Source organism: Ictalurus punctatus, chromosome 7 (genome assembly GCF_001660625.3).
Source record: "Ictalurus punctatus breed USDA103 chromosome 7, Coco_2.0, whole genome shotgun sequence".
Lineage (NCBI taxonomy): Eukaryota > Metazoa > Chordata > Actinopteri > Siluriformes > Ictaluridae > Ictalurus > Ictalurus punctatus.
The window spans coordinates 9,826,081-9,898,169 of record NC_030422.2 but is presented as its reverse complement, the minus strand read 5'-3'; the positions used below and the strand labels follow the sequence as shown (position 1 = coordinate 9,898,169).

The 72,089-nt window shown below is 39.2% G+C and overlaps 1 protein-coding gene across 1 annotated transcript; it reads right to left on the bottom strand.

The window, feature by feature from the left end:
* Window positions 1–30,049: 30,049 nt before the first annotated feature.
* brinp3b (bone morphogenetic protein/retinoic acid inducible neural-specific 3b) lies at window positions 30,050–57,797 on the bottom strand. Its single transcript, XM_017471149.3, has 7 exons — window positions 57,031–57,797; window positions 52,523–52,701; window positions 46,687–46,871; window positions 34,946–35,051; window positions 34,342–34,578; window positions 32,715–32,937; window positions 30,050–31,421 (listed from the first exon to the last, which is right to left on the bottom strand). The coding sequence occupies exons 1-7, from the start codon at window positions 57,219–57,221 to the stop codon at window positions 30,308–30,310; spliced, it is 2,235 nt and encodes a 744-aa protein (XP_017326638.1). The 5' UTR covers window positions 57,222–57,797; the 3' UTR covers window positions 30,050–30,307.
* Between the last annotated feature and the right edge of the window lie 14,292 nt (window positions 57,798–72,089).

The following is a 72,089-nucleotide window of genomic DNA, read 5'->3' as shown; positions in this document are numbered from 1 at the left end:
TAATCCTCTTCAACTGCCTGGTTAGAATAACAACAAAAAATAGCACTAAACTTGGACTGAATTTTCTTGACCTGCATAATTTATATTAGATCATGTACTTTTGAGTCTCAGCGCACATTGCACACACATCAACGAGCTGGTTTTGACAAATTACATACATCCTTTACATCATTCCTACAGCAATACCGTGGCTATATCATTCTGACCTAGATCCAAAATAAATAAATAAATAAATGAATGAATAAATAAATAAATAAATAAATAAATAAATCTGTCTTGGGTCAATAGTTTTGTTTATTCATTCTTAGCAACGAGCATGCTTTGGAACAATAAACATAAATATTCAGATGTTTGTGTGAGTGTAATATTACGTTTACATGACTTTTTCGGTTCTTAACATTAATTTCAAGGGTTTAAGGCATCCAATAAATATGGATGATTTATTAATAGTTTAATATTTACAGCTATCACCAATGGTTTTTGCCATACTTTTCGCAAAAAAAATCACATAAAATGATCTACATTTTTCCCTACACACTGTATCAAAATAAACAAATAATCACGTAGCATGAGTATTCCAGCTCATTACTCTTTTTATATATATTTATTATGTGCCCAGTAAACATTGTCAGTGCTGTGCATGCTAAATCATGAATGAGGTCATTCAAGTATTTCAAACTGAAAAACAAATTGTATCCATTCAAAGACAAACAGAGCTGAGTTATTTGTCCTGTAATGTTTTTTTTTTTTTTCTAGGTCAGAATTGTGTAACAGTACATACTTAGGGAGAGTTCTGAGAGTTTATGAGAACATAGCACACAATACACCCTGGTTAATGAGTTAATTAGTTCTACTGTGTATTAATGCACTCGTTCTGAAAAGGAGCAAGTCAATGCTCATGTTCTCTGAAGATCAATGCACAAAATCACAAACCAATAAAGTAGGTCAAGAACATGTATTTTATGAACTTCACGATTGGAAAAAATTCTGAGAGGACTAGTGAAAATGTATTTTATGAACTTTACCATTGGGGTAAATGTATTTTATGAATTCACCATTGAAGAAACTGTATTTTATGAACTGTACCATTGGGGAAAATGTATTTTATGAACTTCACCAGTGGGGAAAATGTATTTTATGAACTGTACCATTGGGGAAAATGTATTTTATGAATTCACCATTGAAGAACCTGTATTTTATGAATTCGCCATTGAAGAAACTGTAGTTTATGAACTTCACAATTGTAGATAATGTATTTTATGAATTTGCCATTAAAGAAACTATATTTTGTGATCTTTGCCATTGGAGATAATGTATTTAATAAACTTTGCCATTGGCGAAACTGTATTTAATGATGTTTAGGAATACAGAATCAGGTAAAGAAAACCAACAGCTGCTAACTTTCCAACAGAAAGATAGTATTTACTGAAAATTTCCCTGAAAGGGAAATTCTGCAAGGGAAATATAATTAATAAGCCTTGATAAATAAAGTACAATTTTACAAATTGTAAAATTGCTTTTATGATTTTCTACCTTTATGATTGCTATTAAGCTTTGACACTGGAGATTCTTCACAAAAAAAAAGCTAAACAGAGTCAACCTTCTGTATTTGCCAATAAACAGAACTTTAATCATGCAACTTTTTAATCATCCTCACATAACAACACTCCTGAATGCACATCCAAGCACTTCCATATGTCCTTACTTCTTTACCTGCATTAGACTCTCAGTCCCTCAGTCACTCTGAGTGACTTCAGTCATCTGTATTCTGAAGTTGAGTAAATTAGTTGAGTAGATTCCAGCGATTCATCTGGCAATCTATGAAATCCCCCATGAAATTTGCCATGCAGTCAGGGGTTAGATGCTCTGAAAAGTACGAAGGGAAAACTTTCGGGAAAGTAGCAGGAAGAGCTCACAGTTCATGGGAAAGTTGCTTTCCATGTGTTTACATCCTTCAGGTCTGGCGGCCTTCCAGGAAGCTCCTGGCAAAAGTTAAGCAGAGACTTTCCAGTGTTGCAGACTGCAAATCATTAAAGTTAAATGACTAAAGCTGTTCTAAAAAAGAAAATGGGTGACTAAAAATAGACTAACAAACAGACAACTAGTCAAATTAATAATGAGATAATTACTGTTATTTCCAGAGATGGAAAATACGAGATATTATACGTCATTACTGTAAATAAGTAATTCTGATTCTTCTTCTTAGTTAATTGTCATATTGTCAATCATTTTAGGAAGTATTTAAGACTATTTTGCTTTGTCCTTTATTTCTTACCAATCCAGTCAAGTGCATTTCTGAGCACTCTTTAATTATTTATATGATAATGAAACTAAAAGATGCAATAAATCAAGATGCAAAATCATATATTAACTGCCTATTAGTCCCAACATCTATATTAACTTTCATTTAAAAAAAAAGAAAAAGAAAGAACCTAAATTATTTTTGTAAATAAATGGCAAACTTTAGGTGCATTCATGAATTAATTGATTGATTAATTAATTAAACTACATTTTCACAGAATCTTCTGACTTCTACTAATTGCACCACAAAACAAAGATGTTCATGAGCATCCCATTTCTGGTATATCTGTTAGATAATGTTAGGCAGAAATCAATATGAATGTTATAGACAAGGGCTATACTGTATGTTTTAAAGTGAACTTTCATCCAATAACATACATGGGTCCATGAGTCCAGGAAGACATTTCTAAAATGTTGGACTTCCCAATATTGACATCCGTAGAACTTCTGAGGATGTTCAGAGGATGTCATGAGGACGTCATTTGGTGAGCTTCAGTGTTAGCCTTATTTACTACAAACTGGATGGAAGACACCTGGAAAGATATCTAAAACTAAACCTGTATAGCACAATCTAACCATCCTAATATATAAACATTTCGTGAACTCTTGAACACTATTCATGATGCCTGGAAACACTTACTTGTTTGCACCATGTAGAGATTCTCAGTAATATGTGCCGAATTTTGTGGTTCTGCATATAAAACGCTGTTATAAGCTTTCAGGGAATGGCAGCAACAGGCGATGGCTTCGGCGGCAGGGGGTTGGGGGGGAGGGGGTCAGTGTTTGGGGTGTTGTAGTCTCTAATTCTGTCTTTAAGATCATATTCATCAATATTCTGCAGAAAAATGCCCTACTCAGAAAAGCGAAAGCATCAAGCAAATGAAAATGGCCTCGGTGAGCCATGTTTTCATACAAAGCCCTAATTGGGAACATTGGGAGCAAAATAAAACTTGTATTTGCCGAGCAGCTGCATCGTTAATGAAGGACACCTGCCCTCTGTGTACAGGTAATGCGCTGCGGATGCTTTTTGTATTATTAAAAAAATTGATGGAGAAGAACATGTCACGATGGTTTGAAGGGCTAGAAGTAAACAGGGGACCAGGTCAAATTAACCTTAGGGTCATTAAGGGCATTTAGAGGTAAACGAGTACACTGAGTCTTGTCCTTCATAGAGAGAAGATAGATAGCGCTGGAGTGCTGGTAACAAATAAGGAACCTTCCTATTTTTCCTATGTTATTATATGGAAATGTTTCTTCTTTTTGTTCATATTTTATGTCTTTTTTTGTTGTTGTTTTTTGCTAATATACATAGATGAACAGATTTCCTGAACTGAAAAACTGTATGTCTGCTCTTTTTGCATGCATCTCAATCACAAGTTCACCACTAAACTGTGAAAAGAGAGAACGAGCCGTGCATAAGTACTGACTCCCTTTCAACATTCCACACATTTATTTATAATTTTAAAAAAAAAGTGTGATTGCGTAAGTACTCTCTTATTCACCTGCAGCGTATGGCTCTAAAGTGTCCATGTTCATCACAGATAACTGAGGCTGAATGTCTAGTTGTAAAAAAAATAATAAGTGTGCCCTACTTCCTCTAGACTGTGGTCCGTGTCATAGATTGTACAGTGATGAAAACAACATGAGCCCACGTGCAAGATAGACAAATGGGAAAGCCCACAAAGAGTAATGATGTGAAAGCTCGGCCCACGTAGGTCTTCAGGGACTCTGCTCTTTTGTCATCAAGCTGCTGAAAAGCCTGCTGGGAGAAAAGCGCTTGCTGCACGGACCTACAGTACAGGAAAATGTCAGTGGTGACTAATTCCCTTATAATTTTAAAGCATTTTTGTAAGAGGTAAACTTGAAATCTGGGATACCTTTTAAGTACTTCCTGTAGCATTGCCTAGCACATATGAGAGGATAATAATAATAATAATAATAATAATAATAATAACATTCCAACTGTATTTGTCTTTACTGCATAATGCTTAGGATAAATTTGACAAATGCTTAGTTAATGTTCATATTAGACATCAAAATGGGGGGAAAATGCGATCTCAGTGGCCATGCCATGTTTATTGGTGCTGGTTTGAGCATTTCAGAAACCGCTAATCAGCCTCTAGAGTTTACGCAAATGTTGAGAAAAACAAAATACATCCAATGAGCATTAGTTCTGCAGGTGGGAATGCCTTTTTTAATGAGAGAGGTCTGAGGAGAACAGTCAGTCTGCTTTGAGTTGACAGGAAGGATATAGTAACTCATATAATCACACTTTACAGACGTGGTGAGCAGAAAAGCATCTCAGAACGCGTAAGACATCAAACTTTGAGGCAGAGATGCTATAAGAGCAGAAGACCACTTCGGGTTTCGAGATGGGAAAAATGTCACCTGGCCTTTTCTAATCTTCAGATGTCCAGTTTTGTTTTTAAAAAAGATGTTTCTCAACATTAAACGTAACCTTAAATTAATAATTAAAAGAAAGTTGTATATGTTGAGTCGGAGGGAACATGGAGTTGGGGGGTCAATTCCTGCCTCCGCCCTGTGTGTGCGGAGTTTGCATGCTTCAGGGGTTTCCTCTCCAGGTACTCCAGTGTACTTCCCCAGTCCAAACACATGGCTGATTGGCATTTCTAAATTGTCCGTAGTGTGTGAATGTATGTGTGAGTGTGTGCGTGATTGTGCCCTGTGATGGGTTGGCACACGATCCAGGATGATCCCCATCTTATGCCCCGTGTCCCCTGGGATACTCTCCAGGATACCAGGACCCTGTGTAGGATAAGCATTACAGGAACTGGATGGACGGTTGGATGTACCATACCACCATGTCACTGGTAATTTTCCTTGAACAGCACCCCTCAAGTGTCTTCTTTCGTACATACTCCAGTGAATATGAGAGAAATACATGAGAAGAAGAGAGATGCCCTTGGTGATAATAATTATTGATGTGACTCAGAGTCCCAAGTACGAAGCCATAGCCACTTCCCAAGTTCCCTTTACTTTACATAAACCCTTAAATGGTTTTCTTTCTTATGTAAATCTGTCAACAACTGGTTTTCATTAAACTGAAGCTAGAATTCATTTGAACATGTCTTGTTTAAGCCAACCTCCAGCTTCCGAGGTAATTTTTCTCCCTGAATCCCCCATCCGAGGAATTACTCATCATTCTCTGCAGGATCTTTGCAGGATTTCTGACTTATCTCGCCTGGAAATGTGTTTTTTGTATGTTGGAAAAGGTTTTGAAAGGAGACTGGAATACCAACAGACAAGACTTCCTCATGACTATTGCAGGGAAATAACTAGTCACATCCTGAACAATCCCTCCATTTGTTAATATCTGGGTTCAAGTTCAAGCTACTCATGAGTGTCCTGGGGTCATGATAAGAGTGATTCAAGACTTTTATTTAAGTCAACATGGTTCTGCGTGAAGCCAGCTTTTCCTTTTTTTTTGTAAGCTGAACCCTGACCATCAAACTAACTTATTTGCTTTAAATGCCATCTGAAAGTCCAATAAATTGCAATTTCACTCATCAGCGTTTGCTGCTGTTTGAAGCTTTCAACCTTCCATTGAAACATTCAACTCATTTTGTGTCCAGGTTTTCATCTTTTGTTTTCAAAAATATCTTTTAAAGAAAGTATTTCCTTACAGTAAACTTCGCCATATCAACAATTACCCCCTCATATTTTTATTTGGAGCGTCCGCTATACAAGTTCACATGCAAGTTGTTCTTTTGGAAACGATAACGCATTAGAACGAGCGCATTAATATATAGTAGAAAATGAATCACCTTCTGACTAATGGGAATTGTATATTCAACAGCACTATCCAGTGGAGGCTTCCCAAAGGACAACTTGAAAATGTTGACCCTGAGTTGCTGTAATATCCGAAAAAGTTTTTTGGCTTTTTGACTAATACTCACTGTTTTAGATTTTAAACCTTTTTCACAACTGCTTTACAATTAATTAGTCACTGTGGGATTCATATAATAACCTTTAGTTGGAAAGACAGGAAGGATTATTGCATCCTATGGCCTAAAACTGCCACAAATTACATTCTCTAAAGTGGGCCAAATTTAAAAAAAAAAAAAAAAAAAAACCCCTCCTCATAATACTCTTGAGATCTGATCAGCCTAAACTCAGAATGATCATTTGCACCTGGTTTGAAAAATCTAAAGGCAGTGAATGGTTTTATAATACACTATATGGCCAGAAGAATGTGGACACCCAACCATCACACTTATATCTCCTTGTTGAATATCCCATTTCAGATTTCGTTCTCCTTTTGCTGTTATAATAAGCTCCACTCTTCTGCTAAGACTTTCCACTAGATTTTGAAGTGTGACTGTGGGGATTTTTGTTCATTCAGCCACAAGAGCATTAGTGAGATCAGGCGCTGATATTGCGCAAGGAGGCTCCAGTTCCAGTTCAATCCCCAAGGATGTTCATTGGGGTTGAGGTCAGGGCTCTGTGCAGGACACTCGAGTAAGTTCTTCCAGTCCAACCTTCTCAAACCATGTCTTCATGGAGCTCGCTTTCTGCACAGGGGTATTGTCATGCTGGAACAGGTTTGGGCCTCTTTGTTCCAGTGTAGGGAAATTGTAAAGCTACAGCATACAAAGACAATTGTATGATTCAAACTTTGTGGGTGTGATGGTCAGGTGTCCGCAAACCTTTCGCCATATAGTGTATGAACAACACTACGAATTGATTAGCTTTATGCACGGGTTGGATTTGACATCATTATTAAATCACTAAATCAACAAATATGACAGAATTCCCACATCACTCTCATTATAGTACCCCATAATAATAATAATAATAATAATAATAATAATAATAATAATAATAATAATAATAATAATAAGTTGCCTGTTAATGAACTTTGAGTACTATCTGAATATAATATGATATAATACAACATATAAGTGGGTATTGGAGCATATTAATATTAAAAGAGGGATCTGTCCTAGATAGCAGCCACTAGATAGCAGCACCATCCTACTGTATTGAATCTCAGCTTTCATTCTTCAGAAGATCACATCTTTAGTGAGTACCTGAGGTAATTTTACACGGGTATATCCATAAATAATCATTGGGATTTTTTTGCACAATGCACTATATCTTTGTGCTGGATTTTTTTTGTACCTTGATGTTAGTGAAAATCTGTCAACTAGCTTCCTGTCAGAGTGCCAGTATTAAATAAACTTTTAAATTAGCAGCAAAAAAGAAGATTTTTAAGGGGCAAGACCAAGACATCAATCATACACCAATATATTTTTTTAAATAGTCGAATTTAAGTCTAGACAAATTGGCCAGTAATGGATGTTTCTGGTCCGTCGGTGCAACGTTAATCAACATTAACATTTCGCACCAAGTGTTTCTGACAGATCTTATCAGTGACCCGTGCTAGAACATCTTGCCCAGGAACAAGTCCTGACTTCAAACTCCAAAGGATCTGTCTTGAACCTTTTGCTTGTGGTTCAGGCTCCCTGGGGGAGCACCCTTGTGCGTCATCCACTTTGAAATAATAAAACGTAGTGCCCTGTGATGGCCCCTCTGTTTCCGCTACATAGAGCAGGCTGTGAACGCCGTTGCCAATTCTTGTACAAACTCAGGTGTTAATAAAACACTGTGTCGCATTGAATTGTCTTTGAGAAACTACTCTCAGTAAAAGAACGTAAACTTTGCAGTTGCCTAAGTCCTTTTGGAAATATCATAAGTATGAAATGATCGCACACGAACACCAACATGATGTCGTAATTACAACTATTTTTCTATGAGTTGGGGGAGTGGGGGTGGGGGTGGCGAGTCAAGAACAGAAAGTTCTTGCCAGTACATGCCTGTAAAAAGCAGTTGGTAAGATTTAAGTGGTAATTTTGCATGTTAACTGTTTTCTTAAAGTAAGGCAAAATAAACTTCTATTCACTGGTGATACAAATAAAATAAATAAAAACAAATAAGGTTTTCTTACCCCGTCCAATTGTTTCCAACCAAAACCGCTTTAACACACACCACGTTGTAATCACCACCTCCGAACTCATACGGTACACACAAACTTCCGAGGAGGACTCGAAGGAAACAAAATAGACTAGAAAGCTATGTAGCTAAACCAAAAAAAAAAACAAAAAACAACCCAAAGATTGTCATGAAAATTGTTACAAAGCTCTGACACTAGAAATCGACACTGTCCATAAATGTTACAGGAAACTTCACCATATCAACGTTCTATGTTTTCCTTTGTTAAATTACAATTGCATTGTTGCTGTTACTGTGGAAACGTTAACGTATTAGATATGTGAGTACTTAACAAATCGCATGTTAATTCTCCTCTGGTGCTATAAAGAACTGAAGACAGCAAATGGGACACATCTTTTTGCTTCTCTGTCTTTTTCCCTCTTCAGCGGGAAATAATGGACTGTAGAATAATGGTCCCAGAGGACCAGATACTAGCTGCATCTCTCTATTGCAATATGGGGTTGAAATTTCTAGAAAATTGCACTAGTCACCAGGGGTCTGGTCTGGCTTGGCAATTGTGAGCAGCCGTTGGAGATCTCGGTCAGTGTTTAGTGATAAATGTGCATGTATGTGAGAAAATGATCTATCAATATAGGCCTGTATTGTAGACCACAGACATGCACATTAAGTAATCTGTCCCATGTTCCCGTACCATTTTCAACACATGTACACTGACAATTTATTTCAATAATGACCTTGGCAGCAAGCACAAACTTTTTTTTATTGTCATATTGGCTTGTTAACTAGCTAGCGTGCTAATCCATTGTTCTGATAACTTGAAGAAAATGTCAGCTGTCATATACAGAATAAATGGAATAGTTTTCTAGATAAAGCCGGTTTAACAATATCAAATCAAAATTGAGCTGTTTGCAATAATTTACAGCTCCTATTCACGTTAATAAATAACCTTATTTACAGCTTGTTGCTGTTTTTGAAAGGAATGTGGAAAATGTCTTATGGTTATGTTATGTTGAGTGGATTCCTCAGGCATTAAGATGACTGTTACGAAACAGGACTCAAGGAGGAAGTAAGTGCAGGAGTAACGTCTTTATTTAGACTTAAGCATAGGACATGAAACTTAAAGATTTATCCTTTAACTAGGAATGAGGCATAAAGCACTGAACTTAGAACACACTATGACCTGAAACACTCGTTTCACTCAGGCATTAAATATTCATTTAACTCAGGCATGAAACACTCCTTTGACTATGGCGTGCACCCTCTGCTGGCGACGTTGTGACAGAGGCAACAGAAATTCAACCAAAGAGAAAATAACAAAGAACAGAATGTATTCGATTTACAGCCTTGCTTTAATTATGTGGTGCCATAAATATTCACCCCCTTGAACTTTTCCATGTTATTTAGTCTTACAACCAGAAATGGACTTAATTGGGATTTTTACCAATATGTAAACATTTAAAGGTGGATATATATTTTATTTTATTGGAGCACAAAGGCTAATTAAACAAAGAGGCAGACATTTGTTGGTTGCATAAATATTCACCCCCTTGACATCAATACTTTGTCTGCAATTACAGTTGGGATATGTCTCTATCAGCTTTGCACGTCTTTGCACGGATGGATTGTATGGAGTCCATTCTAACACATGGCTTTCAATCATGTAGCTTTGGCAGTATGCTTATGTTGGAAGGTGAACCTCTGTCCCTGCCCTTAACCCTGACCAATTTTCCATGCCCTGCTGATGAAAAGTATCCCTACAACATGATTCTACCACCGCCATGCTTCACTGTGGAGATGGTGTTCTCAGGGTCATAAGCAGTGTTGGGTTTCTGACCAAATGTAGTACTTTTTGTCAAGGCCAAAATGTAAAATTTTGGTCTCATCAGTCCAGAGAACAGTTTTAAACATGTTTGCTGAGTCTCCTACGTGCCTTTTCCAAATAGCAAATGGGATTTCATTCGGCTCACTGCTCTTCTATTATGAAGTGTCTGGTCTATGATTTTCCTGCAAATAGCTTTTTTCATTTGAGCTGTAGATCTCTCTAGCTCCTTCAACGTTACCCTTGGCCTCTTGGCTGCTTCTGTGACTAATCTCCTCTTTACCCGGACATAGTTGTGCCACATTCGTTCCATGTTTTAATAATGGATTTAATGGTGTTCTGAGTTTACAGTTACATTTATATAGTGCTTTTCATAGTATGGGGGGGGGGGGGTCTCCTCAACCACCACTAGTGTGTAGCATCCACCTGGATGATTCCAGAGCCAAAGCCATAGTGCGCCAGAAAGCCCACCACACACCAGCTATTAGTGGAGAGGAGAGAGTGAAGTAGCCAATTCAGAGATGGGGATTATTAGGGGGCCAATTCAGAGAATGTTCAGCAATGCTGAAAGTTTTGATAGACTTATTTTGTAGCTCCTTGGTCTATTACTTATGTTGTTTTTGTTCTCTAAGAAACTCTGGAGCCTTCCGGGAACAGGTGTATTTATATTGAGATCACGTAACAGTTTAACTGCAAACAGGTCAATTGTTGTAACAAATATGTGGCTTCTGAAGGCAACTGGTTGCACCAGAACTAATTTTGGGTTTTCACAATAACAGGGCTAAACTTTAATCACAACTTTTAGGGTTTTTAAAATATTATTTAATTGTAACTAATTTTGCAGACTATATTGAATTTTTCTCCCACTTCAGCTTTGTGCTGCTTCAGTTCATGACATTTAATCTCAGAGAAGTCAATTTCAGTTCCAGGTTGTAACACTACAAAATGTGGAAAAGTTCAAGGTGAATACTTATGCAAGGCACTGTAATTAATAATAATTAATTACTCATTATGAATTATTAATTTAACTTTCCAGCTGATCAATTACACATTAATAATGAAATTATCCAGCTGTCTATTTTTTTAAGGTCCATTTTTAGACACAGTTCCCTTTATAGAATGCCTTTTAATTCTGATGTTTTCCGGTTTGGAAAGTCTCCAGTTAGCGCTTGCCAAGAGAGTCCTGGAAATGTGCCAGAGCTGAAGGATGGAAGCTGCTGATGGGAATTCACCCATGTGGAAATGGCAAGGGGAAGTTGACAAGGATGTGTTACAAGCGGTACTAAAATACTGCCTTAGTCTTTTTTTCTATTTCCACAGATCACAAAATAGCTTTCCTTTATTTAAGAAACATTTTTATATAAGTTGTGCTTATTAAAGCTTGCTTTTGCACCAAAGAGTCAAAGCACAAAATCCTTTCCATTACATTTTGTCCTGAAATAAATGTTTACAAGTAGTTATTATAGAAACAATGACGTATTACCTGCGATTTGAATTATAGCCACCATTACCGTCTGAGCTGCTGTTATAGGGAATCAATCAACACCTTCTGACCAATCAGAATTGAGAATTTAACAAAGCAGTTAGTTAATCCTTTCTATTTCATAGTAACTTTCTTAGAGGTTTTTTAATTAATGGGATTGGTACAGACACACACACACACACACACACACACACACACACACACACATATATATTTGTGTGTGTGTGTGTGTGTATATATATATATATATATATATATATATATATATATATATATATATATATATATATATATATATATGGCTTTTTTTGGTTTTGTTTTATGTCAGTTTTACACACACACACACACACACACACACACACACACACACACACACACACACACACACACACACACACGCAAACACACACACACATGCACACACACACACACACACACACACACACACACCCCTTCATCCAGCAAGAAGAACTGGCAGCAAATCAGGTATCTGGCTCATTTGTTACAATACAGTGCCAGCGGAGAATATTAATGATGTTCTTTGTCTCTGTGTACCAACATATTGTGAATAAAAGGGGGGAAAAACCCCCACTGAAAATAATATATTTACTTGCATGATAGAGCATAATAAATTTTAGCATGTCTTGCCCTACATACACTCTGCACATAATTGACTTTCCTTTTGGAAATAGATTTGATTGATACCAACTGGCCAATATGCAGTCATTTTGATTCATGAATGTATAATTACTCATTAACCGGCAAATTAAGGTGTCAATTAGACGATTAGTTCAGACAGTCGGTTCTTCCCCTTTTTCCAAAATGACCAGAAGTGGAGTCGGTTTATCTCCACAGATTTTGTGAGATGGCAAGAAGAGCCTGATGTGACGGATTGAGCCGGAGGCAAAGGGATGGAAGTGCCAGATTTCTTTATTACTGCATCTCTGATAATGAAGCTCCAACTACTTGGTGTCTGAAACACAAGCAATCAGGTTCAGCCGAGGCAAATCCATACTCAGAAACTCCCAGATTTACATTTCATTCGACACTCTTGTTACGATGTTAAAAATGGGTTAAATGATGTTAATAAAATAATAAAAACTCAAATAACCACTCTTTACAAGCGTGGTTAGCAGAAAAGCATCTGTACACATTAAACCTTGAGGCGGATAGTCTACAATAGCCGAGGGCCACATCGGATTCCAATTTTGCCAGCCAAGGACAGGAATCTGAGGCTACATTGGGATCAGACTCACCGAAACTGGACAAAGGATGACTGGAAAAAAGACCAGGTGACATTTTTACAATCTTCATCTATCACTGAGATCACTTTTTCCCGCATTGTTGTTACGTAAACTGAAATTCTTGACCTGTATCTGCATGATTTTATGCATTGAGCTACTCCCAGATAATTGGCTGATTGAATCATTGCAGGTACACAGGTGTTTCTATTAAAGAGGGTATATAAACAATATGCTTTCATCATATAAATGACTGAGTAACATGGACGAAGATTAAACCAATGTTCAAGATATCGGCAACTACAACGTTTAAACGGCTGAGCAGTATCCCACCTCTTTCATTTTGTGTACCTGAACTAGCACATCTCATTCATAAGGAATAAACCACAATGTTGTGTGCTGTTGTAGGAAAATAATCAGTGATTAGATGGTGTAATGTGGCCCGGCATGGCTCGAGGTCAATTATTTTCCAATAACAATCTTTACTATTAAACAGACATCAGTGACCAGGAGTCCAAGAAACTGTTTACACACTTTTCTACAAGGTCTTAGTGTCACCTAGTGGAGTGGAGTGATAAATGACGTTTATAGGGTTTAGTAGATTTTTTGCATGGACCACATCATGCTTGCTTTTGTGCAAGAGTAATGTCGTTTTTATGTGACAGATCATTTATTTTACAGCGGACAATTTGGTCTGTTGGTATTACCATAGCTCCAGAGAAGAACTGGTGGAAATATCTGTGTGAACCTCATACAGATACCTGAGTAGCTGAGTAAGAATTGTGGTCCAAAACTTTATATACATTTTTTTTTTACTCTTTCAATTGTAAATGTAATACCACAGTAAACAGAAATACATCCTGGATTTAGTATATCGATTTTTGTTTCTGCTCTAGGACATGAATCAACTGTGTTTTGCTGTGTTTAAACAATAAATATATGTGTAGCAAGGATAGAACCATTTGTTCCTTTAAGAGAGAGGACATGAACCCCCAGAGGACCATCAGCATTTTTATGGATGAACAGATGAAAAGTTTCTTGTTTTATTTACATGAAAGAATTTGCACCGTCCTTCTCAGATTCTCCTCAGATTCTAGTTAGTTAGTAGTTCCACCATTTTCCCTAGGTGATTACATGTCCACAATTTCATTTAAAATGTATTAAACATAAGTAGTGCTGTAATTAAGACTACCAGACCAACAAAATTCAGATTTTTGCCCCTTCAAAAACCATGCTACTTTGCATTAAAATCTTATTTTAATCACTAAGTGTCCAGTTACGCATTTTATTTCTACTGTCTTCCAACGTGAGTGTTTGAAAGTCTATTTTGAACTTGTGGTCATGTTTGTCCTGGTTTCTAACAGCTAGAAGGGCAGTGCCAACAGCTGTCAAGCAGACACATTGATATGACTCAATACTACTGGCTAATTATGCAAATGACAGTCACTTGAAATCTTTCACGTTAGCAACCTGGTTCAGCATTGCGCTGTTGTTATTTTGGTCCACTGTACTGTACAGTAGTTGTGTGTATATATAATGGTGCCGAAACAGCATCATGATCTCTTTCCACTCCATTGAGGACATTTACCACATACAAAGCTTCTAGCGTTAGTAATGACCTCTCTCGTTGACTTTTCGACCCCCACCATCTGGCAAATGCTACAGCAGCATCTGAGTCTGTACTGCCAGAATGTTGAACAGCTTCTACCCCTCTAGGGAATCCAGCTCCTGCCCCAAAAAACACCCACGTCTATTCATAATAGTCCAAAATCCCATGATACCTTATAAGAGAAATGTGAGATAAAACTATATATATATATACAATATACAAAAAGAGGTGAAATTGTTTAACTAGGCTTCCAACACTGAAGAGTGTGAGGATAAATAATATATGTTTAGAGTTATTTTATCAATTGCTTTGGAAAATAGAGCACATGAACAATGTGAACTCCTCCTTAGTAGCTTTGTGGCACTAAAGTTAGAGACGATGTGCTACTTTTATTTGAAAGCGCATACTGAGACTAAGCACAGCCTGAAGTGTCTGGATCACCAAATGCGGGTGGTTTCATCAGAAGAAGCGAAGGTCTAGACAGCAGGATGCATGTATACACACATCCTCTTGGTTATTCTGTAAAGTAGACCGAATGAGGCTCAGGATTAAAATGCCACGATTCCGTCTGTGTATTGTTATTCAGATCATAACAATGGTTACGATCTGAATATCTGAACACTTGCCACTATACATACAGTATGTGTTGAGGAAGACAGTGAAATTGTGCTTTCTCGATGGGTTACTGCACTCGTTCCTGCGAACGGCATGCCCCCTGTCACGTATCGGGAAACTCTGGACTCCACTTCCCATCAGCCACTGCACTGCTCTAGTTGTCACATGACCACCTGCACCTGATTCATGTTTTGGTTAATGAGCACTCATGTGTATATATAGTCCTGGTCTGCACTATGTGCTTGTCTTTCGTTGTCTTAGACCCTGTGTTCCATGTTTCCTGATCTTGTTAGTCTATGTTTAGTTTTGCCACAGTATTCTGCCAAGTAGTGTCTTAGACTCATGTTGCTTATGTCTCAGTGTTTTGTTTCATGCCACAGTGTTTTTTCAAGTTGTCTTAGTGTCTTTGTTTCTTAGTACGTTTGCTTCAATAAAAGTCATTATCTGCACCTGCTTCTGGCTCAACCTCGACATGTGACAGAACGAAAGACCCACTATCAGAAGCAGCAGATCGCCTCGACATGGATGCAGCAGGAGGATTAAAGAGAAGGCACGCCACAGTAACCAGGGAAATTGTAGGACCATACCGCATCGGGGAACGGTCGAATTACTGGCCGCGTTTTTCATCCGTGCAATTCCCCCAAAGGTACGCCATTGAATTGCCGCCGGAGACAGCGGGATTGGGGAGCTACCCGCTGGAGTTTCTCTTCAGCTGCCAGGAGTATTTCTGCAGCTTGGCGGTTCCCAAGCCTACTAAGAGAGAGTGGATCGGGTTCCTGGTGTCCAGGTTTTGCGGTCCGACCCGTGACTGGGCGGAGCAGCTGGTGAGTGCTGGGTCGCCAGCCCTCCATGATGTCACTCAGTTTGCGGAGCTGTTTATGGAGGAGTTTTCACAGCCTGGACAACTTCGGGGTCTTGATTTACTGGGGTGGAGAGTCAATGGACAGCCCTAGGTGGACCCACCATTCAACCTCTATTATGAGGAGATGGACAGAGCGTTAACCAGCGATCCACTTCAGTTTCCGGCCAACGCGGGGGCGAAATCCCTGAGATGTATGACGGAGGGCTGCGGGAGAGAGACTCAGCTTCAATGTCCCACCTGCAGGAAGTGGGCCTCCAGGAAGCTTTCTTCTGCACTCAGGAATGCTTCAAGAGCAGCTGGCGGGAACATAAGAAACTCCACCGGAGAGCCCGTACAGAGACCCAGCCCGGGACCGACAGGGTGACCTCAGAGCTCGAACCTGAGCCCCATGAGGTGGGCTCACCTGCCGAGCTCCAGCAAAGGATCAGCGGGGAGGCACTAGCACCAGGCTTTGATGTCCAAGTCAAGCCCACAGTCCCTGAGAGCCAAGTCAAGCCCACAGTCCCTGAGAGCCAAGTCAAGCCCACAGTCCCTGAGAGCCAAGTCAAGCCCACAGTCCCTGAGAGCCAAGTCAAGTCTCACGTCCCCGAGAGCCAAGTCAAGTCTCACGTCCCCGAGAGCCAAGTCAAGTCTCACGTCCCCGAGAGCCAAGTCAAGTCTCACGTCCCCGAGAGCCAAGTCAAGTCTCACGTCCCCGAGAGCCAAGTCAAGTCTCACGTCCCCGAGAGCCAAGTCAAGTCTCACGTCCCCGAGATCCAAGTCAAGTCTCACGTCCCCGAGCTCCAAGTCAAGTCTCACGTCCCCGAGCTCCAAGTCAAGTCTCACGTCCCCGAGCTCCAAGTCAAGTCTCACGTCCCCGAGCTCCAAGTCAAGTCTCACGTCCCCGAGCTCCAAGCCAAGCCTCCAGTGCCGAGCTCCAGGCCAAGCCTCCAGTGCCTGAGCTCCAGGCCAAGCCTCCAGTGCCTGAGCTCCAGGCCAAGCCTCCAGTGCCTGAGCTCCAGGCCAAGCCTCCAGTGCCTGAGCTCGAGGTCCAGCCTCCAGTCAGGAAGGTCCAAGCCAAGCCTCACGTCCCTGAGCTCACGTTCAAGCCTACTGATCCAAATGACCAAATGCCGCTCACGCCCCAGTCCGCAGACACGCACAGCCAAGCTCCGCCCACGCCCCAGTCCGCAGACACGCACAGCCAAGCTCCGCCCACGCCCCAGTCCGCTGACACGCACAGCCAAGCTCCGCCCATGCCCAGGGTTCACCTAGTGACCTCAGAGCCTCAGCCTCCCTGTTCAGCTGTGGACGTCGCCCAGCCTCCCTGTTCAGCTGTGGACGTCGCCCAGCCTCCCTGTTCAGCTGTGGACGTCGCCCAGCCTCCCTGCTCCATGGCAGATAGCGTTCCCCCCCTTCTGCTTCGAGGAGACCCACGCTCCTCTCCCTGGCCGCACGGAGACCCACGCTCCTCTCCCTGGCCTTACAGGGGACTTCGCTCTGCCTCCCAGTTCAGCTGGGGACGTCGCTCCGCTTTCATGCTCTGCCAAGGAAATATCTCAGCCTCCCTGTGCCATTGTAGAAGCCGCCCGGCCTCCTGGTTTTGCAGGGGAGATTTTCTCCAGGGGGCCAGGACCACCAGATGGAGGACGTATAATTTTGGGCGCTCCGGGAGTAGCGCCCTTGGGGGAGGGTTCTGTCATGTATCGGGAAACTCTGGACTCCACTTCCCATCAGCCACTGCACTGCTCTAGTTGTCACATGACCACCTGCACCTGATTCATGTTTTGGTTAATGAGCACTCATGTGTATATATAGTCCTGGTCTGCACTATGTGCTTGTCTTTCGTTGTCTTAGACCCTGTGTTCCATGTTTCCTGATCTTGTTAGTCTATGTTTAGTTTTGCCACAGTATTCTGCCAAGTAGTGTCTTAGACTCATGTTGTTTATGTCTCAGTGTTTTGTTTCATGCCACAGTGTTTTTTCAAGTTGTCTTAATGACTTTTATTGAAGCAAACGTACTAAGAAACAAAGACACTATCTGCACCTGCTTCTGGCTCAACCTCGACATGTGACACCCCCGAAATATCCCAGAATCATCAGAGACATGTAATAGACCAAAACAACTTTTAAACAAAGCGACAAATTCTAACCGGCAATGCAAAAAAGCAACAAAAATGGACCTTTGATCATCATTACCACAATTTGCTCCTACACTGTCTATTATACAGCTATAATTATCTTTATAACACAGTGTGATAGTGAGGGAACGACTGTTTATAGCTGTTATAACATATGTGATCATAGGAACTAATGAACGGATTAAAAAAAAGTACAACATGTTGTTCTTAAATCGAAAGGAGTAGAATACTTTGGGATGTGATTTTCTAAGTAAATAATCAACTTTGGTGTAGTAACACTAAATCACAGTCCATTGTTGATTACTTTGTCCGTTGTTGATTAGAGCACAGCCGAAACTTTTATTACATCCGAAGCAACATTGAAATGGTTGCTGTACACATCACCAAACCATCTACAACTGCAAACCTGTGGTGTGAAATGAAAAGGATATTCCATATGCACAAACTTAATAAATCAATGAATGGAACCATTACATGTTTGAAAAAAAGAATAATATTAGAATATACCAGTACAATACCCTTATACTTTGTTTAAGTTCAAAATATAACTAATAGTATATTAGTTAGTTATTTTCACCCATTTCCATGAATGGTGCCAATAATTCTGTTGCAAACTGTATTATTCCTACAAATCAACAATCCAGAGGACAGAATAAAAAACGAGCCTCCTCTTCTGGGCCGGGAGGCAGTTTTATTTCCACTGTAAAGCCTCTTTTGCACGAAGCGTTAAAATTGTGTTAAATGTTAAGCCATTCCAGGATTAATGAACTGCGATCGAAGGAGGTGGGGTAGAATTGGTTTCAGCCCTGGAATAGATCTATCTCAATTTCCCTGTCAAAGCCTTCAGAGGCCGGAGACAATTGTGTTAAGGGGCCAGCACGAAATAGCTATTCCCATGCTATCAAGAGAGCCATCGAGAGGAGGAGGAATGGAGGACGAGGTTTATGGCACACACCTGAACTGTGAATAATGAGTGGAGCCTGTGATGCCGCTTTCATCTTCAAGCGTGTCACAAATCGGCTTTCATCTTCATCTGCAAACCGCTTACAGCTCCTTAACCGAAGAAGAACGGACACTTTTCCATGTCTTGAGGATATACCTTGATATAGAGGCTTCTTTTCCTTAGTTTTTCTCCCATGTGCTGATGGTTACATATCTCAAGGCCTGTAGCTTAGCGTGCGTACATAACCGAGCCAATAGCGTCATCAGTCGGCACCCACTAGTCAAGGGTGTTTCTTGCGGACATTTTGCACGGATCAGGAATCGTGAAGCTGAGGATAAGAATTGAGAATATGACTCAAAATGTCTCAGCAATTCAAAGTCGGAATAATGAGTACGGTTATGCATGCCACTCAGTGAGCTGGCAAATTAATATGACATATTCAGCCCATGGAGCTTGTGGGGAAACTCTGACATGCTGAAAAGCGATTAGCCGCAATTGCCGCTTTGATAAATTAGCATATGCCAGTCTGAGCATCGGGTGATATCAATTGAAAGCCTGACAAGGAACGTTCTGTGTCTAATCAAATTGAATCAAAACCACCCTTTAATTGCGATTGTATCACAATATCCTGGAATGAGAAGGAAAAGAAAAATGATAATGATATTTTTATGGAGTTTTGGACCCCGAAACTGCCTTTTTGAGTCATGAAATTTCATAACTCTGTTTTTCACTGTTTATGTGTGGACAAGAAAAACAAATAATTTTTGTTTTCTTATTTTATGTAAAAAAAAACAAAAAAATCCACAGCATACCCGTTACAATGAATCCACCAGTCTAAATAAATCTCACTGAGAATTTTGGATAAATTCTGAATTTTTAAAAACATTCGTGCATTTCGCCTTCTATACCGCTCTTAATGTTATCCTCAAGTTTATTTACGACATACTATCGGTACCTACATGGCTAGCATGCTTGTCTAAGCATTTTCAAATCTTCTTTGTGTTTTCGAGAGCAGTTGTTTTTAAAACTACGTTTTCAACATGCTCAACTGGGTTAAGGTCTGGTGATTAACTTGGCCAGTCTGAAACCTTCCACTTTCCCCCCTGTTGCTGTTCTTCATTGAGTTGGCAGTGTGTTTTGGATCATTGTCTTGCTGCTTGATAAAGTTCCTCTTGATTAATTTGGATGCTTTTCTCTGGAATTTGTCAGACAGAAAGTTCCTGTAAACTTCTGATTTCATTCTGCTGCTACTATCATGAGTTACATCATCAATAAAGATTAGTGAGCCTGTTCCAGAATCAGCTATGCAAGCCCAAGCCATGACACTACCTCCACCATGTTTCACAGATGAGGTTGCACAGTATGTTTTGGATGATCACTTCAGTAGAGTTTAATCTTGGTTCCAGAGCTTTTGTTGCTCATATCTGTATTTCTTTGTGAATTCCAATCTGGCTTTCTGATTCTTACTGCTGATGAGTGATTTTGCATCTTGTGGTATGGCCTTTATATTTCTGCTTATATTTCTGCTATATTTCTTTATATTTCTGCTTATATTTCTTCAAACGGTGGATTGTGATACCTTCACCCCTGCCCTGTGGAGGTTGTTGGTGATGTCACTCACTGTACATTAGGTGTCCATTGCTCAGTACAGCAGTGGTTTCTTTCTTTTTTCAGGACAGTCCAAATTGTTGCATTGGCTATGCCATGGCTATGCTATATACAAAATGTGCTATGTTCTAGGTCGTTTAACTCATCTACATATAAATACTAGGAAATAAAAACTGAAATTCTAGACTCTTTTCTCATATTCAACTTTTGATCTCAAACCCAAATGAAGGCACCAAGGATAAAACGATCAGAGTCACACTGTGCTTGAATTCCAGAATTTGAATTTAAAAGTTCAGAACCTTCTTATGTCATAATAGTTGAGAACAGAGGAAATCTTGATGATATGTTCACCAGACCCATTCATAGTCTTTATGAAGACACCAAAGGTTATCAGCTATTATTGTTTACATTGTGTTAATTGAAGCATGAAAAAATGCTTGCGCGGACTCTGATCTTTCTTTCGTGGGTATTCACAGTGATACAGTGATGAACTTATACTAATTTATTCAACTGAGCATCATCAACATCACTTAAATACTGAAAACTCACAGAATATACATTATACATCAATCTCAACTGGAATATTATTAATTATTAATCATTAATTACTAATTAATGTTAATATTAAATAATTATTAATTATTAATCGCTGATATTATTATTATATTATTATATTAATATTAGAGCAATTACTAATGAGATATGTTGAAGAAATCTGACAGTAAGTTAACAATGAAATTCACTCAGCTGGGCGTCCACCATTACTCAAAGCCTACTGGCTGATTTCGGTCATGTGACTGGACTTTTCCATAGCATGGCTTTATTTTAAATGGAAAATTCTGTGACCCTGATCTTTCTATCATCCAAGTACATTTATGAGATCATTCTTAAATGCTCAATCAACAGCCGTGGATGCACAACTCCAAAAATACAGTTTTGTGACTCTGATCGTTTTTTTTTTTTTGTGGTCTTCAAATGTCTTCAGTCTACAGCAAAAACAAATGAATTGGCCTTACCATTACAATAGTTTCAAAGGGGACTGCATACTTGGATGTGACCTTAGAGTCCATCCATCCATCCTTCCATTTTCTGTACTGCTTATCCTACAGGCTCACAGGGAACCTGAAGCACTCTTGAACCTATCCCAGTGAGCATTGGGCACAAGACGGGGTACACCCTGCACAGGGTATCAATCCATCGCAGGGCACAATCACACACACATCCATTCATACACTATGGACACTTTGGACATGTCAATCAGCCTACCATGCATGTTTTTGAACTGGGGGAGGAAACTGGAGTACACAACTGGAGTGCACGGGAATCATGATTGTGATGAATCACATTCTCAAATCTTTTGAAATCATGTTTTTTTTTTTTTTTAGGACATTCAAGCATCCATGTCATGACTCTGCTCTGAAACTTGTGCTTTAGATAAAGCAATTTTGCAGGACATTTATTTTTTTCTGTTTCGATGCTCTGCCTTGCCTTGGAAAAACACAATGTCTGCAAGGGTCTGGAAATCTTTCACAAGATGCGCGGTGGCCTTTCTGATTTATAGCAGCCACCACTGAAAAACTTGCTCCTTTAGGATTTCAGCACACCCACAATTCACCTGCTAGCTGGCTGCAGTGGCCTTGACCCAAAGATTTAAGTTGAAAGTTTTCCACTTGTTTAGAGGCCAAATCCTTAGCGACAAGCTTTAAGGATGATATAGCTAATTAATAGTGGAGGCTTAAGACTATAAATTAGCATCAGGCTCTCAGTGCCGGTGGGATTAAGAACTACCTAAAGAGAGTGATGCAGGGGTGCTTTATTACTTCTATTACTAAAGCTCTCTCACCTCCTCAAAGTTCAGCTTAGTTTGCAAAGTTGAGCTGCCATCAATGCCATCATAGATCACTAGCAGAGCCGAGTGAAAAAAGAATCTCTTTTGTTTTTAAGATCTTGTTGAATGCTTTTTTTAAAAAACAAAACAAAACAAAAAAAAACTGTGCTTGTAATAACAATGCCCAACGTGACATCAGAATCAGCACACAATCACTAACCAATATTTCAATATAAACATATTTAATGTGTTTCAGGGTAGAACTTTTTAAAATATCAGTCCCAATTTTTCATGTTTTTAAATTTTTCATGACTAGACTAGACACAATTTGGAAATGATGCTCCATTTAGTTTGAACTTTCGAACGCGTCTTGAGAAGATGGTTGAAAAGTGCTGATGTGGACGCCTGTTTGTGAGCTTTTGTGCGTGTCTTAATTGCACGCCTGGTTTGGAGTTGTGTCCTTTGGGCATGAATTTGTCAGTGACTGATTTATGTTGTGTTATTTCTTTAATGGGCTTTTTCTATAAACTGCGATTCCCCCTGACGCTGCAGCTGCATGGGGACTATTTCTCTCTAGAGCCTCGAACACTTGGACACAGACAGAATTTCAGTGAAATGGTCCTATAACGAGGTTATTAGAAACGTTGTTTGGGATGTACAGCGCATAAGCTGTAAATAAGCTAGATATCATATTCATCACACACAGCATTCATATAAATTATGAATCAATATTTTAATAATTGCACTCGCTTAAACACCTTTTACTTTTTTCCCCATTTATTCCTATTTAATGTATATTTATTGTAGTCATTATTTTTAAAATCTTATTTCATTTAATAGGTATTCTTTATCATTTTTGGAAAAGCACTTGTGTTTGAAATTGTGCCTTGAACATTCTGTAGACTCAGGGTGTCACTGTTTTGTGTATTTTGTGCTTATTTTAGATTTCGCTTTCTCTTGCCGGTTTTGTTGTGTCTCTTTTGATCTGTTTTGTCTCACTCGGGTCTCATTCAGCTAGTCCATTGGTTGTTGTGTTCTTTTAATCCTTGCATGTGTTGATATTATGTTAAACTTGTTTATTTTTCTTTCTTTTCAGTTGAAGTTGTTTGTATTTTCTGAGTTATTTTCTGTTTTGTCTGCCTTTTATTTGATCCCTGACATTGTCCTTTTATTTACAGTCCAATGTAGTGCTCGTACTGTATAGAAGAGGATTCCAGACCAAATCTGACTGTGTTTAGGTGCATAAGAGTCAGTTATGGCGATGACAAATGATTTGTGGGGCAAATTGATGCAAAATATGAAGCATTTAAGGTTTTAATTTAATTATTTTTTTTTAAATTCTGCTGTTTATTTCTGGCTCATACTGTACTGTATGTGAATAAGTTCTGTAAAATTGATTGTGGCTGAAGATATTTTTAGTTGCATACAGATATGTTTTATAGCATTCTCCTTTCACATACTGACGGATGACAAAATAACTTTACATGTATGCAACCTCACATTTTTTACTCTAATAATACAGGAAATGATCAAATGATAGTAAAGTATGGTCCTTTTTAAAAAGAAAAAAAAATTCTTAGCACTGTGAAAGGAAATCCTTTTATATCATATACTCTCTTATATTATGAACTACTATCAAATACCTATGATGAATGTATACATTTAATTACCTCTTTAAATAAGCTGATCAACTGCCATCATTTCTTATAGCTGGCACATGTATTTTCTGTCTCTTGAAAAGACTTATTTTCATAGTGTGCTGTGTGTTTTGTCTATCTGTCTGGTCCCTGCACCAGTATAAACTGTCCACGCACTGCTGTTATCAATGTGTATAAATACTCTTGGTTTTCATGAATAAACTGGGATGTCTATTTGAGCATTTATGTGTTAGTGTGTGTTCATTTAGGCCCCCCAGATCGATCTGAAACACTTTGAGGCGAACCACACTTTCTAAGCACAGAACTAAAAGCTAATAGAAGTGATTGTAGAACAGGCTGAAAGGCATTACGGAAGATCTGAAAGGCATAATCTGAGATTCCTGAGATACATGGAAATCTAACACACTGTCAAGAATGGTGTGTTTGATTGACATATTATTGTTTTTTTTTTTGTTTGTTTGTTTTAAATAAAAGCTTATATGGGAATGATTTCTTTTTATATTTTGAGTTATTGTGTATATTTAATTACTTAATAATATTTGTTGTTGCAAGTTTCTTGAAAAGCTAATGATATATGTTAAAGTTTATTTTAAATATATGAGAATGTATGGGAAGTACTGTATAAAAATATCAGAGTATATTATTTTACGCTTTTATTCAGAAACAGTCAAGTGTATGGAATACTGATGTGTACGTGATATTGTGCTCCTACATAAGATAAAACGCTTTGACATAGAAAACAGAATGTACTCCTGTTCATATATTAGATATGAAAGAAATGATATATTTTCCGAATACTAGTGACGCATACTGATGAGTCCAAATTGCATGAAAATGCATTTTGCTTGCTAGGTAGCATTTACCAATAATAGTAACAGGTAACACGTTTTCCAAAACAGGAAAGTCTTCAGGACAGGGGAGTTTGCGCTTTCTGGTTTCTGCGTTACATGACAAGCTGCATGTGTTTCTTTTTTTGTTCTTATTAACTTTAAGAGAGAGAAAAACATACATGAGTTTGGTGAAGGGATGACAGTTTATAGCAGATATAAACAAATTGATGTGTCATTAGCAAATTAGCAAAGACTTGTAATTGTTGACAAATTGCTGTGGTTTAAGAGGAATAAAAGACTTGCTGTTATAGGAAAAAAATCCGGTTCATGGTGGTAATCAAACCACCCTTTCATTTATATTTTCCTTTTTATATTTTATGTAACACTACAATTCCAAATGAAACTGGCTTCGGCTAATGAATAAAGGGAACATTTAGACATCAGGAAAAAAGGTTATAGCCTATTGTCTCTGTGACTTCCTCGAGATTCAAGGCATTATTGCAGGTCTGAAAGGTTCAGACCAGTGTGGTGTTTCATGAAAGCACATTTTTTAAAATGCAGGCCTGACATTTGGTCTTTCATTTCACGTCTGCCTCTGAAGTGTAAAGGTGACAGAGTGAACTTAAAAGGCTTTGTCTCAATTTGCCTGTGGCACCTGAAGCATGTTTCTTTTGAACATGGTAGCAGTGCAACGCCACCCTGCTTGATTTCATTTCAAGGACTCCTGGTCCTTCAGTCTGTGTATATGTGTGTGTGTGTGTGTGTGTGTGTGTGTCCTTGTGAGTGTATGAAGTGCTGCTCTGAAACTCTCTGTCTGACTTTGCATCGTCACAGCATTATGTTAAATAAATAAAAAAATAAATAAACCTGTCTCTTTGGGATTAATTACATTTATTTGCAAATTTGTAGTCTTTTAATTTGAATGATACTGAAGAAATTCAGCTAAATTTTTAAAATGTTCAATGACCTTTTTGCTCTTGGTACAAAGCACTACATTTTTAACACATCCCCACGGTGAAGCATGGAGTGGTAGCATCGTACTGAGAAGGACCAATAATCACTTGGTTGCGTTTGTTTTTTAAATTTGGGGTTTTATTTCTTCTCTTTTTTTATTATAAATAACCAATCCCTGATTGATGCTTTTCCAGAACTTTGTCCTAGACTTGTTAAGATACATTCACAGCTTTTAAAGTTATCTATTTATTTATTGGTAAATAATTTCAATGGCCCTGTCTCATTGGGGTTAATTGCAATTAGTTGCAAATTTGTAGCCTTTAAATTTGAATTAAACTAAAGAAATGAAAAACAAACAAACAAAAAAAACCTGCTTTGTACATTTGTATGTTCCCTTTTCTCTATCGACCTTTGTCTTTCCGCTGCGTGGGTGTCCACCTTAACGTATTGCATATTTATGAGAGCCGCTTGATTGACAGCTGCTGCCTCAACTATACCAGTGCAGGTACTAGATTAAAAGCATGGCGTAGGCTGGAAATAACATCGCATCAATCAAATCTTAACCACATGAGCCTGAAGACAGAACTCATTTGGAAAACATGACCTAAAAAGATTCAAAGGCTTGTAGAAAGATCTCAGTGGAACTATTTCACATTAATTTGGTTAGCAATCTCATAGGTGCAATTTTCTTTGAAGTGTCTCTGATAACAATATTGTGTCTGATAGATACAATAGTGTATCATATAAAACCAGTTAGCGACCCATACAGCTCTGTGTTTTTACACTTCCCCCCTGTATTCTCAGGAAATCCCTGAAATGTGCTCTGCGTGCACTGGAGCGTCAAAGGGGCCTGAAAAAAAAAACCCCAACAACAACACACGAATACACATTATTCCACCTCCCCATTGCATTCTCCTCGATCGCAGAGGCTTTTAGCGTCTCGCTCCTCAACTCTTCATTAACAAAAGCCTTTATGTACAGCACCCCGGGTGCTCACTACACAGCGATCGGATGCATTGTGTTGGAGCCTTCACGTTTCAGGGCGATTTGCTTGAGTGCCAGCAATGACGCATCTCATGCTTTTACGACACGATTATTGAATCTTCGCCTTTCTGCCTGTTGTTAAACACTGCTTTGTATATTGGTGCAGATTAAGGAACAAGATTACCTGTTTGAAATCTCCCCTTTTCATCATTAACTAAATTATCTAGCTATTTCTAGCTATGAACATTGGGTAACATTGTCAGCCTGGTACAAATCAGTTATGGTGATTAAGTCATAAAAATTTTCATATTTTGAGATTGAACTTGAGTGTAGAACAGAAACATCAAGTTTTTTTTTTTTGGTCAGTTGTTCTAAAAATCACAGAGGAGAGGCAAGCTCTAACATCTGATTCCATAACAAACCCGTGGATATTTAAAAACAGTACTGAATATGAAGAAGTTAGTTGATTATCTACATCATTGTCTAACAAATTATATATTGAAATAAATCATTCAACTCTACTACTGCCTCACAATAAATAAATGTAACTTTTTGTTCCTGGTACAGTACAATGCACTACATTTTCAAAAAAAAACAAAAAAAAAAAACCTTTATGAGAACGTTATTCCCACTGTGACGCATGGAGGTGGTAATACCCTGCTAAGAATAACCCATAATCTCTTGGTTGAGTTTGTTTAAAATTTGGGATTTTCTTTTTTTGATTAATACGTTTCAAGAACTTTGTCCTGGACTTGTTTTGATAAATCCTTGGTCTTCATGATGATACTTGAAAACTTTGTGCCATCCAAGAAAAAGCTACTGTGCCAGAACTAATTTAGGGGTTTCAAAGTAATGGCGGCAAATACTTATGCAATGACAACTTTTTTATTTTACGTTTTTATTTTTATTTGATAAATAATTTCACACTCTCTATTCATTTTCTATCACTTCAATACTACGTGGTGTTTTGTTTCAATTTCCGTTCCGTTCCATATTGTAACAGTACAGTACAAAAGGACAAGATGAAACCCTATGCAGGCCACTGTATAACATACTTTTTTTTTTTTTTTTACTAGAAATGAGTTATGGACAGTTATAAGGCTTTTTTTTTTTGAGAGTTGATTATATGGAGTTGTTATATATTTGATAATTTTTTTTTCATCCCAGAAGTAGTTATATTTCATTTGCAGTTTGAGGATAAACGGATCCAAAAGTAACACTCGGTTTCACGGTATGAGATGGAAATAACAATGAATACAAAACCTAACAGGAAACATGTCTGATACAGAGGCAGCAGCTTTGCTAAGAAGAAAAACAACATAAAAACAGCATCCTTTCCCCTTCAGTGAATTGGCTTTTCCTCCTGTATCACCATAGAAGGGCTCAAATATCATAAATGCTATGGCCAAACTGTGAATCTCGCATGCACAAAAGTGAGCTAGTTGATCTTGCTAGGCCAGTTGATCTTGTGGACCCTGCGCATACTTCAATTAGCTTTTGGATAAACAACAGTAACCGTAAGCACAACAGGCCAAATATTTGAAAGAGAGGCGATATGTGATTCTGCATACTGTGGCACTCAGAGACGTCGCGAGTTTAAGTGCAAGGCTTGCTGAGTGATTAAGTGGACCTAAAAAGTGACAGAATGCAGCAGCTGAAAGTGCAACCGCACCAGTGGTTGAATACAGAGTGAATACTGAGTGTGAACAGTGTTTGTAGAGAGTGGGGAGAAAATATATCAATATTTAGGAACGGACTTGATTAGTTCAACAAGATCATTTGGATTCATTTGGCTTATCTGATTTGATTAATTTCATAACTTTGTCCTCCAGATAAGCAATGTCTCTTATTAAGATGCTGTCCGTCTCCTCTGGTGTCCTTCATGTGAAATGGAATGGCTTACCAGAATTTTTTGAATGCGTGTCCAGCCCTGACGAAAAAAAAAAAAAAAAAGTTGGAAAAATGGTGACGTCAAGCTGTTAATATTATGAACAAGTGTTTAAATCATGTTTAAATCTAATGAAGAATGAAGTCCGCACACATTTAGCTCAGATATTCTATTCTATAAATGGTCTTCCTGCTCATGGACAAAGAAATGTACGATTAAAAACATAATCTACCTTTTGCAACGTCCTTGTCCATAGATTTACCTTAGGAGATCTGTTTTATGTGAATTAAAATACAGAATTGTCAAGAATGACTGCTATATGAATTTATTATACCACAGCGATTTGCCAACGATTGCAATATTTAATTTATTAATGAACGACACGTTACACTTTTAAACTGTTTAGTTCCTTTTAATGTAATGGAACGTCTGCTACACAGCTCCTGTTAGCTCCTGTTATAACTTATGATATAGCAGCTATAAACTATAAGTTGCTCCTCCACCAGGTTCTCTTGTGATCCATCCATCCATTTTCCTAGAGGAAACCCCGGGTTCTCCAAGGGGAGAACATACACACAGGGCGGAGGTGCGAAGCAAACCAGTAAGCCACCATGCCCCCTGCTCTCTCAAAACAAAAACAAATAGCTTGAAACAAACAAAACAAAACAACTCCTGCAACCTGTCCGGAATACTTTCCTGTAGAAGGAAAAGTCACTAATTCTTACAAAGCGCTGACACTGGAGACGCCTTCCATAAATGTTACAGCACACAAGTGTCTCCTAATTAAATAAATAATTGAATTAAATAATTGTGTGGACTTCATTCTTCAGTAGATTTTATGCATCAGACCGTCACACAGAGATGCCGGACTTAACGCTGGACGAGTATTTGTTCAAGTGTGACAGAGCAACTCCGAGTCTGCTGTTTACGACGTGAAACCTGTGTAATTTTGCATCAACTTAAAAATCATGCAAAACCATCACGTCCGCTAAGCATGACAAATTAAGACTCAACAATCAACATCAACAGCTATTTACCAAACTGAGAGTCGCTCGAATGATTCACACTTCACTGAAAATTAGATCCAAAATATTACACCAGCACAATACGAACGTTCAAAGAGTAATCACAGTGTGTACGTTTCTACAGCTGTGGCCTGCTGTGCAGTGGAAGTGGAATAATTAAGCGAATTATTTTTGTTTATGTGACTGTATTCTTGATTATAGAGACCAGTGGAAAATAAAGCAGACTTGCATACTAATGAGCGTGGAGTGTGGGGCTTGCTAAAGTTGCTATACACCACGTAAGGCACTTCAAAAATGATTTTTACCCATTTTTATTTACTTCAAAATTTGCAACATTGCTGGGATTGTTTTTCAGAAAAACACATTTGTTTAAGGTAAAACATTTGCATTTCATTTGATCTACATCAGACATCAAATACAAACATCTCTATGAAGAGGAAAACAGTCTATATCAAACACCAAAACCAGCAATTCAGTCATAAAAAAAAAGAAAAGAAACTAAACAAAACTTCAGACTGTCGGCATTTCATCAAAACAAAGCAATAAACTGGAACTGAATGTTACTTGTTAGCTACAAAGTTTGACCGCTTCGTACTCTGTGTAGTATCTGTGTTTGGCGCCGAAAGCCTGTAGTGCCGCGAGAATTCGCGACACCTCTGAAGTCGAGAGTTTGAGTCTGTGTCGAAGGAGACATGAGAAAAGGTCCAGAGGTGTCGGTCCAGCAGGAGATAATCGATTGACTCTGTATCGAATCTCCATCAACTCCTGCAGCGCCGAGTCCTGAGATCCCTGCGTGTACGGATAGTCCAGCTGCAGGATCAAATCTCGAATGGCTTCTGGGTCAAAGTGCACGATGTATCCAAACAGCTGAATGCTGTTGATTTTCACGTAGCCGACATGCTGCGAGGCGTTTCTGTTCGCCACTTCCGAGTCAACCGTCTCGTTCCCTTGAGCACCGTCGCTCTGGGTTCGGCTCCTCAGGTAGAAATGGACCGTTTCGAAAAAGCTCTTCCAGCGGTTTCCCAACGTTAAAGTCCAGTTGTAGCAGTCTATAGGGGTGTCTAACCTCGTTTTCTCCCAATCAGGGTACCCGTTTTGGTTCATTGGCATCGTCCAGCTCTCTGAGTGACTCCCACCAAACGGGTTCACCGAAACAGAGAGCGTCAGCTCCAGAGTTGAGTTCTTCGTCATGCAAATCTGCGCCGAAATTCCTAGCAGCATGTGCACTCGACTTGACTTGGATTTATTGCTCTTTAGAGTCAGGAGCATCCTTTTTCTCCACGAAGGTTCAAACCAGGTGTTGAGTTTGACGTCGCTACTCACGAAGATGGCGGATAAGGCTAGGTGGGCGTCGCGCTGCTCCAGGAGATCACGCAGTTCCAAGTCATGCATTTCCATCTCGGTGCCAAGGTACTGTTTGGTGGGGCTTGGAGCAGCAGGACGGCACAATCCTTGGCTTAACGCGAAGCCGCTGTTGCAGCTTGAGCAACGTGTTCGATTTTCCGGAGAGCATGATGCGCAACGGCTTCCGGTGCCCACTGAGCAGGGGATCAATCCCTGGCAGGACAGGTGGCCACCTGGGCACACGCAGCTGTGCGTCACCTCCGAGTAGATTCCTGGACTCTCAGCTTCACTGCAGTACAGAAGGGAAAGGCTGTGTTGTAGCCAGTAACCGAGACGCCTGGAGACAAACAAATGAACAAAACAAGAACAAAGTGAGGGAGTACAACAAGAAACAAGCAATAAGCATCTCTATAATTGCATGTAAGCCAACTGCAGCCTGAAACACAATGCAGTAACAAATGACTCAACTGTAATAGATGGCAAGTGAACTATTTGCCTTCAGGAGCGGTGATAATAGCCTTGTATTAAAGGCAAAAATCTGCTTTTAAAAGCACAATTTTAAAAGGTCCACTAGTGCCTACTAATAGCTTTAGAGGTTGCAGCATGAGGTGGAATAACACATTATGGTCATTAGTGCTAAAATGTACAGTAGGGTCCAAAGGCTTGGGTTTACTAGCGGTTTTTAATTTCATATACAAAAAAAAAGCGGGTTTGTCCGAGAACAGCCATTTGCAAACTTTTTGGCAAAGATTTATTTTATGGACAATTACAACATTAGACTCTTTAGGCAAATGGGTACCATTTTAGTTCCTAATTGGAGGCCGGATGTTGATATTATATTAAGACAGGAGCGGAAAACCGACTTGACTACGGTGCTACATTTTCAAATGTAATGATTATAATGGCTCCTTTTCATAACTGCACGCTAACCAAATATTCTGTCCCATCCATTAAACTACACAAGATGGCTAATTGGCAAAGAGGTTAATGCCCTGCCTGGAGGAGATTGTTCGGATGACAGAGCTGACGTTAAAAACTTTTGCATCTCGTTTTACATAATTACACCGAAAACAACTAAACAAGCGCGATTACGGACGCAGGCGTCAACCAGAAGTCCATAAACACTGACCCTCCGTTCGCACGTAGCTTTAAACACGCCCTTGCGGACCTCCGCTCATTACTCGAAAGTGTGCATTACCGAGGGCGTAAAAGAGGCTGAGAGGAGAGATTACTTTTTTTTCTACAAGAACATAATCGTTGTTGTCAGAAAAATGCTAAAAATCAGACCATTATCAGTAAGATGCTCAGAATGACCAGTGAGAGAACAAATGTCTGTGCTCCAATCAAAGCGATCAACAAGAAATACAAAATGGTGTTAAAATTCTCAAATCTGATTGGTAAGAAGGTAATGATTAATTTTCGTTGATGATTTTTCTACAACAGCACGTCCCCCGATGTATAGAATTTATCAGTGCTCCACCCCCCCACAAAAAAAATAATAAAAATTGTCAATCCACTAGGTAGTGAGAAGGTAGTGAATGAGAAGTCATTTTTAGGAGACAGTAAATGAAATTGGACAAAGGTGCATTAATATCAATCAATACACAGGTCTATTTTATTATTTTTTTACCTTTCCCTTGGCAGAATTATTTTGGGTTGTGAGCGGCATCTCCGGCTGAGGCCGAAGAGTTTAGCGGCACATCCTTGCGCTTTATTGAGGAGGAAAACGGCGTCGTTCTCCAACTTCCTGTAGCGTTTTTGCAGTGCCGCATCGCTCCGCCATGCGCGCCACACTGATGACAAATTCAGGGCTGCATGTGTCGACAGTCGTACCATGAAAGCCTGGAACTCATCTGCACACAACAATGTAAATGTCAAATGTATGATAACAAGCCTTATCCTTATTTCATTTCCATATTGATGGAAATAGACGCACAGAATGAAACAGGTGCGTGTGTGTGTGTGTGTGTGTGTGGGGGGGGGTTGTGTGAACAGATGGGGGTGAAAATCAGAGATGAAAGGAATGACCTTTTGGTTTCAATCAATTTGAACACTTTTTTTTATTTCTTGTAACTTTTAACTCCCAGGTCCAAATGACAAGAAAATAATGTTTGTTAGATAGGGTGAGCCAACTGTGTTAAGTATAAAGCATCAAAATCTCAGAAGAATAATTTGTAGTTTTGTTCCACTTTTGGTACACATTTAATTAGGGTCATTTTCACCCTAATGGAACATAAGGGCTAGTGAGAACGGACTGGACTCTAGATTTAATTACTGTACAAAATGAACATCCTAACACACACGGTTTGACCAAACAAGTTACTCTAAATTTGTTTTTCATTTTGGTCTAAGGGTCCCAAAATTTCTTACATGACGCATTCACACATGATGTTCTAATGATGCCTGAATTTTATTTAATTTTATAATATGCCGACAAAACAAACACAACACCATCATCATCGAGCTATTGTGTTTTTTTGCCACTTTGTAATCATGTAAAAGTTCTATTTTCTAGAAAGGAATTACAGTTGTAAAAAGTATGTAGATGGACTTCATTTTTCCCACTCAAAATACATACAAAAATTAGATCCAAACAGGTTTTGGTTGAACTATCTTATTGAACTATCTAATTCTTTCTCTTGAATCATACAATTTAGAAAATAAGGTGCAATTGCAAAACATCTGAAATTACACCAGTAATTTTATTACTTTGAATGTGAAAAAATGTAAATATACTATTAGAGAAGCCGAGTGTCTTTTTTTTTACTATGTAGGCCTGTTTCAATTCATGAATGCACATAATACAATTCCATTATCGCATGTTGTTGCCATATGGCAACAATTACATTTTACCATTTAACAAAATACTCAAAATATATAGACTTGGTTAAATGACAAAAAATAAATGTTAACTTATCTAAGATAGTGTTTCCACTTTTTTCCTTTAAGTTGTTTTGCCTAAATATTGAGAAATTAATCAACTTTTAAGAGCCCTCCAATGATGCCCTTCACCATGTCATGTGACTGCAGAAAAGGAAGTACAAATAGCACTTCCTGGTCATGTGACATGGCGTTTTTATTTTGTTATGTCAAAGTTAAAGTCCCCTTTTTCCAGTTACATAGGAAAATAGTAGTTTTATATTATCAAAAAAAAAAAAGGAGATAAATTCATTGTTGCCATATTACAACACCATGCAGTAAAGGATGTGCAGACTTTTGCAACCAGAACAGAAATGAATCAAGACAATATTGCGCACCTGATTGCTCAAACTCCTGGTTGGCATGCCTCCAGGCCTCGTTGGTGTGCTCCAGGTTGCTTTGCTGTGCTCGGAGGCTGGCGAGGGGGCAGTTACACTGCGGGTGCCCATCACTACACTGACACCAGCAGTCGTTGTCCTGGCATGTGAAGTGGCCTTCGCCGTTGCAGCCAATGTAACTCAGCGCCGCTTGCACGAACCGGCTCCTGAGGTACTCTGGCAAAAGGACCTGGAGGCCTGGAGAATGTAAATGTTAAACTCAATTTAAGTGATAAGCAACTAGCATATAGATGGTATGTGTTTCAGACTTTATTTCAGACCACTCTCTCTACAGTGATGGAACTGAACACATCCTGTGCCTCTATTAAGGTAAAAAAAAAAAAAAAAAAAAAAAAACTTTTTAATGAGTTTCAGCCTGAGATCATTACATAACCATTTCTTTTCTATAAGGTCAATGGAACAATCATGGCTAAGCAGTGGACAGAACATGAAGGTTCACTGTTACCACAGCATGGTATTCATAAATAGCCAGCATTAGCAGCAGTGATTCAAGTCACGCTATGCTGCAGTAATGTTCATCGTTGATAGCTTTCAGGTACTTTACCTTGGAGCTGAATTCTGTTCTCAGGGCTGTGGACCAAAACCGAGCTGACAGAGTCGAGATTGTCATAGTTGCTACAGCCAAGGGGGCCAGTCCTCGTCTCAGTTACCTGAAAATCAAATAATTATTGAGGCTAAAATTATTCTGACTTAAATGCTAAAAAAAGCACAGCATCATATAGCATCTGAATAATGTTACTCATTACTTTTTATGCTCTTTTTATGCTTTTGTTTTCGCTATTTCATATACTTCCAGTGCATACAGTATATGTAAATGCTACACAAACGTTCTACATATAAATGCTGCAAACAAAATGTTGGCAAATTGCTCCTGGTGTCATTATAAAAAGACATTGCCAAACATTAGGAAGAGTGCATGGTGAAGAAAAAGGACAAGAAAACAAACAAAAATAATCGGATTCAAACAAAAGGCAGCAGAATCACGTTTTAATTATGTAAATAATATGAGATGGTTCTGACTCAAATCCTCAGAGTCACTCAAAAGAGAGAAAGAAAGAATTCTGAGTAACGTCTTACTAAAAATCAAGGACAAGAAGTGGGAAGTAATATAAATAAAAACTAAATAAATAAAAATAAATTCAAGGACAATTGGCACCCTGTCCAGGTTGTAGCCCGCCTTGCACCCGACGCACCCTGGGATAGGAATATATATAGAAATAAATAATACAATTTTAAAAACCTGCAAACAGTTAAGAAAGTTAAGAGGAAACAGGATAATAGATACACTGAAAAAATAATTATTTTAACAAAAAACAAGTCAAGAACAAAAAGTAGCGCAAAGTACATTTCAGCCTGTGTGTGTGTGTGTGTGAGAGAGAGAGAGAGAGAGCTACATCACACAAACTCTGCACTCTCATGGTCTTTTACTGATGCTACAAGGCGATGTGTTAACATCTGAAACTCTCTCTCTCTCTCTCTCTCTCCCTCTCTCTCTCTCCCTCTCTCTCTCTCTCTCTCTCACACACACACACACACACACTGCACATTCCAATATGAACACTACAGTCCTTGGCGCATGCCAACAAAGGATATGCAAAAGCACATTAAAATTCCTGACATCATTCAACGAAATGAAAAAAAGGTAAGATTTTTTTTTTCCTCGAGTAAAAATCTGACTCCTGCTAAAATGTGAAGCTTCAAATTCGTGACTCAAGTAGAAAAGTAGAAGAAATGCTCCTCCTAATGTAGGAAAACATTCGTTAAGGCCAAGTAACAGCAGCCAAACGTTAGCTAGATAACAATCTCTGACCATAGAAACTAGCTGAATGCTAATCACTAGCTGTCACAGTACAAACTACTGTGGTAAATACAAAGTCTACGCAGCGCCACACAGATTACACCGAAGTCTCATTCTCACTCTCACATCTGTTAAAGTTTTGTTAATGACGTTAGCATGCTAATGATGATGCTGATAAATGTCTGTCAAAATCCAAACAGATAGATTACAGTGAAGTGAGTATTAAGTCTTATTCTCGCTCGCACATCTGTTCAGATTTGTTAAGAATTTACAAATATGATTATAGAGAAATGTAGTGATGAAATTTTGGCCAGAAAAGAAATTGTGACGCTCTTTACACCCTCAAATATCGACCCAAGACATGCTTTGTGCTTGAGGTTTGCTTTTTTATTGTTGCTTTATCTGGATAACAAGTAAGGCTTGCTTTAGTTTCTAGCATGTATACAGTACAGGTTTCATGCTAATATCCTACAAGAAAAACTTGTTTGTGAGAGAAAGATGACGAATGGTTTACCCAGTGAAGTCTGCTAACTTCTTAACTAAGTTGCTAACTAGCTAGCATTCCCCATTGATCAGTAGCGAGCTCTTTATGTCATCTAAATCGGTGGTTTTCAAAGTGGGGGCCTCCAGGGGGCGCCCGGGGGGCCTCAACAATTTTCTGTGAAAAATAAATAAATACATGATTTTCTCTTTCTCACTCTCAGACAACCACACACACAATCAATTCCTAATCTAATGTAATGTAAAAATGCAAGATGTAATTATTAATATAAAAAAGGGGGATATATTGAGAAGTCTGTATTTTTAATGTGTTTTAAAGACATCTTGCAAAAGGGGGGCCTCGGGCAAATGTTAATGCCATTTGGGGGGCCTTGCCTTGGAAAAGTTTGGGAACCACTGATCTAAATGATTTAAATCCATTCACCTCAAGAATGAGGTGAATGACATTTCAAAAATGACAAAAATGACATTTCAGATCTGATAGTATTTCAAGCTGTAAGTCAAATGACACATGTCTATTACTGCTCTTGTTGTAATACATACTTTTTACAACAGTATCATAACACAACACCTTGTCATTAATTAATTTCCTAATAGAGCACACCCCCCAGGTGTATTATTCCTTACTTTATTGTTTCATAATTCAGGTCAAAACTCTGTAAGTGATGGATTACTGGCTTTACTTTACTTTACTAAATTTTACCATTCAGATCAAATCTTTTCATGTATTTCATTAAGATATAATTACAGATGATTATTATGTCTAGAACGACAACAGACATTAGTATTAGCATAGTAGGTTTTTGAGATTAGAACAGTATCTCAGAGTCAGGCACCCTGCACCACTGATTCATGGATGTGATATCACTAGTTTCCTGAAAAACAACCTTCATCACTGTTCAGTGTCTCTTTTTGTTAACGACAGTCCTCCAGTCTCAGACTCCTCCAGTCTCAGCCGGTGCCACCAGTTCCTTCGATCTTCAAAAACCAAGAACCGAAATCTTTGCAGAACAGTTCGAGTTTTGTCACCACCTGGATCACTCCATGAGCTTGATCAAGTTGATCAGCATGCACAATAAAAGACTTCATTACCCGGTTCATTACATATTGCAGCCTTCTCCGTTATCGGTATCCCAAAGGCCAATAATATTGCGATAACATTTAACAAATTATACATTCTGCAGCCTTAATTTCCCAAACCGACATTAACCTCAACCTCATCAAAGCCCAAATAAGAATCTCAATTTAATAGCGGAACCGAGGGTGTAAATTGGATTTCCCCGGACTGATTAATGATACCTGGAAGTCGCACTTTGTTGAAAAGCCTGCATGGAACAGAAAGTTTGCACAGCAGATTAAGTTCTCAACGCTTGCTCATTTGCATTTGCAATGTGTGAGTTTTTTTCAAAAATTCTTCACATGTCTCTGTACTAGAGATGTAACTGAAAACATTATTTATGAGCAGATGATTGAACAAATGAACAGGTTCTAAACAGATACAAATATCAGGGGGTTTTGTTATATAGTCTATTAGTGGTTTGCTCCAGTAGCCATATAAAAGTGTATTCTACCATTCTACCAAACTGGACCAAAATTTATTAAAGAAAGTTCCTTTAATTTTTATAGCTGTAGCTCCATATAGGCCTTGCTGTGCACAGGGGGACATATCTCTGCTGGCGTCTCCAAAAAATACTCAGTCATTTCATTTTATACAAAAATATGAACTTGTACGTTCATTGTACATGCTTTTCGCCATTATTCAACAAACAGAAAATCTTCCTGGAAACTCAGGACAGCATGAAATGTAGCTTGAAGGACCCCATTTTGACTCACAGCAGCACTATGTCACCACTTTGGAGAAAATTCTGAACTTTAAAAAAAATTTCTGGAATGTAACAAACCCTAAACAATAAAATAAACTGAAATCAAATATTATTGGCTAGCTAGTACTAGTTCTGTGATTTTGGAACAATATTGTTCTCTAGCTTACTCGAACACATTATAAAGAATGTTTGCCGGAAAGTTCCACAGGTCATATAAGTGAGTGCGATTATGAAGTTGAGTGATGTATCTCATCACATTGAGTGATGTATCTCATCACATTGAGTGATGTATCTCATCACACGGAGTGATGTATCTGGGTGCACGGTGGCTCAGTGGTTAGCATGTTTACCTCACACCTCCAGGGTTGGGGGTTTGATTCCCACCACAGCCCTGTGTGTGTGGAGTTTGCATGTTCTCCCCGTGCTGTGGGGGTTTCCTCTGGGTACTCCGGTTTCCTCCCCCAGTCCAAAGACATGCATGGTAGCTGGATTGGCAAAATCCAAAAGTGTATGAATGGGTGTGTGAATGTGTGTGCATGGAAGGAGCCTCCCCTGGCGCACCCTATCATACTGCTGAGCAGCTAATCCTTCCATGTAGGATGTACAGAGCCATTTATTTTGCAAGATATATTTGTAAAGATTGGTAGAAGGAAAGGAGGTGTACGTTCTTGATTGTTTCTGTACATATTCAGTGAACATTTTCCATGCAAAGGGATCGTTTCAGGTCCTTCTGTTTCGTTTTTGAAATGGTTGGGGATGGAAATGTTCTGGAGACCTGGCAACCCTTATAATAATCCTACTAATAATATTTGATTTGATTTAGATTTACTTTCATTTTTGGGTTTGTTCCATTTGTTCCATTTCTTTCTGAAGGTGTATTTATTCTCTGCCAACCGTCTCCTTTTAAAAATGCCTCTTTCATATTCCCTCAACAGTTTTTGGATGCTCTCAGTTGAAATATACAGTATTCAACTCTCATTTTTTCTACCTCCTGACAAGTCTCTGACATCATTCTCCAGAACTTAGCCAGTAAGAGGCTTTGAAAGCTGTTTTCTTGAGATTGTCCTCATCTGTTGGTAGAGAAATTGTAAAACAGGTACATTTAGCTGTTTCCCCATTCAAAAACAATGCTGGGTACAAACATTTGCAGTCGGCAGCCTTCTCTATTCTAGCTGTTCTTGCTAGAGGTGCAGTGTGTAAATCGTACGTCGTCTCAAATGAACCGAATTCTGAGATATATAGAATTATATATCTAAAAACACATCTTTTTTCCAATTTCCTAATACTAACCGCAATACACAAGAACTTATGTTTTCATATATATATATATATATATATATATATATATATATATATATATATATTACAGATCACTGAGAATAAGTGAAGCAGCAAAATTCAAATCAAAGCTTGAGAATATGAAGTGACAATGTTTCGAACACTGAATGAAGCATGAGAGCGTTGACTGGGAGGGGCGAATGTGGAACGAAAGATTGATCAAATGTACTGGAATTAAGTGGAAATTAATGAATGACATTAGTCATTAGTCTGTGTAATAAATCTGAAGAGGTAGTGGGGGGATATATTATTAAAAGAGAAAGCGTATGAAACTCTGATCTAGGTTTTCATTACTTGGAGAGGCTTTTCTTTCCAGAATTTGTCATTGTTATTGCACTGATATTATACTGAAACTCACATTGTGTTCTTTTACTTGTACGTGCTCCAATCGCAACGTCCGATACAATGCGATATCTACGTTACCTACTGTACTGTAAACCTTGCGTACATTTAAGCGCTAATGAACAGACGACACACAATGGCCGTGTTTCATGATGAATGACAAGAACTGTGTGAAAAACATCAAGATGAGGAACAGCATCTTCCTACATACAATACAAGTAACTGGACAAAATATCTTTAACATCAAATTCAGCACATGGAGGTCATTACCAGCAAAATCATGACCGGCTAAATGAGAAGAAAATGACCACAGGCAATTCTAGGTGAGTGAATATAACAATGCTTAGCCAGTACATTGTTCTTGGCGATCATCCTGTATTGGTTATCGAAAACGAGGGATTCTGACACAGAAAACAAAAACACACGACTTACAGCTGTTCAGTAAAGTAAACCTTACTCGATCCAAGGTAACTAATATCCCTAGATGATGTACTTAATTCAGCTAGCTAAAGTTATAACTAATTAACCTAGTCGCCTATCAGGGAAACAGGGCTAAATAAAATGTTCTATGATGTTCAGGATAAAAAAAAAAATTATTCAAGGATACTAGAATTTTTCTCAAACTCACATCTAAACTACATCCACAGAGCTACGCATATTCTGTAAAATATGAAGGTTTTTTTTTTGTTTTTTGTTTTTTTAAAGAACAATCAATCTAAAAAGTTAAAAGTGCACTGGTTTTGGACTCTACAAAAAAGCCAGGGTGGAACCCAGTATCACCTCTTCCTACAAGAAAACCCTGCCTGGGCATTGTCTAAAATCTGCACAGGAATCCTGAAGGAATCCAGCCAAGAACTACTGCCAAGAACATGGGTTTTTGGCACCAATGATAAACTTCATAACAGAATAATGAGGGCAATATTAAGCTTAAATGATGACACCGTGATACTTGTTTAATGAACACCCCCAAGACACTGTTCAATTTGTCGGTTAGTCAGCTATCTTGCTATTTGCTAGCTGCAGTAGCTAACTTGGCATGTAAGCATTTCAGAAAAATACTTACATGATGAAATTATAGACTGATTTGTTACATACAAAAAATAAATAAATAAATCTAATTTTAGATAGTTTAAAGATGCTTAAGTATTTTTTATCTCCATTACCTGATTCTATAACCTCATGTTTATACCCCAGGGAAACAGGATATGGTTCCCGTGGACTAAGAACAAATGAAAAATAATACAGAAAAATTTTTCAAAGGTGGTTGTTTGAGTGGAAACTGTTTTTCACAAGTAATAAACAGATTGTTATCTCATTAAGGTAGGTCAGTAACTTATGCATAGTCTTAATATATCAATACCAAATCACAAAATCTCAGTTTTAAACTCTTCAAATCTCAAAATCTTGAAAACTTACAATAGTCAAATCTCAAAATCTTACCATTTCAAAGTCTGAAAATCTTAAAGTATTAAAATCTCAAAATGCTGAAACCATCCATCCATCCATCTTCTACCGCTTACTCCTTCTTCAGGGTCGCCCATCCCAGGGAACATCGGGCACAAGGTGGGGTACACCCTGGACAGGGTGCCAGTCCATCGCAGGGCACAATCATATACACACTCACACACCCACTCATACACTATGGACAATTTAGACATGCCAATCAGCCTACCATGCATGTCTTTGGACTGGGGGAGGAAACCGGAGTACCCGGAGGAAACCCCCGCAGCATGGGGAGAACATGCAAACTCCGCACACACATGGCCCCGGCGGGAATCGAACCCCGGACCCTGGAGGTGTGAGGTGAACATGCTAACCACTAAGCCACCGTGCGCCAAAATGCTGAAACCTTAATGTTAAAATTTCAACATTTTATAAATCTTCCCATCTCAAAATCTTAAAATCTCAAAATCTCAAAAGCTTAAAATCCTAAAAGCTCGAAATATTCAAATCTCAAGTAGTTTTCCTCACTAGGTGGAGCAGACTCTCCAGTAAAACAATCTCAATATCTGTATCACTGCTTTGGTGAAGATAGTTGACATGTTACATTTGAACATTTTACTTAGGATTTTATTGTGGAATTGCAGGATGTTTGGCACAAAGTCTAAATATCAGGTGCTTTAATGGTTTTAACGTGCATTTAAAACTCATCAAGCACCTGAAACGTGTCGCTATGCTTTACGGTGAATGATAACTCAAATATACAGAAGGAAAATTATAACTTTATTTTCTCTTCACTTTTAATGCTGAAAAAAAAACCCTCCCAAAAACAGGTTTTCTCCAGCTGTTTCTTCAAAAAGCAGATTTCAAACCCATTTCAAAGCATCTAGATGAAGCGGCTGTTCCTGGCAAGCCGTGCAATCAAATGAATGTGAATGATCTTTTTTAAACCACTGTGTCAGAATGGCGAGGGTTTCTCATCGATTGCGGAGCTAGTACGAGATGCAGTCATTCATGTCACCCTCTGAGAAGCACTGCAAATCCATCGAAGATCATTTCTCAGCCTGCGTTATACGTAGCACAGATGAGCTGTAAATGCCCTTGCCAGATATTTGTTATCTTTTAACAGTCGCTCACTGCAAATTCCTCTCTGGGTATGGGCTGCTAATTAAAAAGCTGTTTAATTACATATTCTGTAACTCTGTAATGAATTTACAATGCATCGCACATGTACAGTATACATGGTTTGATCTGGGGTTTAGCTCAAACTTAGTACCAAACTTTCAGTGGACGAAAACATCCAAACTCCCTAGTTGATTATTTTCCTATAACAGCATGGTGTGTTTTAATAAATGATAAACGAGGGCCCAGATGTAAACATCTGTTCACCCAATCCTGTTAATAGCACGTCTGAGGACACAAGGTTGGAACTCATCCAGTTCTTCAGTGAATTCCCTACAAAAGGGCTTCATGAACTCGGTCTTAAGAAAGGTGGGAACTTTTCTTGTCGTTAACAGGAGCTAATCATGATAACATACAGTATGCATCCTCAGGCATTTTAAACTTTGTTTAATATTCTCATATTACAATCTAGGATTATCATTCTCATTCTTCCCACTTTTCCTCTTATGACATTTCCTGAATCTCCAGGCTGAGATGAAAATGATCATATTTCAATCCATGTGACATAAAACATATGAGGGCCATTTTTCTACACTGACAAGGCGACTGCTCACGCTCAGGACATTTATAATAGCAGACCTGTTCGGTCTTAGTGGTACCATCTGCAGCTCTAATGAAGACCAATCATAATGTATTAGAGTGCAATCTCTTCACCTGTTAAATTCATCCGCGAGTTGAAAACTTAAAAATAGACGCATTTAACATCCGCCGACTTGTTTTCCGGACTTCGTCTCTGTAGCAGCGGCTGATCTCAAGCGGAATTACTCATCATACGGATAGGTGAGCCAGGATCATCCATCATTATGATAGATGGCTTGGCTGAAGGTTCTGCTGCTGTTTTGTCCTCATTAACACCGAAATATTGGGAAAGTCCTTACTTGAGTCAAATGTACTTTGCTTTTAAATCACTCGGGGTCCGAACACCTTGAGAAATGGCCTTGGCTAAAGCAGCGTGGAAACATTTGCTTAACTAATAATAATGAATTAAAGGGAAAGGACGTGCTAGCTCGGGTTCTCAGAAGGCTGTGAGTTCAAATCACACGAGCCAGTGTTGGAACCTTGAGTGAGATTCTTTAACCCTCAACACCTCAGCTACAGTACTACTGTACTACGACAAGTCGTAGGCCCTGAATTAATAAAAACATAAGTGTAAAAAAAAAAACAATTGTGCAAATTTACAATAAACCCAGAATAAATAAATAAATAAATAGATAGATAGACAGATAAATCAATTGAGAAATGCTAGATGAATAAATAAGCAGGGAAATAAATACAGTAAATAGGGAAATGTTTGCATAAATAAACAAACAAACAAACAGAAATAAATAAATAAATAGACAAACTGGTAATTCAATGAATAGAGAAATGTTTGAATAAATAAATAAACAGAAATAAATACAGATATGAATATATAAATAAACTGTTAATTAAATTAACAGAGAAACATTTGAATAAATAAACAAACAGAGAATTAGATGGATAATAAATAAATAAATAAATAAATAAATAAACAGAAATAAATACATAAATATATAAATAAACCAGTAATTATAGAGAAATGTTTGAATAAATAAATAAACAAACAGAGAATGAAATGGATAGATAATAAATAAATAAACAAACAAACAAACAAATAAACAAAGAGAGAAATAAATACATTTGTTTGTTTGTTACATACAAACATGCATGCTGATTTACAAACTTTATAGGATTTTAGGTTTTATGGTTTATAGAAGATTTAGTTTTTTGTGGGTTTTTTCCCTCCGAATTTCTCCCACCACATCGTTGGGAACTGTTGCATCATTGGACAGTATAACAGCCGTGGAGGAAAGTCCTGTCTGCCCTCCTCCACATATATGAGCTCACAGATGCTCATGATTGCTTATTGTCACTGTGAGTGACAGGGAAGAGAGAGTATGCCACTCCCACCCAGACAGCGTGACCAATTTTGCTCTCTTGGACTCCAGGCCCTGGATGGTAGTGGCATCACTCGGATTCAAGCTCATGAGCTCTAGATTTGTTTTTTTGTTGTTGTTGTTTTTTTTTTTTACCAAATGACCAAATACTACGTGTTGTCTGTTTTGCATGTTTCAGTTCATTCGTAATTTGCAGTGTTTGTAGCTCGAAGTGTATAATACAAGGTGGTTCCAATGCCAATACATTAATTTAGCACCTAAAGTTGCATTTATCGCAGCATTATTGCATAAAATTTAGGAATGGCAACTGCTGTTCCATTCTGATTGACTCTAAGTGCAAATTAATATGACCGAAGGGCAGGTGTCAAACTTCACAGTAGTCTGTATCTACCGATTGAAAATAAAATAAATGTGTCGAGGTCTGGGAAAACCTGTTTGATGTTGGTTGACGAGTTTCAGGTTCACTCTTCAGCACACACAAATATCTTTTCCTATTGTAGCATTCAAAAGCTGGCAACACACAACATTGAGGTGTGTTATATTACCATGCTTAAACATGCACACCAGGCAAAAATGTTTGTTCTGCAAAAGCCAATACAAAGTAGTGTTTTTTTTTTTTTCTGGTTGTTGAAAGTACTTGTTTACCAGGCAGCCCGAAGCGCACATGCTTACGAATGCCAGAACATATGTTGCCACTCTAAACTTAATGCATACTTCCTTAAACTTCCTTCATAAATGCCAGCTCAATTTTTCATTCTTCTACTTTATCACGGAACCCGTCATGACAGAAAACATCTTAAAACACGAGTTGTCATGACTAGTGGAAACGCAGGAAGACAGGTCGCCTGCCGCAACCCGGAGCGATGCTCGACACCTTCATTAATCTACATCAGTTTGAAATGTACGCACGCGTTTCATACCCAAGTTAGATTGCTTTAATCAAAGTAGTTATGGGATGATGGGAAATGGAGAACAGGTGTACAAAAAAAAGTAGGAATACTCCGCTGAAACTACAGAAAAAGAGAGAGAGAGAGAGAGTGCAGTTTGAATCTCTGCCTAATGTGTTTATACAAACAAAAACGAACTCCCCAAGGTTAGCGTGTTCGTAATTATGCATACATTTTGCACTCGCCTCAAAATATCACCCATTATATGCAAAAGAGTATGCAAAAAAAAACCAACAACGTTCTCCTCCAGCTGTGGATGCTTAGCAATGTATTGCATGCACCATTCACTTTCCAACTCTCTAGATTCCTATCCAAATAATCAATAATTAGGAAATAAAATCCAACAATTAATTTTTAAAAAAAAAAAGAACACATATACATATGTACATATATATATATTATATATATACACATATATACATATATATATATATATAAATTATCTTCATCTATCTTTTTTAATGCAAAATAGAACACGTATGTTAGTATTAGGAGTCAAAAATGAAAGAGAAGATTAATGTACTGATTAATTTCTTTAAAGAATTTATTTAAAAGGTGGGTCTACGTAGAAGATAACATCTTCTAGATTATCTAGATCATATTTAAGTCAAAATTAAGATATCACTTGTTGCTGGTTTGTTTGTTTTTTTTTTGTTTTTTTTACTAATAATATCATGACATTCATTTTTGCCATTTTGTTACTTAATTAATACAGAAACAATTTAAAACATAATTAAAAGCATTTGTAGGATATAATAGTCATTTACGAGTTAAAAGTCGTTGTGGTCTAAGGGTGCACAAACTTTTGCACTCAAAGGGTATTTATTGAAATAGCGCTGGGAGGTGGAGGACATGGGTGAGTTATTTCATATTTAACTGTTTATTAATGAGAATTTTCATAATAACCAATGTAACATTGGCTTGTTTGATCTGAACAAAATGTAAAAGTTAAGGCTCGAGTTACTTTAAGCTCTGACACCTCACGCTTGAGGAAGTACCTTGATGGCTGCTGAGGCGATCTGGAGGTGGTGCAGTTTCCTCAGCGTGCTGTCTCGGTCGATGAAGTAGGAGGCAGCGAGGTGATGGAGGGCCTCGAGAGTCAGCGTGCCGTTAGCGGCCCCGCTGTTTGAATGGGCTTCACTCAGCTTCCGCTTATCCACGAAAATGGTCAAGGACTCTTCGCCTGGATAAGAGAGAAGTGAGAACTGCTAGTTCACGCACCACTGAACAACTGAGCACCGAATCTCTCTGTCTTCGCCTCACCAATTCTCTCTATTCTGCAAACGTTTTGTGTGTCTCTATTAGCTACTGTTGCAACAAGATGAAGTAATCAGTATGGCACCATGAAAGCTACGGTCCTGGGGCAAAATTAATTACTTGACAGTCCGTACAGGATTTCGCAGAGGTTTTTTTGTGTGATTGTTGCAGCTAAAAATGCTTGATTTTGCTGTGGCGTTTTTCTAAATTTGTGACACAATGTGCAGAGCATTTTGTGCTTATTTTGCTGGTAACTACTTGAATTGATGGAACTGCAATTGCATGAAATAGTTTTGCACGGTCTTTCACAGCGATGTCTGTTAGTAAATGAGACCTTTTAGCTGTACTCATGTTCGATACACATGAATAAAAGAGAGCTTTGGCTGAATGAGCATTGTGATAGTGAAGTGATGGCTCAGCAGTTAAGACTTGGACTTCTGCTCGGACGGTTGTGAGTTCAAATTCCAATGCTGCCAAGTGGCCACTGTTGGGCCCTTGAGCAAGGCCCTTAACCCTCAACTGCTCAGTTGTATAAATGAGATAATTGTAAGTCGCTCTGGATAAGGCATTACTTGCCAAATGCTGTAATGTAATGCAGTGTGATGATGTCACATGACAGGTCTTGGCCCAAATCTGCGGTAACTGCAAGCTCCTCTGAATATTGCAAAATTTGCTTGATTTTTTGTATTCATTTCTGCGATTGCAAAATCATGAAATCCTGCTGAAGGGACTGACTTGAGAACACGCTGTAACAGGAAAAGCAATCAATGACAGGATGGTTTGAAGTTATTGTGGAGTTATTGTTGATTCAGTTCCAGTAACAGCATGCCCTGAAGTGTTTCGTTTGTCTTAAATCAAAGCAATTTGCCAATATAAATTTGCCGAATAAAATTATTTTTTTTTTAATCTGTTTATAGTTACATTTAATGTTGTGGAACGTCTGGTATATTGGTATATTTTATCTTCTAAGAAGGTCAGGCTGATAACCTGCATTTAACCTACTTCCTGAATGTTCTGTAATGGAACGTTAACGATCGGCAAAAAAAAACAAGCTAGGTTGACAAGATATTTCGGAAAACTTTTTAAGTAAAATTCTAAAACTTCTGAAACCTTTGAAGGGTGCCTTGTAATCCAAATATGGCCTAACGGAATACATGTCTATGATAAAAAAAAAATTATACAATTAAAATGGATCTTGTGTAGACAATTGAATAATCTGAACATGACAATGTTTTGAAAAGCATCCTGAAATGTGTGATCATCAGATCAGTGTTAATTCATCAATTTTATAGAAACTCAAAACGTTTCTTTCACCCTTTGTTGCGTTTTCTTTTTATCGAGACTCTTCCAGCATAGAAGCCCCAGTACACCTCTCTCGTTTTTATCGCCCATCTGTAAAAGGATGAGGGAGAACAGGAGGCAGTTCGAATACCGGAGGGTTTTTGTTTGGGGAAAATGTGTTTCGGAGGAAAAATGGCTCTGGTCAGGTGCTGAATTGTCTGGAGATCTAAATGGAGCCCAAATGAGAGCACGGGAGGTGCACTTAGCAGCTGAGATAATCGATTGCGGGATCATTGTGGTGAGTACTGTAATTATTCTCCGAGGGAAATGAGGCTATTGGGTACAGACTCTTTCTACAATTAGAGTACGATAAGAGCCGTCGTCACGCACTAGCAGTAGCAGAAAGCGTCACTGATGTCGATACCATCGGCAAGTTGTGTGATATTTCTGTGATAACCTCTGGCATATTTTCCATTTGTACCCAGACCTTGTATACTTGTACTAAATAATTTGGTTCAAAGTAATTAATCAACATTGGGGAAATATCTATTTAGCGAAATAGACTTACAGTGAATGTTTGACTTGCTCCCAATCAGACAGAAGCTGTCTGTTTAGTTCAAGCTCCATTCCACATAAATAGAGGACGATGGAGCACAACTAGGACTAATAGCCAAGCTATTTGAGTGAAGCAGGGGTTGCACAGCTATCAAACCTGGCTCAGGACTTCAATGCTTTTTTAGGCTATACTATAAAAAAACAATTCAGTAATCAGCAGTAAATGTGCAAAATAGTCAATGTGTATCATATTACACTATTTAGGGATGTCCTAATTCTTAAAATGCACTCGTGTGGATGACCACTCAACTAAAACGGGTGCAAACTGAGAATGCGCAGCATGGAAGCTCATGCCCGTCAACAGAGCTCCCTTTACAGTTCAATGAAAGACCTTGTTGGCTGGTAGATGTGATGTCTACAACAGTGTCTGTTTTTCCAGGTTTTAAGGCAATTAATAGCTGCTGTTTGACAGCTTGACAATATGTCAGGCAGAAACGTACATTCTGGGATGTAAATATGCTTAAAAACTACAGAATGCAAATATTAAGGGGCAATAATAATAATAATAATAATAATAATAATAATAATAATAATAATAATGAAAAAGGTTTTTATTTTTTTCATATGGAGAACATCTTAGAAGACAGCATTATATACTTACAGTTGCAATCAGAATTATTCAATCCCCATTGCAAATCATGTTTATTGTCAAAATTGACAGACTTTAATTGACTGAAATAGTTCAACACAACAAATGCTTCAAGTGGTTTCCCCCAAATTCAAATGAAAATGCAACTTATAATGACTTCTCCAGTCTCAAAATTTTCAACCCCTTCATGGCAAACATCTTTAGTACTTAGTAGAGCACCCTTTTGCTGTTATGACCTGCTGCAAATGAGATGCATAGCCAGACACCAGCTTCTGGCAGCGTTCCTGAGGAATTTTAGCCCGTTCCTCATGAGCAATGGCCTCCAGTTCAGTAATATTCTTGGGTTTGCGTGCTGCAACCGCCTTCTTCAAATCCCACCAGAGATTTCCTATGGGTTTCAAGTGAGGTGACTGTGATGGCCCTGTAGAATCTTCCAGGACTTCTTCTGCAACCAAGCCTTGGTGGAATTTGAGGTATGCTTGAGGTATCATTTTCCTGTTGGAAGGTCCAATGACGCCCAAGCTTCAGCTTCCTCACAGACAGCATGATGTTTTCTCCTAGGATTTCCTGATACTTCAATGAATCCATCTTGCCTTCCACACGCTGCAGGTTTCCAGTGCCAGAGGATGCAAAGCAGCCCCAGAGCGTCACTGAGCCACCACCATGCTTGACTGTGGACAGTGTTCTTTCTTCATTCTTCTTCCTCCAGACATACCGCTTATCCATTGTGCCAAAAAGTTCCAGTTTTGTTTCATCGCTCCACAGAACAGAATCCCAAAACTTCTGTGGCTTATTTATATGATTTTGAGCTGAATTTTCTTGTGCTTTTGGGTCAGTAGTGGTGTACGTCTTGGAGTTCTGGCATGTAAACCTTCTGCGTTTAGTACGCACCTTACTATGCTCACTGAAACCCCAATGCCTGTTGACACAAAGTCTTGCTGCAGGTCTTTTGCAGTCTCTCGAGGGATTTCACAACCCGCCTTCTCAGAAATCTGGTTGCAACCGTTGATAGCTTCCCTTTTCTGCCCCGTGCAGGTAGTGTAACAACTGTTCCCTTAACTTTGAATCTGCAAACTATACTTCCAACAGAGTCTCTAGGAACATTCAGTGCCTTCACCATCTTTTTGTATCCTGTTCCTTGTTTGTCAAGGGCAATGATCTCTTAAATTTTTGGACCATTCTTTTGACTTATTTCTAACATGCAGTCAAACAACTCACTCAACAAACCCCTAGCCAGTTCAAGTATTTCATATGTTCCAGCTCAAGCACACCTGGTGCAACTAATGAAGCCCTTGATTAGTTGCATCAGGTGTGCTTGAGACAACACCTGTTTTGCATATTTGTGCTGTTGAGAGGAATTCTATTCGGGGAGTTGAATAATTTTGAGACTGGAGAAGTCATTATAAGTTGCATTTTCAGTTGAATTTGGGGAAACCACTTGAAGCATTCGTTGTGTTGAACTATTTCAATTGCTTTTGTTTGATTTGTTCATTACAAACAGCTGAAAGTCTGTACATTTTGACAATAAACCTGATTTGCAATGGGGGTTGAATAATTTGGATTGCAACTGTATACTTATATCAATAACTGAATTCTTTTACGGATAAAATTATGAACAGCACGTATGATGAGTCGTAATTGCAGTAGATGAGTGCTCGGTCGGGCTATCCATTAATCCCTGGGCACGTCTTTGCAAGAGAGCACATCTAATTAACAAAAACAAATCAAAATAGTGAATTAAAGCACAATAAAGTACATCCTGCACACGTATTATGATTTCAAGGCTGGGCTTGAAAACCCCAGTCTCAGGCCCTTTTACTCAAGAAAACACATGTAATTTGAATAATCTGAATGGTGAGGTCAGAAAATCTCCTTAAACAGGTACATGACCCGACTCTAAATATGTGTAACTTTACCTACATTAACCATACTCTTCAATAATTGAATACAAATCACTTCATTTGTGTGAGCTTGTTCGGTCATTAGTGTGAGTGTCCTTAATGGGGGTTAATCAGTGGTGGCGATTTTTTTTCTGAAATCAAAGCATGGATGTAAAATGACAAAAATGCATATATTTTTTTAGGTTGTCACGTTACCTGATCTCGTTCCTTTTTAGAGAAAATGATCTGTCACACCAGCATGGACTGATCTGAAAAGCACTACCAGTCAGCTAATCAACTTCAGCATATATACTTTCTACCACAGCAGGGAGTAGAGCTGAATGAATCTATCAATGCTGTTTTTGAGCTAAATTAATGTCTGCCCTGGTTTTTTTTTTTTTTTTTTTTTTTTTTTTTTTAGACTGTCCTAATAGTTAAGATATACAAAAAGCTTTCATTAAAATTGGGCCAACAAAACAACTAATTTTGGCCTCCTCAAAATACTAGTAGCTTTCAAATGATTGTTAAATTATTATAAAATAAGTTGTACTATGTTAGAATACATTAAAATATAATATCAGGTATAAGCTATGACTTCATTTACAGTCAGTATAAGTTATTAAAAACCCATGTGTCTACACATGACTAAATATAATCCAGTATGCAACCATGAGAGTGTGATAAGCACTACTTCTAACAGTTCATAATGCATAATATAGACACTGCTATGAAGTGGTGTATTTTAATAAATAATTAGAACTATTAAAGATGTATTCATGGACCATTATAGATTCATAGGCTTTATATTACCTAGATTACTTTATTTTGTCATGATTTGTTATAGCACAAGAGTTACTCTTCATTATAATCTTGAATATTTAAATACAAGCTGATGGGGAAGAATTGAAATGACACTTAATGAAGTTCAGGAGAACGATCATGCCTGAAGCTCGACCTCCTTCCTAAGTAACTTTCTATGAATTTCCCATCTCTCACTATCTCTACTAGCAATGGCGTTTCGGCACCCACCATACCATGTCTCCTTCCTGAAAGAACAACTCCAACGGAAAGTTTTCATTGAAACATGATGAAGTATTAGAGTTCATAAAAACATCTACAATTATTATCAAGATACAAAATACAAAAGATGATGAATTTAGTCTACATATCTTCCACCCTTGTACAATTTCTGCCAATGCGTCTTCTTCTTACCTCCAAGAGTGGCTGAGACCAGGAAGTGAGTGCCATACTTCTTGATGATGTTGTCCGCGATCATCTGCAGGCTCGGCCGTCGCCCGAGCTGCCTGATGTTGCGCACAAAGTCGGGGTCAAAGGGCACTGCTTCCTGCCTCTCCACAGCCAAGTTGTTCACCTTCCATCGGCCAAACTCCCTGCAGAACATCACAGTATACTGTATAATTCACTAACTTTACAGGGTCTATTGGAATTGGCATGGCATATCAGTGTGAATTAATACAATTAATAAATTCCCCAAAGATCATAACGATTTCTATCAGCATAAAACTCCTGATATTATGGCTCCATAAAAATTAAATAAATTTTATATATATATATATATATATATATATATATATATATTAAACTGAATGTGGCATCTTTCTCAATTATTTTGTATTTGGATCATTAAACTTATAGTTTTAAAAATTTCACCAATTTTGGCCACGTGGTCGATGCTTTCTGGTCCATGTTGACATCATTACATCACATAACTGCTGCAGATTTGTCAGCTGTACATTAATGCTCCAAATCTACTATTCTACCATATCTGTTGGTGACTGGGGGGGCCATTGAACTACACTGAACTCATTGTCATGTTCATGGAACCAGTTTGACTTTATGCTTTGTAATTTGGTGCATTATTATGTTGAAAGTAGACATTACTCAGTCCCTCTTGGACTTCATGAATTTGCAATGGCAGAAATTAACACGAAATCAAGCAAACTCTGCAACGTTCGAAGGAGCTTGCAATTTTTTTTAATTACCACAGATTTTTCTGCAGATTTCGGCCAAGACAAGTCGTGTGATGTCATCACAACACGCATTCAGCCAAAGCCTTCTTCGATTCATGTGTGTCGACCATGAGTCCATCTAAAGGTCTCATTTACCAACAAACATCACTGTGAAAGATAGTGGAAAACAATTTCATGCAACTGCAATTTTGCCAATTCAAGTAGTTTTCTGTAAAAAAGCAGAAAAATCTCCACAAGTTGCATCGCAAATTTTGCAAAAAGCCACAACAAAATCATCATCAGCATGTTTGTCTGCAACAATAAAAAAAAACTCTGCGAAATCCTGTACAGACTGATTATAAGATGGGTAAATTGTATATGCGGAGGCACATTGTCAGTACAAAACTCAAAAAGTCTATGGCATTCAAAGGATGCTTGACTGTTAGTAAGCAAGAAAACACTCCCTACACACTACCGCCACCAGTCTGAACTGTTGACACAAGGTAGTTAGGGTCCCTGTATTCATGCTGTTAATGCCAAATTCTGACCCTACCATCTGCATGCTGCAGGAGGAACAGAGATACATCAGAACATGCAAAGTTTGTCCAATCTTTAACTGAGCAGTTTGGGTGAGCCTGTGCTCACTGTAGTCTCAGATTTCTGTTCTTGGCTGACACGAGTGGAACCTGAAGTGGTCTTCATCTGTTGTAGCCTATCTGCCTCAAGTTATAAGGTGTTGCACTTTCTGAGATGTTTTTCTGCTCAACATGGTTGTAAAGAGTAGTTATTTGGGTTACCATAGGCCGGTGTGCGTGTATATATATATATATATATATATATATATATATATATATATATATATATATATATATATATATATTGCTTTAAAATCTTAAAATTGTCTTGAAGTTTGGCCACATTAAGCTAAACTGTGCATGTTTTATTAAAAAATATATTGTCGAGACTTCTTCAGGGCTCAGCGAAAAGCAGCGAGTCATGGAATTAAAAATGTACTGTTCCCAAAGGAATTTGACATGGTGAATCCTTGCCAAAACCACTTTGAACATATGACTCATAATCGCACATATATAGAAAACATATGACCGAACAAACCGGTACTCTGTAAGAAGTAACAAAGTGCAACTAAAGTGTAAGATAGCGAGCTGTTAGAAATGAAAAAGCAGCATGAGACGAGAAAAGGCCACAAAAGCAATCAGCACACAATCTGGCTCTCCTTTCCACCTCCTCCTGTTAATACCACTTCTGTTCCACGCTTCCCCTGTACACTTGGCCGACAAAGACAAGAACAGTAGGTGGGATTTGATTGTGCTGGGACTTGAAAAAGCTCAGCAGGGAGCCAGGTGCTAAACACACTGTACGGCTCTTTTTTCTTCTTCTCTGAAATGTAATCTGCCCAGATCTTTCCATACCTATTTTCCATCTCTGGTGTTCCTATTTCCCATTTCTGGTGTGTAGGGTGGAGGTCTGGGAGGAAGGTCTTTCAAATATTGTTTATAATCAGCAAGATGTTCCCTTAATACACTCAACATGCATCCCTATTACAGGTGAGTCAAAGTCAAGGACACTGATAGATTCACTTGTATAAAAGAGCAAACCATGGCAAAGGTCAATCATCAGCTTTAAGAAAGCTGCCATTGCTACCAGTCAGACCAATGAGAGGTCCTTGGGATGTGTAGAGGTTTGATGAATGGTAGAGCTGGAAATGCCTAACGATGGAAAAGTCAGAGCTAGTTCTAAGGTTTCTTGCATCCAAGAGCCTTCATTACGTTCCCAAATGTACCAAAGTTACATGAGTGGGAGGTTTTTACTTCATTGTTGGGGGACAAACAAAGACCATGTTCATTAAAACACAGGAATAATGCAAAACTCCACACAGAGAGTTCAGGATCAAGCCCCTGACCCTGAAGCTGAGCCACCAACACCACCTCCTACACCACTGTGCTGATTCTAATATTCCTATTCCTATATATTTATTTGCCAATACAGTATCACAGTACTGTTTGAGATATAACTTCATCAAGGTTGAGTTATAGATGCATGATGACATCCATATTCAGAGCTCATCAGTAAAGTGGTAAACATGCGCCAATCACCTGATTTATTGGCACAATTAGCTTTTGTAAAAAATAATGTAAGAAAACATTTTTTCCCTCACTATATACATTAAATAAATGTGTTAGGTTGTGTGTCAGTTCTTTGGTCTGCTCATTCTAATAGCTATTCGGACAAGACATTATGATAATGCAAGATCATTTAAAGTCATGGTGAATGATCTGTAGGGAAAATGCATGCTTTTAATACTGTTGGCTTACAATACATGTTTTATGTGTGATGGTTTAGAATTTTCATTGAGTGTTTTTCATTAGGTTGTTTTGGGGCTGGTTTTAATTGGCCATTGGGATGGTTTGGGGGCTGGTTTTGATTGGCCATTGGGCTGGTTTGATTGACCATTGGGATGGTTTTTGAGCTGGTTTTATTGGGAGGATTTGGGGCTGTTTTGGAGTTTGTTGTGATTCACCATTTGGGTTTTTGGCTGATTTGGGTTTGTTTTTACTTTGCATTGTGCTGCTGTTTAGGGATGTTTTTGATTGCCCATTGGGATGCTTTTGGGGCTGGGTTTAATTGGCCATTGGGCTGTTTTGAATGATGGTTTTTTATATGGGTTTATTGGGTGGTTTTATGCCTGTTTTGGGGTTTGTTTTGATTGGTCATTGGGCTATTTTTTGGGTTGAGTTGATTTGGTTGTTTGCTGTTGTTTGTGGGCATTGAGCTGCTGTTTAGGACTGTTTATTATGACTGTTTAGGACTGTTAATTGGGATGTTGTTTGGAGTTGGTTTTGATTGGTCATTGGGCTGTTGTTTGGAGCTGGTTTTGATTGGTCATTGGACTCAGGTTTGGTGCATTTTTGTTGTGCTGGTTTTCTTGCTTGTTTTGGGTTGTTTTGGAGTTAGTATTGATTTGCCATTGGGATGGTACAACAAACAGGACTCAGTGGTTGTGTGAGCATGCATTAATAGGAGTGCAAATCCAAAGAGCGGTCAGAAAAAATGAGGCAGGTGTCAAACACGATACTCAATGGTATTTCCAGAACTAGAGTGTATAATGTGGCAAATACAGAACAATGACTCAGAACTTGCTCAAATGAAAATAAACTGGAAGACTTTGCAATAAAAGCATGTAACCATGGGCTTTGTATAGTAGACAGGAAATGATTGTGGAATAAAGAAGAGTCTCTAAACTTGGTTTTGAATGGGCTGGCTTAAATGTCCCTTGGGTGTTGTTGATTTTATTTATTTATTTATTTATTGGGGGGGGGGGGGGGGGGGATATATTGACCATTGGACTGGATTTGGCCATTGGGATGTTTTGGTACTGGTTTTATTGGGTGGATTTTGGATTGTATTGGAGTTCGTTTTGCTTTGCCATTGGGTTGGTTTGAGGCTGAATTTGATTCGTCTGGTTTTGATGCCGAGTTCTTTTGATTGATCAATTAATTACTTTTGTAACACATACTCATACTTGGCAAATCTGACCATTGCAACCACCTGACCATATACATTAACTCTATAACGTAGGTGCATTTTCAAGTTTAACTTTCTAGCTGTCTGCCTTCATGCTGCAGATTATAATAACCAAAAAAAAAAAACCCACATAAAATAAAACAAAATATAAACGTAAAAGGGGTGAGTGAAATGTTATAGGCTTAAATACAAGTCGCGTGTCTGTACCTGTAAATCTTGTAGCGGGTAGTGAAACCGTTTTGGTGTCGCTCGGAGAACTCTGTGAATTCGTGCGCGCGACGGAACGGCCCCTTGTCCGCCAGCAGCCACGCGAGGCGCTCCGCGGCCCCTGCGCACGCCCCCGCGGCCACGAGCAGCAGCAGCAGGAGCAGCGCGCGGAGAGCACCGTGCCAGGCCATGCATCCGCGCGTGCCGCATGCCCGCCGCGCTTTCCCAGGTTTGCAACTGCAAGGTAACGTGAACGTACCTCGCGTGTCAAGTCCGAAGAAAGGCTTCACTGATGCAAGTCAAAAGCACAGCCGGTACAGGTGGTCGCATTGACAGCATCCATACAGCTTACCTGATTTATAGTCCTTTTCTTTCTCAGCTTACTGCAAACTAACTTTTTTTTTTTACCCCCTTCCCCCCTTCCTGCTAAATGCACACTAATTAAAAATGGTCCCCAATCCGATGCGACTCCAGTTAATCAAGTCCAATGCACGTAAGTGGCGAATCCGATATGTTCTCTGCAGAGCACGCGCGAGATCCATATACAGTGTCTTCTGATCGCGTATAAAAGTGTCAAGTAAGACTAAAATCGGATTCGTTTAATCTTCGTGGTCCTCCCCAACAATTCCGACAGCCAAACAAGTTTAATAGCGCAGTAAGAAACGCGCATTAACTCGAGTTGTGAGGAGAGCGCGTGCGAGGAGGATGAAACATGATGCATTTGCCTTATCGCCTATCTGCAGGGCGAGAGAAGTGCGCGCGCGCCTAGTGCACTTTTGGAAACGCTCTGCATTTTAAAGGACACCTCTCTCTCTCTCTCTCTCCCTCTCTCTCTCTCTGTGTGTGCATGCATTTTCAGATCCCACATTATTGTGCTCCTTTCCTTCCACGCGCATGCACATGCTTGCATATTTCTAGGACGTATTTGACTTGTAAGTTTCTACAAGCAATCATCTGTTTAGACTTGAGATGATTCATGACTGAAAACTCTGGATAATTGGCTGATGAGTCGATTTGGCTCAAAACGTAAGGGGTAAAAAATAACGGGATAAAAATAAAATAGAGGGTAGTGTTGTGTGTTTTTTTAAATGATCCTCTGATCACAATCACGTTTTTGTTTTCTATTATAAAACACAGATTAGCTTTATGACCTTTGACCCTGTGGCCCTATTTACTTAGATTAACATTGTGTAGGAAAGGGTTTTAAAAAAGTAAACTAAGCTGTTTATACAATGAATAAATCTGTAAATGCTTAACTCATATCCTTTTCTTTGATTGAATGTACATTGGTACATTATAGTGTCATATATCATTAAAATTATGAAAATTGCACGAGTTGGCCGTGACGTTGCACCCCATTAACACGGCGAGACCTGAGCACGCTTCGGGTAATGAAGTCACTCAGTTCAGAATCACTGTTTGCCTTTTTAGCTGGAAATTAAATTCCGCCGTCTGAAGCGGCACATCTATTAAGAGGTACAGAGAGAAAGATGAGGAGAGGCAGGAGAAGAGAATAAGATAATGAAAGGGAGTGAGAGAGCAATATGGAGCGATAGAGAGAGATGGTGGGAAGAGGGGGGAAGAGATGTGGGGTTGGGATGGGGGTGGGGGTGGGGGACAGAGAGGTAAAGAGAGAGCAAGACACAAATAGGTGTGAGGCAGAAAAGTGACAAGGACAAAGAGAGAAAATGTGAGAGAAAAGGAGATGGAATAAATATTGCACTGTTAGGATTTGTATTTTGTAAAGCTATATTATAACTTGTGAGTTACGTCGCATTATTTCATTTCTTAAGACAAAACATATTACACATAGGGAAGCTTTTGTTGGATTTATTTAAATGGTAAATGACACACTTATATAGCACTTTTATCCATTTACATTTACATTTATTCACTTAGCAGATGCTTTTATCCAAAGCGACTTACAAATGAGAAAGATACAAGCAAATCGAAATATCAAGCAGAGATCAATACAAGAAGTGCTACCATACGAGATCTATTAATTGAATTCCAGAAGAAGCAAAGTGCAGAGTAGAGGTGTAAGTGCATTTTTTTTTTTTTTTAAATTATGAGTTGGTTAGGTGTTCACGGAAGAGGTGGGTCTTTAGCTGTTTTTTGAAGATGGTGAGAGATTCTGCGGTCCGGATTGAGATTGGAAGTGCATTCCACCACTGAGGAACAGTTAGTGTGAAGGTTTTGGAAAGGGACCTAGCGCCATGCTGAGATGGAACTGCTAAACTTCGGTCGCTAATCGATCGCAGATTGCGAGAGGGAACGTAGGCCTTCAGGAGAGAGTTGAGGTAGGGGGGTGTTGTTCCTGACAAGGTCTTGTAGGTGAGCATCAAGGCCTTGAACTTGATGCGGGCAGCTACAGGAAGCCAGTGGAGGGAGATGAAGAGGGGTGTGACATCGGTTCTCTTGGACTGGTTGAAGACGAGGCGCGCTGCAGCATTCTGAATCATCTCAAGGGGTTTGATGGAGCTGGCTGGGAGGCCTGAAAGCAGTGAGTTGCAGTAGTCCAGTTTAGAGATAACAAGAGCCTGGACTAGTATCTGTGTAGCCTGTTTGGTGATGTAGGGTTGGATTTTCTTGATGAACCTACAGGACCTTGCAGTTGCTGAGATATGGTCTGTAAAGGTCAAGCCGTCATCAAGAATCACAAAGCTATCCAAAGCTCTTTACACTGTGTCTCATTCACCCATTCACACACACACACACACTCACACACCAATGGTAGCAGAGCTGCCATGCAAGGTGCTAACTTGCCATCAGGAGCAACTTGGGGTTCAGTGTCTTGCCCAAGGACACTTCGGTATATGGAGTCATGTGGGTCAGGAATCGAACCGCCAACCCTACGATTAGTGGACAACCCGCTCTACCACCCGATCCACAGCCGCCCCGTGTATTTAAGACACAATGTTATCCAACACTAACAACTGCAACAGTATCTGCAACCAAACACTTCCTATAATGTGATATAACTGTGACTGCGGTGGAGAGATTTATTTATTTATTTGTTTGTTTTTTCACAATGACTTTCATTCAGACACATTTGGCAGGCTTCCAAGCACAAATTGCTTGTTTCAGGTCTCTCATGGGTTCAAGTCAGCATTTTGACTAATTCCTGAACTTTTTTCTGATTTTGTTTCTTTTCGGCCATTCAGATATGGACTTGTTTTTTTTTTGTTCAGGATTATTGTCTTGTTGCAAGTAATCAAGGTCCCAATGCAGTAAAGCATCCCCATATCGCCATACGACCACCACCATGCTTCACAGCTGGCATGTTCTGACTGGAAGATGGTTTATTTTCTTTATGCCAGACATAGCAGGAACTGTAAGTAAAATTTTTCTTTCATCTGGCCAGCAAACATTACCCCAAAAAGCTTTGCGGATCATCCAGTGGTTTCTGACTTGTGACTCCCCCATCTTTCCAAAGAATTCCACATTTTATAGGTCTCTTTCTTATTGTGCAGTCATGAGCACTAAGCTGGAAAGGTCTACATTTTAAAAAATGTAGTTCTTGGGCATTTTCTCACTTTCTGGGGGAGTTCTTTTCAAGAAACTGTTCACTTCTGGGAAAATTCACAACTTTTCCAGGTATTCATCACTTAGTAATAATGGCTTCTGGTTCAGTGGAGTCCAAACACCTTAAAAATGACTGTGCTTTTTTTCCCCCATCACTTCTTTTGAAGTTTCATTTGATTTTGCCATAATAAGCTTGTAAAAACTTTACAGCACTTGCTTCACACTGAGAGAAAGGTTTCATTTGAATGAGTTTTAGCTGCAGTTAGGTCTGGCTGGGTTCACCCAGCTGAATCTAATTCTCAATTAAAGTTGGTTAATTTGAGGGGGAAACTACTGGGTGATATTGGTGATACTGTTGTATAAATTTGTGCCTTAAATAAAGTAAGAAAAAAAGTAATTATAAATGTAATTTGTATTCAAAGTTAACATTTTGTCTCAGGCACTGAAACCATATGGTATGAAAAATAAGCAAAAATAGTGGAAAACTGGTAAGGGGCAAATACTTCTTCACAGCACTGTATATAAAGTCTATAAATTGAACTCGCATTCCATAATTAGGATCTGCATGCAAGGTTTTAAAAATAAACTCAACTTTGAATTCAATTTCATGATAATGATGCATGAAATGAGTATAAAAAATTTGTTTCGGGGTTTTGTATTTGAACAAAACAGACTAATCAAAATAGTGATATAATATGGATCATGGAGGGGTGGGGGGAGGAAGAGAAATTTAAATAAAGAGAGAACAAGAACATAGCCAGGGATAAGAGAAAAAGTGAAATACAGCGAGATAAAAAAAAAAAGAAGTTCAGGCTAATTGTCTTCTTGTGTAACCCATTTATGCATCAGCATTTTTAGCTCATGTACTTTAGTTTAGTGGACTTTCTCAAGAAAGTTCCTGATACAGTGCACAATTCATTCTTCCTTCAATAATGTCCAGGCCCCAATGCAGCAAAGCATCTCTAAACCATCATGCTACCACCACCATGCTTCACAGTTGGTATAGTCTTACTGTAAGATCTTATTGCATTTTATTTAGGAAGAGAAGTAAGAGAGAAAGATAGCAAGAATAGTGAGAAAGAAGATAAACACAAAGATGGTTTGGCTGATTGACAGTTCTAGGTGAGGTTTATATGTTTTTTTTTTTTTCTTGGATCATTTTCAGAAAGGGAGGAAAAACAAACCGCCTTATAGGGTTCCTGTTACAAAATGAATACTTTATGGTGCTTGGTGGAATTTGTGTTTTGTTTTGTTTTAGAACAGTATAAAGAAACAAATAGAAAGGCAAGTAGAAATACATAGTGATATAGAAGAGAAAATGAAAAATCCAAAGTAGCATGAATACTGCCATGCCATGAATCCTAATACATCACGCTACCACCAACATGTTTCACAGTTGGTATGGTCTTAATGTGAGATGCTTTATTCAGGAAGAGTAGGAAGAGTAAACTATATAAAAAGAATAGTGAGAAAGAAGATAAAGACAACAATCTTTTGGCTGGTTAACAGTTCTAGGTGAGGTTTAAAGGGTTTTTTTTTACTTGAAACATTTTCAGACAGGGAGAAAAAACAAACTGCATCCTAAGGTTTAAAATAAACACTTTTATGGTGCTAGATGGAATTTTGTTTCATTTTATTTTAGTGTACTGGGAGCAAAAGAGACAAATGGAAATAAATAGTGACAAGGAAAAATCCAACATTCCATGAATAATGGCATGCATCCAACGCGACCACCACCATGTTTCACAGTTGGTATGGTGTCACTGTAAGATGCTGCATTTTATTCAGGAAGAGAAAAAGGTACAGCAGTTACAGTCAGGGGAAATTGGCTCGTTTAACCATTCTTGTGGGGTTGAAATGGATTTACTTGGAATATTTCATGAAAAGGAAAAACCTGCCTCCTAGGGTTCCACATAGAAGCTTTAAGGGACAAATTGAAGTACACTTCATTGTGCCTCTTTTTTAAGGCAAGTGAGAGAAGAGAACAAGAACATAGCCAAAGGGAAGAAACTAAAAACCAAAAAAATGAAAAATGTACTGCGATGCAGAAAGAAGAGGGAGAGAAAAACACCGAGGTGCAGTCTTAAATATCATCTATCATCCTAAAAGGATTCTTCAGACTGTCCTTCCTGGGAGCTTTTAGACGCATCACGTACACAGCAGAGAGTTTTTGGCTTTAGAAGTTTACCTGCTTGTGCGTTAAGGTGAACTAAGATTTGCAGCTTTAAAGATGCGAGAAAGAAATGAAGACGAGGAGAAAGTGAAAGGGGAAAGAAGGACAGAGGGAAAATAGGAAAAATACAGAGAGATAGATACAGAGTAAATGGAAAAGAAGGCGAAAGACAGAAAGAGAAGGAGACACAGAGGTGAGACAGAGAAGTGAGATGGTATTCAGGAAGCAACAGAGAGTGAGGGAAAAATTAGAAGAAGAGGGAGCAGAGAAGAGGAGGAGGAGGAGGAGGAGGAGGCGGGGGGAAGGGGAGAGAGAGGAGGTAAATCAGTCCCCTAAGGCTGAAGCCTGTTATAGGCCGGGGTGGTGTGTGTACACAGTAATTGAAACGCCTATACCTCTGCACTTCCTCGCCCGCTCTCTCTTGCACATTTCACTTGTTCCCACTCGTCTTTTTTCACGGTCTGTTCCTCGTGTTATCCTCTTATTCGCCTCTCCTTTCTCTTCCACTGGCTCTCAGTGCGCTAACGCAGCTCCTGAAAATCAGCAGAGGGATCACTCATGTAGATTTCACCTGACAAGATGCGAGAGAGCGGGTTTGCTTCAGGGCAACAGAGTAACACAAGTGTGTGTGTGTGTGTGTGTGTAAGCACAAATCACAGTAGCAGGAAAGCTTGTAGGCATCATTTCTGATGCAATAGCAGTGACTAATAATAATAATAATAATAATAACAATAATAATAATAATAACAATATTAAGATAAACACCACAAGGCAGCATATCTAATAATTTACAGTTTGCTTGAAATAAAGACGACATTAAAATGTTGCAAGACTGTAGCAATAGTCCAGCATTTATCAATTATTTATTCTCTGGAAATTTCTACGATCGTTTGTGGAGCAGACTGGTTATGAGGATCATTCTTCCACTCCGGTATTTTATCAAAACAACCTTTAAGTTTACATTTTCTCTGAGCAAAAATGATGTAGGTGCACACTTTTGAATATTTTAAAGGAGCAGCTAGCCATAACATTTCTGAGACATCAATATCAAGCGTTACTGTAGGTACTGTGTAAAAAAAAATGAACAACTGAAGTGGGTAGCATGGTGAATACTCAAAAAGGACAGAACTGACCCATAATGTTCTCCTATGGCCAACCGACAAAAGAAAGGTCCGTATGCCGTTCTTCTGCATGACCAAACGTTGTTTTTTTGTATTGAGAACATTTTTGGAGACGCAATAAAGCCTGGAATTGTTTCTAAAGCACCCCTTTGTCAATAAATGCATTACTGCGACAGTACACTCTTTCATTTCTCATCTTAATGGATTGAGATGGATAGATGCACTGTGTCATTGTGTGCAAACGGAACAAATATGTACTTCTACCTTCTCCCATTTCTGATTACTCCCAGCCTTTTTCTGAAAATTGAATTCTCGAATCTGATTGGCCAGTAAAGACTAATATTTCAAATCGACATCCCTGGAAGCACAGTGTTGGCTGTATTTCAAATCGCAAGTTTCTCAGCGCTCCTTTCTCAGCGTTTCTATAGCAACAACGAATCCACAAAGTATGGTGGAACACACCACATAATCCAAGCCTTAAAAATAAGTGTTATTTGATAACAAACAAACAAACAAACATATCATTGTTGATGTAGTGAATTTTCTTGTAAGGAGATTTATGGAAGGATTCTCCAGTATCGGCATGTTGTAAAAGTCGTGGGACGTTTTTCACCACAGTACAGTTTGACTAACTTTCTTTCTACAGCACTGAGTGTAGCTATAAATGGATAAAAAGTATGTTGTTCTTTAATAAATAAAAATCCCTTTACAAATCGCTGTTGTATAGCAGGATAAAACACTTCGTAACATCCTGTTATAGGAACATAATAAACTTTCTTTTGGTGCTAACAGTAACTCTGGTCATGATTTATTCTTTTCATCTGTGCACACACCTGGCCTTTGGAGTGAAATGAAAGGAGAACAAAACTCAGACATGGTGAACAAAAGAGAGTTTCAAAAATGTAATTTCTAGCCCACTCTGCATTAAATAAAACCCAGAACAGTTTGAATAATCAAGTTATTTAAGTTCAAGCCATTCTGTTATAATATTATAAAGGCCATATTGTGAATAAAGCACTTAAATGTCTGTAGGGCATGTCTGTAACTTTAATAACCTTACTAATCTAACTTTTGATTTCAATAACTGAGAGCTGCTGATTAGCATATCACTTGAAAACAAGATAGAACTACTATAATAATATAAATATGATATATATTTGTGCAAAATACATATAAATATATATATATATTTTAAAAACTCATAAAATATACAAAACTAAATCAAAACCGGAATATCACTCAGTAGAAAACTCTCGGACTCCCCACTGACAGAAAGAAACAGTAAGACTTTGCAGGGGAACAGTTATTTAAAGGGATTTGTTTGATTAGGAACAGGTGTGCGTGATTAGTAATCAAGAGACTGTGAAGAGGATATGGGTTATGTGACAGTTCAGGTAGTGTGAGCTGTAAAACTTATGTTTTCGAGTGAAGTGACGATACAAAAAAAAAGTCCTTTTATTCATTCATTCATCTTCAGTAAGCAGTTTATCTCAGGAGCACTGGGTGTTTTATGGTGTCCCAGTCTATCATAGTCTATCATTCACACACTCATTCACACCTAGGAGGATTTAGCATAGCCAATCCATCTACAAGCATGTCTTTGAAAGATTGGAGGAAACCAGAGACCCTGGAGGAAACCCACATGAAGGAGAACATGTGAAAATCAACACAGACATTTATCAGAGCTCGAAATCGAGACAGAAGGCCAATTTTTTATTTTACTTCAACTACTTGGTTTCATTTCTGCATTGCACTAATTATTAGACTGCTTTCTAGAAGGAATTCTCATCAAACTTTGTGCATGGGAAAAGAAAATACAAACGAGAGCAAGATCATATTTAGTAAGACCAGTGCTGATGACTGAGACAAGTCCAAATATAATGGTAAATGGTCTGCACTTATATAGCACTTTCTTAACCTTATCAAAGTGCTTTACACTGGTTCTCATTCACCCATTCACACACCAATGGTAGCAGAGCTGCCATGCAAGGCGCTAGCTTGCCATCGGGAGCAACTTGGGTTTCAGTGTCTTGCACAAGGACACTTCAGCATGTGGAATCATGTGGGTCGGGAATATAACCGCCAACCCTACGATTAGTGGACAACCCACTCTACCACCTGAGCCACAGCGCCCAAATATAAATGCCAATAAAACATCTCGAGACCAAATGTGAGTCCTACAGCCCTAGTCAATGGTACAAAGTATGAATACTATAAATTATGTTACAGTATCATTGCAGAAACTTTATACAAGTTACATATATCTACACCGATCAGCCATAACATTATAACCACCTGCCTAATATTGTGTAGGTCCCCCTTGGGCTGCCAAAATAGCTCTGACCCGTTGAGGCATGGACTCCACAAGACCTCTGAAGGTATGCTGTGGTATATTTGCAGCAGATCCTTTAAGTCCTGTAAGTTGTGAGATGGATTGGGATCTGGGGAATTTGGAGGCCGAGTCAACAACTTGAATTCTTTGTCATGTTCCTCAAACCATTCCTGAGCAATTTTTTGCAGTGTGGCAGGGTGTATTACCCTGCTGAAAGAGATCACTGCCAGTAGGGAATATCGTTGCCATGAAGGAGTGTACTTGGTCTCCAACAATGTTTAGGTAGGTGGTACGTGTCAAAGTTACATCCACATGAATGCCAGGAGCCAAGGTTTCCTAGCAGAACATTGCCCAGAGCATCACATGCCTCGGCTGGTCAGTGGTTTTAATCTTATGGCTGATCGGTGTATATATTATACCAAATTGACATATGTTGGTCCCGATCCCTAGGTGGATGACTGTAGGTTTTCAGGTCAAGCTCACAATTTTGGAAAGAACCTCAGAGATTGGTAGCAAAGTTGTCAGTCATCTGAATTTACAAAAAGTCGAATATTTATGCATTGTGCATCCGGCTGACGCACACACACACACACACACACACACACACACACACACACACACACACACACACACACACACACACACACACAAAACAATCACTTAATCACTGAACTCACTTAAATGGGAAGTTTGGAAGAATTAAATTGAAGGAATCAAATCACTAAAGTAAGTCATAATGCTCAGTATTCAGTGCATGAAAACAACAAAATCTATATGAAAGCGTCCCTCGTTTTGTAGCTCTGAAAAGATAAATTAACTTGCCTTCATGACAAGTTAATAATAATGTTAGGTGCCTTTTATCTACTTTGTTATGACATGCCAGGTTAAATGGCACTAAGTGCTTGTGTTGCATGCCTCTAATGGTAAGAGTTTTTTTTTTATTATTATTATTAGACTGAATTCAGCTTTGGTGTTAATTTTGCCCTGTAGCTATGCAAGGTTCTCCATGCACACTAATGAGATATAGTTAACACAGCAAGTAGTTTTTATTATTACACAATGTTGTCTGTTATTTTGTTGTTGTTTTAGTTTTGGGGTTTTTTTTGGTAATACAAAAATGTACAAGTCATGTATTTTTTAAATTATTATTATTATTATTGGTCTTGATAATACTCTCACTTTGTTACCATTTATGTATTTTAAACTTATACTTTATCAATTTAGTAAGGAACAAAATGCTTGGGGTGTGCTTTTATAAAAAAAAAAAAAATCAACAGCGGTCTATTTATTAAAGAATTTTGTTGAACATCCGTGAAAGGAATTAGTTCCTGTTATTACTTACGCTATAGTAGCTGAAAAACAAATGCAAAACACAGGTTATCATGTTACAGATAAACCACAATGTGGCGAGTACTATGCCTTGAAGACTTTCCTATGGTGGAAAACCTAAATTATTACCAACGCTGACACTGGAGACTCCTTCCCACAGATGTCTCTTTGTAGAAAACTTCACCATATAAACAATTATATACATATTTTAACCACTTAACGTGGAGCGTACATGCTGTACATGAGAAATTAGATAATACATGCTGTATTATAGAAACGATAATGTATTACGGTGATTGACCTTATAGCTGAACTACTCTCAGAGCCAATCAGAAGTAAGTATACTGTAGTATAACAAACATATTTTACAAATATAACTTGATTTGAATTATTACCAAAGGTATTTTTGGCATCTTTAGTGTTTGGAGATAGAACAAAATAAATTTTGTAAACTTACGTTATTTTAAATTGAGTAATATTTTAAAAATTTCAAAGCCAATTATAATAATTCTTCCTAGATCTGACATATACGAACAGTATATTGTCATTTTGAAATTTGAAACCGATACTGATTATAATTATCATTTAGTGTAGTGTCTGCAAGGCACTACAACACTTTTTACATTTAATACTTAATAGCTATTAACTATTATAAAGATATAATTGTAGCCTAGTATATGAAAGAAACTACAATAATAAACAAGAGTATAATAATGAGTTAATTAATTCTACATTTGGGACGCTGATTATTTGATCATATTCCAAACTCAATACTGATACTTGTCACACATCGTGACGGAGCAGAGATAAGGCGGATGCAAGTGCAGGATAACAATTGTTTATTTGTAGAGACAGGCAGGCAGACAAATCCAAAATGTGATCCAAAACGTAATCCGTAAACATGCAAGAGGTCAGGCGATTGGCAAACAGGTATACACGGGGCTAGGCAGGAATCTAGGTCGATAACCAAAACAAGACACGAACTAGAACGAGGGACTGGAAGCGGAGAATCCAGCGGGACTAACTTATGACTATGACTATGACTATGACTATGCCGCGAACTAAACTAACGCTAAACATTTACTTACTACTTACGACTTATTAATCTTCCGCGTTGGGTGCTGGGAAGCGTGCGGTATATATGCGGACCTGATTAGCGTGTAGACTGCTATCAGCTGGGAGCAATACAGACCCACGTGAATTCCCAGCCAATGACGGAACAGGGAGGAGACATGACAAACATAAACAAAACACACGTGTCCCAATGTCACTACGGTCAACAGCGGAAAAGCAGGTGCTCGCACATTCGCGCTTAGAGCACGCTGCTTCAAGGGGGAATCGTGACAGAACGAGAGGAGAGGAGCGTGGGTCTCCTCGAATCAGAAGAGGGGAACGCTATCTGCCATGGAGCAGGGAGGCTGAGCGACGTCCACAGCTGAACAGGGAGGCTGGGCGACGTCCACAGCTGAACAGGGAGGCTGGGCGACGTCCACAGCTGAACAGGGAGGCTGGGCGACGTCCCCAGCTGAACAGGGAGGCTGGGCGACGTCCACAGCTGAACAGGGAGGCTGGGCGACGTCCACAGCTGAACAGGGAGGCTGAGGCTCTGAGGTCAGCTCTGAGCAGACTGTGGCGTGAGCAGAGCTTGGCGGTGCGTGTCAGCAGACTGGGGCGTGAGCAGAGCTTGGCGGTGCGTGTCAGCAGACTGGGGCGTGAGCAGAGCTTGGCTGGGCGTGTCGGCAGATTGGGGCGTGAACAGAGCTTGGCTGGGCGTGTCGGCAGACGGGGGCGTGAGCAGAGCTTGGCTGGGTGTGTCAGCAGACTGGGGCGTGAGCAGAGCTTGGCAGTGCGTGTCAGCAGACTGGGGCGTGAACAGAGCTTGGCTGGGCATGTCAGCGGACTGGGGCGTGAGCAGAACTTGGCTGTGCGTGTCAGTGGGTTGAACTGGGGCAACCGGGTCGGTAGACTTGGGCGTGAGCAGCATTTGGTCCTTAGGCTGAGATATTAGAAGAGCTTGGGCGTCAGAGCCTGGAGGCTTGGCTTGGGTCTCAGAGCCTGGAGGCTTGGCTTGGGTGTCAGGGACGTGAGACTTGACCTGGACCTTAATGACTGGAGGCTGGACCTGGAGCTCAAGGATTGGAAGCTGGACCAGGAGCTCAGGGACTGGAGGCTGGACCTGGATCTCAGGGACTTGAGGCTTGACTTGGATCTCGGGGACTTGAGGCTTGACTTGGATCTCAGGGACTTGAGGCTTGACTTGGATCTCAGGGACTGGAGGCTTGACTTGGATCTCAGGGACTTGAGGCTTGGCTTGGATCTCAGGGACTGGAGGCTTGGCTTGGATCTCAGGGACTGGAGGCTTGGCTTGGAGCTCAGGGGCTGGAGACTGGACCTGGAGCTCAGGGGCTGGAGGCTGGACCTGGAGCTCAGGGGCTGGAGGCTGGACCTGGAGCTCAGGAACTGGAGGCTTGGCTTGGATCTCAGGGATGTGAGACTTGACTTGGATCTCAGGGACGTGAGACTTGACTTGGATCTCAGGGACGTGAGACTTGACTTGGATCTCAGGGACGTGAGACTTGACTTGGACTTGGACCTTTTGTTGGAGCTCGGCGGGTGAGCCCACCTCGTGGGGCTCAGGTTCGAGCTCTGAGGTCACCCTGTCGGTCCTGGGCTGGGTCTCTGCACGGGCTCTCCAATGGAGTTTCTTATGCTCCCGCCAGTTGCTCTTGAAGCATTTCTGAGAGCAGAAGAAAGCTTCCTGGAGGCCCAGCTTCCTGCAAGTGGAACACTGAAGCTGAGTCTCTCTCCCACCGCCCTCGGTCATACATCTCGGGGATTTCGCCCCCATGTTGGCCGGAAACTGAAGTGGATCTCTGGTTACTGCCCTGTCCATCTCCTCATAATAGAGGTTGAATGGTGGGTCCACCTGGGGCTGTCCATTGACTCTCCACCCCAGTAAATCAAGACCGTGAAGTTGTCCAGGCTGTGAAAACTCCTCCATAAACAGCTCTGTAAACTGAGTGACATCATGGAGGGCTGGCGACCCAGCACTCACCAGCTGCTCCGCCCAGTCAAAGGGCCGGGCCGCAAAACCTGGACACCAGGAACCCGATCCACTCTCTCTTAGTAGGCTTGGGAACCGCCAAGCTGCAGAAATACTCCTGGCAGCTGAAGAGAAACTCCAGCTCCCCAATCCCGCTGTCTCTGGCGGCAATTCAATGGCGTACCTTTGGGGAAATTGCACGGATGAAAAATGCGGCCAGTAATCCGAGCGTTCCCCGATGCGGTATTGTCCTACGATTTTCCTGGTTGCTGTGGCGTGCCTTCTCTCTAGTCTTCCTGCTGCATCCATGTTGGGGCGGAAGATTCTGTCACACATCGTGACGGAGCAGAGATAAGGCGGATGCAAGTGCAGGATAACAGTTGTTTATTTGTAGAGACAGGCAGGCAGACAAATCCAAAACGTGATCCAAAACGTAATCCGTAAACATGCAAGAGGTCAGGCGATTGGCAAACAGGTATACACGGGGCTAGGCAGGAATCTAGGTCGATAACCAAAACAAGACACGAACTAGAACAAGGGACTGGAAGCGGAGAATCCAGCGCGACTAACTTATGACTATGACTATGACTATGACTATGACGTGAACTAAACTAACGCTAAACATTTACTTACTATTTACGACTTATTAATCTTCCGCGTTGTGTGCTGGGAAGCGCGAGGTATATATGCGGACCTGATTAGCGTGTAAACTGCTATCAGCTGGGAGCAATACAGACCCACGTGAATTCCCAGCCAATGACGGAACAGGGAGGAGACATGACAAACATAAACAAAACATACGTGTCCCAATGTCACTACGGTCAACAGCGGAAAAGCAGGTGCTCGCGCATTCGTGCTTAGACCACGCTGCTTCAAGGGGGAATCGTGACAATACTGATGATCATATTTCATATACTAGAAGAAATTACGGCAACTGAATATTAATAATAATATAAACATAAAAAAAATAATAAATAAAAAACGTTTGAAGGTACAAAAGTGAATCAGGAAAAACGTTGTTACATTTCTGGTACAATAACATAATCTTTCTAACCAAAAGCTTAGCGAAATTCAAAGAGATTAGCATGTACAGAAATATGGAGTTCTATTTCTTTCAACTAAAAAAGACACTTTTTAAAGCTTTAAAATTGCTAACTGTCATATCACAGCAAACCAGTGACTACATTTCCCATACTGCACTGCGCCCTACAAACATGGCCACCATGGACTGCAATTCCCAGAACACACACACACACTCACCCTCTCTGGAATTCTAATCATACTCATCTGTTGCCAATCTCACACTCACTCACTCCACGCTATATAAGAGACTTTTTGAACACACTTACTAAGTATTGAGTGTTCTCACGATACAAAATGTTTCCTCGTTTTGTTTTATGTTCATTGATCTTGCTTCTGGTTCCTCGTTCTTGATTCTTGCCTTGCCTAGTTCATGCCTGTTTACAGATCACCTGACCAATTGCATGTTTCTTGACTATGCTATTGTTTCATGATTTGGCTTTGTCTGCCTGCCTC

What these genes read in the sequence shown, in the direction of transcription:
- brinp3b (XM_017471149.3), bottom strand. Translation starts at nt 57,221, where the DNA reads ATGGCCTGGCACGGTGCTCTCCGCGCGCTGCTCCTGCTGCTGCTGCTC. An exon ending in GGTCTCAGCCACTCTTGGAG is followed by an intron (nt 46,872 to 52,522) that starts GTAAGAAGAAGA and finishes TCTCTTATCCAG; the next exon opens with GCGAAGAGTCCTTGACCATT. An exon ending in GAACAGAATTCAGCTCCAAG is followed by an intron (nt 34,579 to 34,945) that starts GTAAAGTACCTG and finishes TACATTCTCCAG; the next exon opens with GCCTCCAGGTCCTTTTGCCA.